The following is a 72,089-nucleotide window of genomic DNA, read 5'->3' as shown; positions in this document are numbered from 1 at the left end:
CAGGCCTGCTGCGGAGCCTCTGACAGCCCATGACTGAGGGGAGGGAGGCCTTTATAAGAGCAATGCAGGGGAGCCTGAGGGCATTCCTTTTGGGGGGGGGGACGTTCCCCTTCTGCCAAACAGTTGCCTGATAGGGAGGCCACAGAAAAGCCCCTTCTCACTTAAAATACTGCTCTGCCTCGACTTCAGACACAGCCAAGCCATGTGTCTTTCTTCTTTGCAACTCTCTGCAGATTTGAGGTCACTGCACAGCATTATTCTGCAGAACAAACTGGCTCTTTTGTCTCCTGTTTCATCTACACAACAACCCAGTGCAGTAAGCCTCAAGTCTTTCAATTCAACAACAACCTGTGTGGGAGGCCTTACATGTTTCTTCTCTACCACAACCCTGTCCAAAGTAGCCCTTTCTGCCTGGGGAGCTGATCTTTATATTCTGCAGGTGCGTTGTAATTCCAGGAGCTCTCCAGGCCTCACCTGGAGGTTGGGTACCCCTGGGTTGGAAATATTCCTGGAGGTTTGGAGGTGGGACTTCAAAATCGTACAATGCCTCAGAGTCCAGCCTTCAAAGGAGCCATTTTTGCCTGCAGTTGGGAGGGAGTGGTGCAGGGGTGTCCCTCCTGGCCTGTGGGCTATGGCCAGCTCTTAACAGCAACTGTTTGTATTCTGGGGCACAGAAAGGCAGACCAGCATCAATCCTGTGAGTCTGGAAAGTGCAGGAAGATCCCATGCCTTACAGACTGGACAACTCCTCCCCTTCCTCTTCCCACTGCCAAGCTCTAGCGCCCGGTGTATTCTTGGATACAACGGGCTTTGCCCCTAGTAAGAAATAATGTGAATATTAGTAGACTTATTCCAGCTTTGCAGGTGTCTTTAATTAGTTCATCTTGCCTGCAGGCTTTCATCTTTTTCAAGGCCAGAGCCAAGGAGATGGCAATTAGTTTTGCTGAAGACCAGTCATCTATAAGATGGGAGGTGGGAGCAGAGGCAATGATGCGATATTCTAGAGAGTTCCCATGGACTTGACCCCTGATGCTAGAGAGTCAAAAAGTATTATTGAGCTGGAAATCAAGAGAAAAGAGAAGCTGACTTGATGGCAGAGGCTCAGTGGAACTCAGGTCTGGGTCTTAGCAGTTTTTTAATCACATAAGAAGTTGTACATCTCCACATATGTGAGTATGCAGAAGGATGTTCAAGGAGGGGTATCCAAAGGGAATTGGGGAGGTATAACAGAAACCACAGAGGAAATGATACAACACATTTGTGAACCTTTTCCTTTAGCTAGTATGAACATTTGTACAACACCAAAATTTTGGAATTTACAGTCCTCTATCCTTCAGATTGAAATGCCAGTTTCCCAGACAGTTCAAGGCATGGCTTTAGGCATACTAGTAGAACTTAAAGAACACAGGCAACTGTTATTGTTTCCATAGCTGAATGCCCCCATCTTTTTCATTACCCACATCATAAGCTTCGCTAGCAGTTTGTGTGTATAAATTAGTACATTTTCTTTGCATTATTCCCCATACTGTTTTATGGCATTGTTCTTTGATTTTGCACCTCAGGTGTATTGCATTATTTTTATGTATTATACTGTTATATTGCATAATACTTAAAAAATTGTGTCTCATATTTTATAATCTGTTTCTATTCATTGTAATATGTTTTATGTTTTTAATTTAATTGTTTTAAATTGTGTAAGCCACCTTGAGCCTAAAATTGAAGAAAGTAGAGAAAACTAGGCCACTCAGGTATGAACTAAATCATATCCCTGACGAATATACAGTAGAGGTGACAAGATTTAAGGAATTAGATCTGATAGACAGAGTGCCTGAAGAACTATGGACAGAGGTTTGTAACATTGTACAAGAGGTAGCAACTAAAACCATCCCAAAGAAAAAGAAATGCAAGAAAGCAAAATGGCTGTCCAAGGAAGCTTTACAAATAGCTGAGGAGAGAAGAGAAGTGAAAGGCAAGGGAGAAAGAGAAAGATACACCCAATTGAATGCAGAATTCCAGAGAATAGCTAGAAGAGATAAGAATGCCTTCTTAAATGAACAGTGCAAACAAATAGAAGAAAACAATAGAATAGGGAGGACCAGAGATCTCTTCAAGAAAATTGGAGATATGAAGAGAGCGTTTCATGCAAAGATGGGTATGATAAAGGACCGAAATAGTAGGGACCTAACAGAAGCAGAAGAGATTTTTAAAAGGTGGCAAAATTATACAGAGGAACTATACAAGAGCGAGCTTAACATCCCTGTTAACCACGAGGGGGTAGTCACTGACCTGGAGCCAGACATCCTGGAATGTGAAGTCAAATGGGCCTTAAAAAGTCTGAACAACCATAAAGCTAGTGGGGGTGACAACATTCCAGTTGAACTATTCAAAATGCAGTAAAAGTGCTACACTCAATATGCCAGCAAATTTGGAAAGTTGGAAAACTCAACAGTGGCCACAAGATTGGAAAAGGTCAGTTTACATTCCAATCCCAAAGAAGGGCAATGCCAAAGAATGTTCAAACAACCGCACCATTGCACTCATTTCTCATGCTAGCAAAGTTATGCTCAAAACAAGCTAGGCTCCAGCAATATGTGGACCGAGAACTTCCAGAAGTACAGGCAGGATTTCGAAGAGGCAGAGGAACTAGAGATCAAATTGCCAACATACGCTGGATCTTGGAGAAAGCTAGGGAGTTCCAGAAGAACATCTACTTCTGCTTCATTTACTATGCTAAAGCCTTTTATTGTGTGGAACACAACAAATTGTGGCTAGTTCTTAAAGTGTTGGGAAAACCAGAGCATCTTATCTGTCTCTTGAGAAACCTATACGCAGGTCAAGAAGCAACAGTGAGAACCGGGCATGGAATCACTGATTGGTTCAAAATTGAGAAAGGAGTTCAACAAGGCTGTATACCGTCACCTTGCCTATTTAACTTGTATGTGGAGCACATCATGAGAAAGGCCGGGTTAGATGAGTCACAAATTGGGATCAAGATTGCAGGGAAAAATATCAACAACCTCAGATATGCAGATGATACCACTCTAATGGCAGAAAGCAAAGAGGAACTAAAGAGCCTGTTGATGCGGGTGAAAGTGGAGTGCAAAAGTTGGCTTGAAACTCAACATCAAGAAAACAAAGATCATGGCATCCAGCCCTCTCGATTCCTGGCAAATAGATGGGGAAGAAATGGAGGTAGTAACAGATTTTATTTTCCTGGGCTCCGAGATCACTGCAGATGGGGACTGCAGCAAAGAAATTAAAAGATGCTTGATCCTGGGGAGGAAAGCTATGGCAAATCTAGACAGCATCCTAAAAAGCAGAGACATCACCCTACCAACAAAAGTACATTTAGTCAAGGCTATGGTATTCCCAGTTGCAATGTATGGCTGTGAAAGTTGGACTATAAGGAAGGCCGAGCATCAAAGAATTGAGGCTTTTGAACTCTGGTGCTGGAGAAGACTCCTGCGAGTCCCTTGGACTGCAAGGTGAACAAACTGGTCAGTCCTAGAGGAGATCAGCCCTGACTGCTCCTTAGAAGGCCAGATCCTGAAGATGAAATTCAAATACTTTGGCCACCTCATGAGAAGGAGGGACTCCCTGGAGAAGAGCCTAATGCTGGGAGTAATTAAGGGCAAAAGAAGACGGGGACGACAGAGAATGAGGTGGCTGGATGGAGTCACTGAAGCAGTCGGTGCAAACTTAAATGGACTCCGGGGAATGGTAGAGGACAGGAAGGCCTAGAGGATCATTGTCCATGGGGTTGCGATGGGTCGGACATGACTTCACACCTAACAACAACAATAAAAGCCACCTTGAATCTCTATTTAAAAGTAAAGTATAACTGAAATTAAATAACTAGAAATTAAATAAATGGGCTGTTTATAATAGCAGCTTTATTAAACTCCAGTGAATCCTAGTGTACCGATCTCATGGGTATCAGTCGGAGAAGGCTGCTACAAAACTCTGTTCTCTCTCTGCTGCTGATCCAAATATAATATTTCAAAATTTTAACCATAAATAACTGCATCCTTATTGAAATTATAAATATCAACTGGGCCAGATCTGTGGATACCTGAATTAGTACCATGGACAATCAATACAGATCTTTTTACAAACCTGAAAAAAACTCCAAATTTGCAGAAAAATCTGAAATCTTAAAACACACACACACACACACACACACAATTGGGGGTTAGCTCCACCACTAAGATAGTAGAAATAGTGCCTGTTGTGTTTTTTTAAATGTGAATATCCTCTAGAGTAGCTATTGTGCAGGTTGCTAGGCAATCGCAACAATTATTGCCGTGTTTCAAGTCTTGTTTTCTGCCAGTAGAAAGCCAGGGTGATTCTTCCTTATAAAGCCAAAACTGTCCAAGACTGCCTTGAAGCTTCTATATTCATGTAGTTGCCTAGCTGTCAGTTTCTTAAATCTATGATTTTCATAAGTGCTGACCCCCCCCCCCCTCCAGTTCTTTTTCTTTAAAAAAAAAAATTCTCGCTACAAATCTGGAGTTTTGCCTGAGAAGATAGGACTATGCTGAAAATTAGATATATTGATATTATATGTGAAATAAACTAGTACCGAAAATTACAAAAATAACTGTTTCTCTTTTAATTCCACAGAGACTGTATCATGCTATGCTGTTTAAACAGTGGCACAAGCTTTGTGGCTGGTTTTGCGATCTTTTCTGTCCTTGGCTTTATGGCTTATGAACAAGGGGTGCCAATAGCAGAAGTTGCTGAGTCAGGTACATTCCAAACACATATTAAATGTTTTCTTTTGAAGGTTTTCTTGTGAGCCAGCTACTTCAAAAATAAAAATCCCTTGGTTTTAGATCTCCCTGTTCATTTAAATTTTGAAGAACTTATTGGAATCTATCTGTATTATCACAAAGTTTGATGAACTTACTTCTGTGTTAAAACGATAATACAGTGAGGAGAATAGGTTTTAGGGTGTAGAAATGTCCTCCAAATCCCAAACATACTGCCTACCTTTTATAGCTGTTTGCAGCTGCTGTGTTCCCTCTCCCTGATACTTCATTTAGCATTGTGGTTTATTCTCCTTTCTGACGATCATGAATGTCACATGACACTAATCTCACTTGGCAATTTGCAGATGTTCATGATGGAAAAATTAAACTCTAAATGTTTGGGAGAAGGCAATACACCATCTTTTGCTGTGGAAAATGCCATACTGTACTGCAGTTACAAACATCAAGTGCTATGAATTTCAAGGGCAACCTTAGTTGCAAAGCAGATTAGAAATTTCATATACCTTTCTCTGCATTATTAGGTTAATGATATGTTGGATCTCTGTATGAAGGGGAGCATCACATACATCAGACATGAAGCTCCTCTGATCTAAGCTTCCATCTGACAAGATTTTTTATATCTCTTTGAGCAGTGGTGCCTCACTTTTTCTACTCCTTGCTTAGCTGGATCTGTATTACTGGGTCTCACCCCCCCCCCCAAACTCTCAGGGGCTTTTTGCATGGCTTCAAAATCGCACAATGGTTGCTAATTGGAAACGCTATTGATTTGCCTTAACGCACGACGTCGTAGACAATCTGCAACACTCCTGAAACCGATCAGCAAAAAGCGCTTTGTTGTAGCGCTTTCAGGGGAATCCCAAAAAGTGGATTCACCCTCCGGAAAGCGCTACACTCTTGCAAACAATCTGTAACACTAGCGATAAAGACCTGTGCGTTACCATTGTTGCGGTTTCTTCAAAGTCCCTCCTCCTGAGCCTGTCCTCCAAACTTCCGGCGAAGCAATCGCCATTTTTTTTTCTCCGAGCGAGCGGGGATAAACGCACCAGAGAGCCTCTTTCTGTTTAGAGGCTTCCCTGGCTTCAGTCCTTTACCTTTAGTCACTAAGCACAAACCACATAAAAGCCCGTTTGCTGAAATAAAGTCCCTTTATTTTTTACACATTAATTCAGCCGAAAATCGGGCCCGTGAGAGGGGGGGGGGATTTTTTTTTATCACTCGAGGCAGCGTGGCAACGATCATACGATCAAACGACAGCTCACATTAGGCAGCTGGATGGGTCTCTCCGTTGCAACGAATCTACCTAGATTCGTTGCTATGGGTCTGTTTTTTTTTTTTTTTAAACCTTTCTTAAAGGGAAAGGGGCTGTTTGGGAGCATGCTAACGGCTGCCCATTGGCTGCTTGACGGCCAGGGGCGGGACGAGCTTGGCAATAGCGCTTCCTTTCTAGCGATTTCTGCCGAGACCGGAAGCCTGTGGGAAACGCTAAAAAATGCAACTGATTCCACTACAAAGGCAGGTATGCATAACGATGAATTCCACTATTTTAAATGGCGATTATTCATTCTGCAAACAATTTGCAACAAAGATCCCCGTGCGTAAAGGCCCTCATTCTCACTTTCCCATTGTAATTTCTACTTCTAGCTGCCTGACTGTGTACAATTCTTTCTTTTCTTGTTTTGGAGCTATGTTAGGGGAAAGGGTGGATGGTAGTTTTACATGAAAAGGAGACAACTAAGGGAGGACATGATAGAAGTCTTTAAAATTAAGCATGGAGTGGAGAGAGTTGACAGAGAAATTTTCTTTCTCTCCCAAATTACTAAAAAGTATAAGTTGAACCTGATGGGTAGTCAATTCAGGATGGACAAAAGAAATACTTCTTAACACAGAGAGTGAGTGAGCCAGAGGATCCACTGCCAGAGGATGTAGTGATGACTACAGAAACAGCTGGAAATGGGGATTAGATTCTTAGATGACAGTTCTATCAGTGGCTACTAGCCTTGTGACTGAGAGGAAACTCCATATTCATGACACCCTGGGGATTCTTGAGGGCCCTAGAAGGGTTTCCAAAATGGGTGGGAATTAATTAATTAATTTGTAATATATTTCTTAAATTTGTTAAACATTTATCATGAGATATGTACACAGCTATGATTCTCAAACAAATGCTGTACGATCATGCCACTTCTGGGGCTTGTTGAACCCTGAAAAATATTTCAGGGGTTTCTCAATGGTAAAAAAGTTGGTAAAGGCTGCTCTATATCCTCTATGTCCTGTTGTTGCCCCCCCCAACACTGTGTGAGACAGATGCCAGATTAGATGTATCAGCAGGACTCACTTTATGTTATTATGGAGTTTGTTGTTATAGTTACTATACTATCTGGGGAAAAACAGTTCTAAAAATCTTAATGGGAAAAGATCTGTGACAAAAGGATTTGTAAAAAGCATTACCTGACTGTAGGCCTTCCAACAGCAGAGATATCTTCAGGATACAAGAACTAACATAGTGGCACAGAGAAAAGACAACAAGGAGCAGGGGGGAAACAAGGGAAGTATTCTGCAAGCCTTGAACCAGGGGTAGTCAAACTGCGGCCCTCCAGATGTCCATGGACTACAATTCCCAGGAGCCCCTGCCAGCATTTGCTGGCAGGGGCTCCTGGGAATTGTAGTCCATGGACATCTGGAGGGCCGCAGTTTGACTATCCCTGAACAGTAGACAGAGTTCAAATGGACTAAACACACCCTGTATTAGTATTTGCATGAATTAGAGTATTCACATGTTGTCTCTCCAGCATATCTTTGGGCTTGTAAAGTTTCCAGGCACGAGCTGGGAGTGGCATGCTGCCAGAAAGTTAGTCTCAATGGTGTTGGGGGAGAATGCACAAAGTCCGTAAACACATGCTGAAAGTCAGAGCTGAAACAGTCACTCACACAAGCAGTTGAAACAGACAATGCCAGATGAGGGTCTGGAGTTCAGGTCACGTGCTGAAGGTCAGAAGCACACAGAATCCAATTGAAGCAAGGAAGCAGGCACAGGGTAAGCAATGTTGCCGGCATAGTGAGCTGTTGCCCCCACTCTTGTTTCAAGCTTGATGCTAAGCTAAGAATGAACAGCTGCTTAATTAGTCAGGGCTCTACAAGTACTCATAGAAGCCAGGCCTGCGTTGAGCTGTTAACCTACTGGGTGGCATCTCTCAAGTAACATGAAGCATTGCTTGGCTTGGAAGATGAGGATGGAGAATCAGCTGGTGCTTCTGTCACCAGCCAGGTACCCAGAGGCTGAGTGCCTGTGCCTGGTTCAGGTAGCTCCTTGACCAGCTCTGAATCTGCTGGTTCTGGTGCTGATCCTGGCAGAACTCTCCACACTGCTTCTTCCTCAGAATCTGATGAGGTTGCAATTAGCAGGGACCTGACAGGGCTGAAAACAGAGAAAGATTTTTCTTGACATGAACATCTTGTGTTATTATGCTATCACATCTCTGCTGAGATTTATCAATCGATCTAACTCATATTGCTTGTTCTGAAAGCAACTTTCCAGAGTTTCAAGCAGGAAAATACTTTTACAAGCATTTACAACTTGAGATACTTTAACGGAATATGCCAGGCAATTCATTCCGAGACCTTCTATGTTCTGCCATTGACCCACAACAGTTCCCAAATCCTATTCAATTTAGGAACCTGAAACAATTCAAGAGAATCAGTCCTTTTAATGGACAGGGTTGGCGGTGATGGAGGACCGCATAAGTGTGTATGAGCTTTGTGTAGTCTACTGGGCAGTGTATTTATACTGTACAATGTTTATACTACACAGTATCGGTGAATTATAAATTATAAGTTAATGTAATCATCTAAATCCATATAGACTTGGAAGGTGAAAAGATTGGATTATACAGCTGTTATACAGCTGTCATAAAAACTGGTTCAGCTTGTTAACAATAGCTCTGTTGAATTTTTAGTATATGCTTCCCATCCCTCATTCTTGTAGCATTCAGTAGAACCTGTACATTTCCCTGTTCCTGATCAGCTACATTATGCTTATTATTACAGCAAAGCTGTGAGAAAAGGAAACAAGGTCCTTTTTTTTTTTGCCTTAGCATCTCCAAATGTCAGAAATAACTTTTTTTTTTAATTGCTGGTCCCTTGTAGCAACTTGTAGCAACTTGTAGTTTCAGAAATCATATATAAGATCATTATTTGTAGTTCTAACAACTAATATTTGCTGGTTGTAACATCATCTTTTAATTTTGCATTTTCTAAGCCATAATATTATTTATTTACAAAATGTATATCCCTATTCCTGCCCAGTTAGGGCCATCAAGATAGCTAGTATTATGTAAATACATTATTTTTAAAAATTCAAGTCAATTTATATTTTATTTTTCAGGACCTGGACTTGCTTTCATTGCCTACCCAAAAGCTGTAACAATGATGCCTCTTTCTCCATTATGGGCAACACTGTTTTTCATGATGCTCATCTTTCTTGGACTAGATAGTCAGGTATGGATTAAAAGTAATTTAGAATTTAGTATTATGAATTATGCTAAGTTTCTTCTCAGTTAGGATAATCTTCTGTGAGTTAATTGTAATAAAGTTATGGAACAATTGTTCTACTTATTGTTTCACCTGTCATTATATCATCAATTACAGATATTAAAATAATCATTTCACATATGCAGATCATAAATACCCCTGTAATTTTAGCATAGTCAGAAAGGAATATTGCATGCTCCATGCAGTGAAAATAAAACCATCTCACTTAATTTGTTTAATTTGTTTGGGTGAACATTATACGTTGAATACCACCTTGGAGGTCTCCTCTCCAGCAATTTGGGAACCAGGAGAATTTATTATGCACATTCTTTAAGAGGAAGTGTAGTGAAAAGAATAAAACAGCAAATATATAAATTTAATATGACATTTTTTACAAAGACATAGAAATTGCAAATAGTGATTCATTTAAAGAATTACTAAAGATGCCCCAGTATTTTTCCTTTGAATTCAGGCAATAACATAATTGTTTGCAAATCAGAAAGGATGCAGATAAATATGTAGAGAGACATTAATAATGAGATCTCTAGTGAAATACCAGTTAATTTGACACCAATAAGATATATGAATTTAAATTAAACAATCTCAGTTATAAGTACTCAAGTACAAGTTTATTTATACAGTTACAAACCAGAATGCAGAAAAAATCCTAAAATCAAACAATGAGTCTTCAAAGTAACATGTTTGATTATTCTAGTACTACCACAATAAATAGCTCTTTACAGCATAACTTTAGAGACAGATAACCATTCTAAGCATCTTGCAACTGGACAAAAACACATTCACATTTGAAGAATTATTATTTATTTATTTAGATTTCTATACCGCCCATTTCTTTGCAGCTCTGGGCGGTTTACATTGAACATTATATAATATATTAATAATAAGGAGCAGTGTGGTACCGGAACACTGTTTGAGTGTGCTTGGGAAATATAACACACAAAGGGAAAATCATTCTTAATAATTGTGCTCCGGGGTTAGTTCAGTTCCTGATGTAGTAGTATGCAATGGAACTCCTATAGAAATGCTCTCAATTGGTGCAAGAATGACATACAAACTACACTTTCTCAGTGGGAAGGGAGATAGTAGAGCTTAGCTTACTACTCATAGCCTGTATCAAATTATTCTAAGAATCTAGCATGAGCCAAATCCCTCTATTACAGCAGTAGTGCCAACAAAAATGAATATGAACAGTTTTAAACACAAAGTTTGGAGAAGTGTAAAACACAGGGCCATTCCGCACTCGTTCAAAATTGCACAATGGTTGCAAATTGAAATCGCTACTAATTTGCTGTTATGCACAATGTTGTTGACAATCTGCCACACTCCTGAAACCGATCCGCAAAATGTGCTTTGTTGTAGCACTTTCAGGGAAATCCCAAAAAGTGGATTCACCCTCCAGAAAGCACTACACTCTTGCAACCAATCTGCAACACTAGCGGGAAAGTTCTGTGAGTTACCATTGTTGCGGTTTCTGCAAAGTCCCTCCCCCTGGCTCTCTCCTCTGATCTTCCGGCAAAACGATCGCCATTTTTTTTTCTCGGAGCGAGCAGAGATCAACGCACCAGCGAGCCTTCGTTTACCCAGCGAGGCTTCCCTGGCTGCAGTCCCTCCCCAGAGGTGTTTTAAGTCACCAAGCATCACACAGCCCCGTTTGCTGGTTTATTTTCCCTTTATTTTTCACTCTATTTTTGGCCAAAAATTGCGCCCGTGCGGGGGGGCGGTATTTTTTTTTCACTCAGGGGGAGCATGGCAACGATGAAACGGCAGCTCAAACACCACCTGCTAGCTAGATGGGTCTCTCCTGCTAGCTAGATTGGTCTCTCCATTGCAACGAATCAACGCAGATTCGTTGCAACGTGTTTTTTTTTAAACCTTCCTTAAAGGGAAAGGGGCTTTTCGGGAGCATGATAATGGCCGCCCATTGGCGGGACAAAGCTTGGCAATATTGCTTCCTGGCTAGCGATTTTTGCCGAGACCGGAAACCTGTGGGAAACGATAGAAACGCAACTGGATTCCACTACAAAGGCAGGTATGACGAATTCCACTATTTAAAATGGCGTTTTTTCGTTCCGAAACCAATTTGCTATATAGATCCTGGTGCGGAATGGCCCACAGATCTGGCTCATTTGCCTTATATAAGAAGGTGCTTTACTTCCTTTGGTTCTAGTGGAGTCTTCTTTGCCATAAGAGACTGGACTGTAAAATATGCAAGCATGTTATGCAGTAGCCATATTACAGATAATTACTTTGTATTTCCTTTCCTCCTCTGTATTATTTTTTATAGTTTGTGTGTGTTGAAAGTCTTGTAACAGCTGTGGTGGATATGTATCCAAAGATTTTCCGGAGGGGATACAGACGAGAACTGCTGATACTTGCTCTTTCAATTGTATCATACTTCATTGGTCTTATCATGTTAACAGAGGTAAGAAAGAACTGTTTGCTTAGAGAGCTCTAGGCTAGAAGAGTTGTTGTTGGTGGAACATGTCATCAAGTCATAGCTGACTTATGGTGATCCCATAACGTTTTCAAAGCAAGAGATGTTCAGAGGTGGTTTTCCATTGGCTGCTTCTGCATAGCAATCCTGGACTTCCTTGGTAGTTACTCGGCCAGTCCTAACCATGGAATATCCTGCTTAGCTTCTGAGATTTGACAGCTTGAGGCCAACCTGGGCCTTTCAGGTCAAGGCCTAGAAAAGTTAGGTTCCCCCTCCCCCTTTAAACACAAATGTTTGAGGACTGATAAAATATCATAAGAACAAACTGTTGATAAAGAGAAGAAGAGCTGGTTTTTGATATCCTACTTTTTACTACCAGAAGGAATCTCAAAACTGCTTACAATTGCCTACCCATAAAATGTTGCTCTGTGCTATAAAATATTTAGAAATATAAAACATTCTGTTTAAAACAACAATTCTCAACTGTCTTATGGCTGCGACCCCAACAGCGGGAGAGGCGGTGGGCGCAGGTGTATGGGGGCTGGCGCACAGGTGCAGAATAATCAAGGCAGTGAGGAGGCAGCCAGTTCTGTGGCTCTGCCGCTGCTGGCCGCTGCTGGCTGCCGCCCCCCGAATTTCTTGTCTTCTAAAAGGTGTCACTTGAAGGGCTGTTATGGGAGAATTCATACAATTCTAAATACACTTGCAACAGAGTTGTCTGCACCAACTTAAGAATGCTTGCTAGGATGAAACTTGACTACGCTGCCAGAACAATGTTTCTTATACCAATGTAATGCTCCAAGTCAAACATAATACAAATATTCCAAACAATGCATATTATTATGAACAGAGAAATATGAGGGCAAAGAGTAAAAGGGTAATGTAGGCCTATAGTTACCTACTTGTTTATTTTTATTTATATTTCGATTTATTAACTGCTACTCCTGGACCATGCCAGCTCATGGTGGTTTACAAAACACAATGAAACAAGAATAACACTCATTTACCCAATGGCCTAAACCAGTCACAACCTTCCCCAATTTCCCCAACCATTTCCAGTATGCACTGCCCAACAACCTCAGGAGGTTGCCCAGGATGGACAGGGAATTTAAGGCTACAAGGCCTTATTTGTTTGTTTGTTTGTTTGTTTGTTTGTTTGTTTATTTATAATTTCTCACCACTCCTGAACTGGCTTGTGATGGTTTACAATCTGTCCATATAAAAGCCCAGTAAAACTCCCATTAAAACAATTCCGGACACACAATAAAACAGACTCCTGAGAACCATGGTGGTCTCCAACCCACTAATCCCCCAAATCTATATAGAGGAGTGGGAAGAGGGACCATAGATGACAATGCTAAATGCTGATCCTCCCTTGGCACCGAGAGGCCCATCAGGTCTACCTCACTGCGTCGGCCTCAACCATATACCTGGCAAAAGATCTTCATTTTGCAGGCCCTGCAGAATGCTGAAAGGTGACGCAAGGCCCGCAGCTCCTCCAGGAGCTCATTCCATCAGGTTGGGGCCTGGACCGAAAAGGTGCCTGTCCTATATTCAAGTGCCTATCCTGATTCCAGGTTCCTGTATGAGTTGTGGGCATGGGTTCAAAGCACATGAGCAACCAATAATCCAAAAGGGAAAGTAGAGCAGAGAACTCTTGGGAAAGAAAAGCAAAGAGGCATGTGAAGTGTGCCAGAACTCTCCCTCTCACAAAACGTGGGCAGCCAGTCTCTAACAATGTTCAAGGAACATGGTCAAAAAGGGAACAAGAAGCCTCTGAGCAGAACACACCAAGTAGAATTTGGGAAAAGATTCTGGTTCCAGTTACAAAACCACAGACTTGAATGAAAACAAAATATTATTTTCTTTATAGGCTTGGAGAAAGGGAAGGCTAAGGAGGGTTGGAAGCAGGGGGATAACCACAAAATGCTCTGAAAACTGTTATTTCACATGGTTTACATTCATACAATTCTGAGGATGTCTGGCATAAAGCAGAAAACATGGAGAGCTGATAGGCTTTAATACAATTGCAAACTAGGAAAACCCACCATTCTTTATATGAAGGATAATATGTTGGATATAATAATTTAAATTTGTTGCCATTTTTTGTTGTGTCTGAAAGTAATAAAGTAATTTTCATAGAGCTACTGTTTTAATAGATTTTATACAGCATGGCTGAGGTAGATTAAGATATTTCATATTTTCCAAAGCCTGCTCAAAGTATAGTGTTTGTACTGAGCAATGAATATTAAAGTTATCATTTACCTATCCCAGATCATGTCGAAAGCCTGTGTGACTCTAGTATAACATGCTATTCTCCCATTCTTTTGCTGAATCATGAACCAAATTCATCTTGTTCCATGTAAGCTATTACTTTGTGAAGAATTTCAGTCAGGGGCAGTCTCAAAGAAAAGGAGTAGGCTGGCAATGTGGCATGATTTTGGCTGTTAAGGAAAGCTATATAATATAGAGTTCATTTCTCTCTACTATGTTGCCCAGAAGAGATCCATTGTGCATAACTATTATATCTTCTGCATATAAACCAGAAGAAAGATATTCCAAAATGCAGCATGACTTGCTTGAAAGAATTCACTATATATCAATATATACACTCCACAGTACTGCTGCAGTGCTATAATGGGCCACCAAATGGCGCTGTTGTGCTATGTATTATCATACATGCCAGAGAAGTACCAATTAGCTAGGCATTGGGTGAAAATAGTCATTCGTTCACAAGGTCTATACTGTGTACTCTTTTGGTGTGTAATTTCTGGTATTTTAAAGAAATGATGAATAAGTTTGTTGTTCAGTGGAATTCAACCTCAGTATGCCTTTACAAAGCCTGGAACTAGGCCAGGTCTCTAGACAGACTTAATGATTACCTCAGAAGATAGATGGGCTAAACTTGCTGGTAGAGATTAACCATCTTGCATATTGATATAGGCACGTTGGAGTACTCCCAAGAGCACTCCATGCATAGAACTCTTGCACATGGCTGTGCTAAGCAAAACGTTGTCTGAAGTTACTTAATTGTGTTTATTATAAGATGTAAGTAAAACTAGAGCACTGGCATATCTGAACAGTTTATTATGGAACCATAGATTACATCAAGCTTTTGCCTTTTCACTCCAATATTCATTTTGAGTCTGGCTCTAGCAGATATTGTACTTTCAGAAGATGTTCTCTGTCTTTATATTTACTCATAACAGGCAATTGAAGCAATCTGCATATTCATATATGGTGCTTCAGAGACCAAAAGGTTCAGTAATTTGATGCTTGAATAGTGAAGCTGAAAATAGGATGCAATTGGAAACACAATTTGAAAGAGGATGACGCTTAATGCTGCATTATCATAAATGACGCTTAATGCTGCATTATCATAAATTAAAGTATAATGCTACATATATCTTGTCTTCCCCCATCAACTCCAGATGTTTACTATGCTCGTAGAAATATGCACAACTAATAGGCTTTAAAAGGTTTTTCTCCAATTTGTATGAGTTTAGTCCAAGCCCACAGTGGATCTAAATATGATGGAAAGGGCCATTTATTAAATACATGCATCAACAAGTCACATCAATTTCAGTTCTAAAAATATACACAAATTTATTTCAATGAACACAGAGTAACTGTACATAGGAGTAACTCAACATGGTATTATATTGATTATTAAATCATAAAGACTACTTTAGCAACCATGTTGATTGTACATCTGCAAAGTTGTTCAGGATCAAACAATGACAAAGTGAGGAGACCCAAGCATCATAGCATGACTGCTGAAAATAGTATGTTTGCCTATTGAACATTCTTGGTGCAAAATCCTCAGCAGTTAAGATCTAGTTAAGAATTCTAGTTTATAACTATCCTATTAAGTATATTTATTGGCCAGAGTAACAGAAGCATAGTATGACAAAGGCCCATTATGCACGGCCGCCGAAACGGCGATTTCGGGTCACATGGAAAACGCGGAGGGGGAAGACGCGACGCATACCAGTTATACACGGGGCGGGGCGCGACGGCGGCAAAACCCAGAGTAACCGATTATGCACGCGCCGATCCGGGCGCCGCTTCTGGTTGCGCCCCGCTCACCCGGAAGCTGCGCTTTCTTCCGCGTTTCACTGACGCGGCTTTTTCGGCGGCATGCACCGAAGCTGCAGCCGGTTGCAGCCGGCTCCGTGCGTTATCCGTGATTTTAGTCGCCACCATTCCACCCCGAATGTGCGCTAAAACCCCCGTGCATAATGGGTCATATGGATGCAGCCCAATATTTAGAGAGTTATTAACATTCTGATGCTCACAACTGAATTGTGGATTCTGCCCACCTGGTGGAACAACCTCCCTGAAGAGATCAGGACCCTGCCTGAACTCCCAGAATTCCAAAGTGCCTTTAAAAGGGAGGTCTTCCACCAGGCATTCCCCTGAGACTGACCAGCCCAATAACACCTACAGGTCCCCCCCTCAGACATCTCCTCTATGGCCTACAACAGTCTGAACTCTCTGGGAGTTTTCATCTAAGTTTTCATTCCTGCTATATTACTGTTAATCAAAATCATTGATACTATGTTAATTTAAACCACTATTGGATTATTGTTGATGTTATTCTGTGTTATATGTTTAGGCCATTCCATGTATACCCCGCAACATTATATGTAAACTGCCCTGAGCTGTACGGGAGAGGGGTATAAAAATCTAATAAATAAATAACATGAGGGACGTTATTTCCTGATATGACAATCTTGCCATCTTCCTTCCCTCACAAATAGATTTTTCCATTTTGTCTTCTTATTGGCCCATTATGCACGGGGGGGGGGGGGATAGCGCACATTCGGGATGGAATGACGGCAACTAAAATCACTGATAACGCACGGAGCCGGCTGCAATCAGCCACAGATTCGGTGCATGCCGCCAAAAAAGCCACGTTAGCAAAACGCGGAAGAAAGCGCAGCTTCCGGATGACCGGGGCGCAACCAGAAGCGGGGCCGGAATCACCGCATGCATAATCAGTTACTCTGGGTTTTGCCACCGTTGCGTCCCGTCCCATGCATAAGCGGTTTGCTTTGCTTATTCCCCCTCCACGTTTTCCATGTGACCCGAAATCGCTGTTTTGGCGGCCGTGCATAATGGACCATTGAGCAGCCATTTTATCTATTTTCTTCTTATGGCTATCCCATGCAGTCATCACTATGTGTAATGCTGACCAAGCCCAAGGAACTGAGAAAAGGCAAAACCACCTTCTTATACGCTGCTCTTTTCTGGCACACAAGAAGCTTTTTGAAAGTTCAGAATTAAATTTTTATTTCACCTGGAGGAGAAAAGTTCAGGTGGAATCAGGTATAGGATGTAATAAAGCGAACAGATAATAAAACTGAGATCACTTTGTATTCACACAGACACCAGATAATTTCTTGCCAACACTTAAGTGTTTTTGATGTTCCACGAAGTCTTTAAAATCTTGAAGAGAAAGGGTTTTTTTTTTCAATTTCTGTTTACACACTGGGTTTCACCAGTACATAGTTTAGAAGGCAGGAACATGCAACCCCCCAAATCCTTATTTATACACAAAATAGGGATTATTCCACTTTTCTAGAAGCTATTTCCCTTCTTAACTGGTCAGGGGTCACTTCTTTTTATTAGAAATTATTTCCATTTTTTGGCTTAGTGTCTAATCACCCTCTTAGCCTCTTTCCCAGTACACAGTCAGTGCTTAACTGACTCTTATTCAACTGTCAGTTTCAAACTGTCATTCCTTAACTGATTCTCTCAGCAGAATTCCATTGGAACAGCCTGTCACTCAAATGTTCTCAGACTTTTTTAGGCATTAACCCTTGACAGTCCATCATACCTGGATTGGTGTTTTCTTAGCGCCTGGTAAAGGAATGAAACATTGTATTTCTTCACTGGGATCAAATTCATTCTCTAATGGGTTATGCCTTCTACTTGGTCCAAGACAGGGTTTATGAAGATTAAATGAATCTTTAATAAGACCAGTAGTACGCAGACCATCCCCGGGCCCGTCAAAGCCAAGCTCTAGAAGAAAAATTAGAACAAGAGGAAGAGCAGGTGGTGTTGCTTTTCTATACCAGGAGTCTCAAAGTGGTTTACAGTCCCTTTCCCTTTCCTCTCCCCACAACAGACATCCTATGAGGTGGGCGAGGCTGACAGAGCCTTGATATTACTGCTCAGTCAGAACAGCTTTAGCAGTGCTGTGGTGAGCCCAAGGTCACCCAGCTGGTTGCATGTGGAGGAGGAGCAGGGAATCAAATCCGGTTCACCAGGGCAGAGTCTGCACTTACTTTCTTTATTCCATTGTCAATCCTGTTGAATTCAGATAGCTTTGAACTCGAGTCTTCCTCTTCCCCCCTCCCCATTGAAACAGGAAAGTCTTCTGCACGTGGTTAGGGAGGCTCAGAAGAGGGGGGGAGGCAAATGGAGACTCTTTCTTTGTTTTCTAGAAGGGGGGGGGGAACGAAGAAGGCACAAAAAAAAATCCAAGGCCGACAGAAGTTGAGAGAAATTAGGGGCTTCTCCTTTGAGGCAGGCTTGTCACATGACCACCTGTAGCCAATCACGGGTCCTCTACCACGGAGGAGAGCCCAGATTCAAAACAATGCGATTTTCTGAATATATTCAGGATTAAAAGCAGTCTCAGATATGGCACAATAAAGGTAGGGTCACTCTGGATCAATCCTTCTTGCTGCGGAAGGAAAATTTAAATCGCCCAAAATCCAAACTGAAATCGAATTCTGTGTAGAGGGCAGGGACTGAATCGATCTGGGGTTGGAATAAAAGCTCCGTGCAGTTTACACCCAGGTTAGAAGTCCACACTCCTAACCACTACAGCAAGCTGGCTTTCTACACCAAGCTGGTTCCTAGGTAAAACTTCATTCTGCGAAAGCTAATGGGAAGATTACCCCTAATATGAATGAAGAAAAGGGGATCTTGAGCAGCTCTATACTAGGCAGGGTGAGGATGACTTTGCCTGCCCCATCAAAGAGAAGAAACCTGCACAGTATTCCACTGTTTCTTCTTCAGTGGTGGTGGGGAGTCATAGAAACAAAGAATCATAGAGTTGGAAGGGCCCATACAGGCCATCTAGTCCAACCCCCTGCTCAATGCAGGATCAGCCCAAAGCATCCTAAAGCATCCAAGAGAATTGTGTATCCAACCTTTGTTTGAAGACTGCCAATGAGGGGGAGCTCACCACCTCCTTAGGCAGCCTATTCCACTGCTGAACTATTCTGACTGTGAATATTTTTTTCCTGATATCTAGCCTATATTGTTGTACTTGTAGTTTAAACCCATTACTGCGCGTCCTTTCCTCTGCAGCCAACGGAAAGAGCATCCTGCTCTCCTCTAAATGACAACCTTTCAAATACTTAGAAGCTTTCATGTCCCCTCTCAACCTCCTTTTCTCCAGGCTGAACATTCCCTAGTCTCTCAACCTATCTTCATAGGGCTTGGTCATCCTCTGGGATGTATCACAGCTAAGCCATGTTGGGATGGAGGAGTTCAGGATCAATGATCTACCACCTTCAGAAGTACTCTGCTCCAAAAGGCAGCCTCTGCTGAGACCACCTTACTAATTTTATAATGCTTAATTAATGATGACTAGGTGGCTGCTCTGGAGATTTCATCAACAGAGGAGCTAGATAAAAAGGCTGCCATTGTTGCTGCTGGTCTGGTTGAATATAGAGTGACAACTTCAGCATGGGCAGATACAATACTTCATATGCTTTGACTAAACGCTGTCAAGTCCAGGAGGCAACAGTACCTTTTGAAACGGTCTTCCCCAACTTGGAGAATTTAAGAAACAAACATGATACTGGACAACAAAGAAGAGCCTTGTGAATGGCCATCTTGTGCCACAGTTCTTTTTCCATGCACTGGATTTGAACAAAAAGAAGTTGAGTCAACACTTTTAGCACCTTGTTTAAATTCCAGGTCAAAAACCTGTGGCAAACAAGGGTAGATAGGAGAATCACTCTCTGCATAGAACATGTGATAAAGCTATTGTAGAAGAAGATTTTCACATTCATACTGAGAACAGATGACAACATTGACAATTGCCTCTTTGTAGTGTTTGAATGGAGGCCTAGATGCAGCCCATCATGGAGAAACAGGATGATGTCTTCCTCTCAAGGAAAGAGAAAGTCCAGGTGGTTTCTCTTATACCAGCTGTGGAACACTCTTCAGGTGAGTCAATAAATGCAATGCTCGATGGTTTGTGACAAACCACTTCCTAGGAGAAGCCTGTGATATCCAAGGGGCTCCTTTAAATTTCCACATGGCTAGTTGTAGCCATTTTAGCTTCAGGTGAAAGAGAGGATTTTGATGTAGCAAGTTGGACAATGGTGATCCTCCAAGATCAAGCTACTACCATATTGATGAAATATGAAAACCAAGGCCTCCTGGACCAGAAGGAGACAATCAGCATCACTTGGACCTTCTCTTTTTAAACCCTGTTGAGTAATTTGGTAATCAACAGAAAGAGAGGAAACACATACAAGTAACCTGCTGGCCAAGAATGAATTATAGCATCTCCTTTGGCTTGAGGTATTTTCAACCAAGAGAGGAACCTGGGGATTTTGCAGTTGTCTGGTTCCTTGAAGTGACACACAACACCTCTGAAGACGCTTGGAGTTAGTGACCATTCCTCTGTTCTTATATATAGTCTGCACAACCAGTTGGCTTCTCTGTCCAAGGAGCTCAGGAGATGCTGAACTGGAATACTTGCAAAGTAGTTCTTCCCAAATCAGAAGCAGAATTGCCTTCTTCTGTAGGGTATAAGATTGCATTTTGCTCTGATGATTTGTGGTGGCATTGCCTGCCTTGACTAGGATGTGCCCTCTGGCTGCCGGATACTTGAAGGCTTGTAGTACATCTGATCACATGCAACTCTGGCCAACTGATGTTGTGTGTCTGTTCTGTCATTCACTTCCCCTGAGCCAGCTGACAGAAACAACAGGCTCTCCATCCCAGAAAACAGGCATCAATCATCAGAACCAGGGGATCAGAATGAATGGATCTCCGTTTGTTCAAATTGTTCTGATTGCAGCAAGTCATGGATCTGTGTAAAGTGGGTGGGACTGGAATTCTTCTGTGGTGATGGCTTAGAATGGCCTATTGGATCAGTGGGAGAGCCCGTAGAAAGGGACTAGAGTGAAGACTGAACCTTTTCCAGGGACAAAATCTTAAGGCCCAAAATTTTGGCTAGGGCCATGACATCTTCTGACCTCTTAGTTGTGAGTCTATGGGTAGTGCAGATTAGTTTCCCCAGCTTATCCCTTGTAAGGAAAACCTCTTCCCAAGAGGTGATGATCATTTCTATCAAATGGATGATGTCCTGGGTTGGGATCATGTCACTCATAGAGGCATTCACTAAAACCATGAAGGTACAGAAGATGGAGGATCTTTTCTAGATTCCGTTGTGCATATTCCTTGGATGGAGATCCTATCAACAGGTTGTCAAAATAGGGACATAAATGACAACCCTGAGTCCAGAGAGTTGCCACCAACACAATCATATTCTTTGTAAATACTCTGGGGTGGTGGTGATAGACCAAATGACAAGACCCTATAGTGGTAGGGTGAGCTATTGTACTCAAAGCAAAGAAATTGCCTGTAAATAGGGTAGCAATAAGTCCCAGATGAACTTCCAATAAGCAGACTTGATTGTAGAAATGAAATGTCTTCATTGAAAAAGCACAACTGAGAACAAGGGGCCCCTTGCTGAAACTGATTTGCAGTTAAGCTACCATACCTATATGGCCAACTAAAGCCCATCCCACCAGTTCATATTTTGGCACACAAAGTATTTGCCAGGAGCAAATGATGGCACATTAAAGCCTATGGAGCAGTACTAGTTTGTACAACATTACAAAGAGACTACCTCAACCTCAAAGTCAAGACAGGGAAATATCATATGGGAAAGTACTGGGATAATTTAGTACACAAACAAAACAATACATTACATGACAAGAACTTGTGAATGTGAACTTGTGAACAGAATCTTGACAGGTGGATAAGAACATATTGGTGTGCTTCTCTGAGGCTGATTGAGTTTTAAAAATTGCCTCTAGAATGGAGCTGAGAGATTCTATTTGAAATGTAGGTTTGATGACCATCTGGTTCAGATACAGGATTGTTCTCCATTCATCCAGTTTCTTCAGCACCAAGAAAAAGAAGGTATATACTCCTTTGAAAAACTGATTCTGAGGTACTTGTTCTACAATTCATAAGAAATGTACTATGGTCTCAGACATCAGGAACACAGAACTGGGAGAAGGTATAAACCTGAAGGGCAGACGGTTTACAAACTTTATCTTGTAATCATATTGAATAATTTGCATACATTCTGCCTTGAAGCAATTAGGAGGCATAACCCAGTGGATGATGACTTTCCTCCTTTAGGAGAAATGCAGTGCTCAGACCCCTGTATGATTGGTACAAGACTGGCAATCACCATCCCTCTTTCCCAGCTCATTCCCCACCTCCAAAAACAGAAAAAGGGCTGTGTTTTGCCTGTCTGATCCCAAAATGGCCGTGGACATTTTAAAGATTTTATTTCACCTTTGACAATGTAGCTTTGTGAATTGTGCCATTAAAAAAAATGAATTACTTGGAGCAGGAAATGGAGAGGGGAGGGTTGGTGTGAGAGTGGGACAAAGCTGCCAAGACTATTGCACTATAGGGACTATTTTCCCTTCCATACAGGCTTATCCCTGGTTGCTCACTGATGGAACTTGTGATTTAGGGATCCAGTTTTGGCAATTCCTGAAATCGCAAGTTAAAAATGGGCAAAACAGAACCTAGCAATTGGACAGCCTTGGGATGCAGGCGACGTCATGTGGATGGTGCTCTAAAACCCGCCAACATTTGAAGGCTGTACAGGAACAGATTCCTCTTGCAGAAATGATCTGAGAGACCAAACTGTGTTTTTGGGAGTATCAGGAAACCCTGGAGATTAGGATTACTATTTTGGGTCCAGCCAGCAGGGAAATTAGTTTTGGAGTTGTCCCACCTAGATTTGAATGTTAATTGCTAAAGGCAGATAGTACAGGAAAGAAAGTAACTGCTTATCAGGCAATGATGTCCTGCAGGGATTGCCACTTAGTCTGATATTTATCAGTGGGTTGCCTAATCAGACTGGCTAGAAGAGACAACTTGTGCAAATCAAGATCCATGGTCAGTTTAAAAGTTCTCTGGGATTTAACTGATTGGTCAAAGTCTCCTGTCATCTATTGTACATTCTTCAGTCAATAGATAGGATACAAAAACATGTCTCATACTTCTTTACCTTTAGTCCTATTACATTATTCTTAGGCATCTCATATTATTGACTGCACCAGTTTATTCTTAATCTGCTTTAAGTTTTAGAATAGTTGGATTTTATACCATACTTTTCACTGCCTGAAAGAATTTCAGAACAGCTTAAAATCATCTTCCCATCTTCTCCCTGCAACAGACATCCTGTGAGGTAGGGAAGGCTTAGAAAGCTTCTGACAGGACTGCTCTGTGAGAGCATTATCACGACTGTGATTAGCCCAAGGTTACCCAGTTGGTGGCATGTGGAGGACCAGAGAATCAAACCTGGCTCACCAGGGCCTATTCTACACACAATAGATAATGCACTTTCAATGCACTTTAGAAGTAGATTTTCCTGTTCTGCACAAGAAAATCCAGCTGCCAAAGCACAATGAAAGTGCATTATCATATGTGTGCAGAATGGATATCAGTAACCAAGAGCAGTCACTACCAAAGAAGGTCACTTCATCCTCGAGACCCAGATTGTACAAAGTCCAAAAGGAGTATTTATTCAAAGAATATCCAAGCAGGCAGTTAAACAGCACAGTAAGTTCATGGAACAAACTCTTTGAGGCCTTTTATGCATGGGGGCAGCAACTGCATGCTGCCGCCATGCCATTGCGGTGGGGCAGGATGCCCTGTTATTCCCCATGTATGCACGGGGGCGGGGCATGCTGGGCTGCTCCGGAGTAGCGTGCGAATGCACGCTGAACACAGGGGCCAAGAGGTAAGCGGGGGAGGGAGGTTTGGACGGCCCGGGGGGAGTGGAGGGGCCAGGCCCCCTCCACATGCCCAGGTGGGGGGCAGGGGGTCGCCCCTGCCAGCTCCAGGGCTCTGTGGAGCCCGCAGGGGCGTGCGGTGTCCCTACAGGGACACCGTAGGGTTGGGGCTGGGCGGGCCGACAGGCCTGGCGCAATTTTGCACAGTGCCAACCCGCGACAACCCCGGTTTACTCAGGAAGCTACGGAAGATCCAGTGTTTGCTTAACGCGGGCCTTCCGTAGCCCTGGGCTGGGAGGCGCCTGCACTGGCGGCGGCAGCAGCGAGAGTTATCGGTGATTTTTCCTGAAGCGCTGCTGCCGCCAACGCAGGCATTATGGCCCGTGCATAAGGGGCTTGACAGAGACAAAGGCCCCCTGAATGAACAAGAGCGTTTATACCTGGGGATGCATAAGAAGGGGGCCTTGATACACTTTATGCGGGAAGTAAAGCAAAGTTCTCATGAGAAAGCTCCCAGGATGCTCTTTGATCAGAGAGATGAGAAACAGGGAGGATGTTAAGACTTTACAATGACAAATAGTGATAAGCTGTCTCCTGTGTGAGAGTGCTTTGAAATGCAGAACGGGAGCGGGAAGGAGGGCTGGAGAATTCCAGGGAAAGGCACAGACCAGCAGACTGGGAGAGTCCGGGAGAATGCTGTAATACCAGGGGTTCATGACACCAGATTAGAAGCTGCCACTCTTAACTACTACACCACGCTAGCTGAGAAAGGTAGTTATAAAATAAATAAATACATATCCCAAAAGGGCTTTGTCCAACTAGTATGCATTTTTAAAATCTTAACCTTAAAGCATGGGGTGCATGAAACTTGCACAAATCCAAATGAATTCATTCTAAAGAAAATGTATGCTGAAATTCTATACCCTTTGTAAAAGGTAAAGGTATCCCCTGTGCAAGCAGCGGGTCATGTCTGACCCTTGAGGTGACGCCCTCTAGCGTTTTCATGGCAGACTTAATACGGGGTGGTTTGCCAGTGCCTTCCCCAGTCATTACCGTTTACCCCCCAGCAGCAAGCTGGGTACTCATTTTACCGACCTCGGAAGGATGGAAGGCTGAGTCAACCTTGAGCCGGCTGCTGGGATCGAACTCCCAACCTCATGGGCAGAGAGCTTCAGACAGCATTTCGCTGCCTTACCACTCTGCCCCACAAGAGGCTCATATACCCTTTGTATTCTAGCCCAAATAATTTTAAAAGGATACTGCCATGGGAAAAGACATAGACGTTAACAATTTAAAATGTATTTGAACTGCAAAATATACTGCTCAGTCATCCACCATTATTTACATTTTTATTTATTTTTCAGGGTGGAATGTATGTTTTCCAGCTTTTTGATTCCTATGCAGCCAGTGGGATGTGCCTTCTCTTTGTTGCTATATTTGAATGTATCTGCATTGGCTGGTTTTATGGTGAGTCATCAGTTGTGATCTATTAGGGGTACTTCTGAAATCACATTATATACTCCCAGAGTAGATTTCAAGCTTTTACTAGTTCACACTATTTCTGTATATAAAGCTGTATTGATTTCCATTTCTCATTAATAGTTGTATCCATGGAAACAATTTTAATGTTGATTTCATGTTTATTTTGTAGTGAGGGAGGAGGCACAAGTAAGATGTGTTTTCTCTAACTGTTCTTTGGCTATAAGAAAAAGAAAGCTGAGTTGAAATGCATATAATGATTTCATGGCTTGAGCCTGCACATCTCATCACATTAGGTCCCTTTAACAGTATTTTTCGGGTTCAGTATACGCCAGTATTTGTCCTGATTGCAGACAAAGGTAGTCAAAATCCCATTCCAAAGTTCAGATACCAGTTAAAATACACCTCTTCATGTCTGAAGGAAAATCCAAAAGTAGACTCCTATAGCACAGGTCAGAGTCCAGTGAGTCAGTTAGTAATACAGGACCAGGAATAAACAGACACATTGCTTCCACATTGTCACTCCCTTGTTTGCTGCTTTTATTCAGCAAATTGAGAGTACACCATGAGAAGAGGACGGTTCAAAATGAATATAACAGCAGAAAAAAGAAGAACCTATCCTAGGCTATAACAAACAGTTCTACAATTTAACAGTGAATGTAGATGGAATATCTTTTCCTTTTAATAGTAATCAAACAAACAACCCATTTTCAATGTAGCATTTTCATCAGTGGTTGTTTCCTCCTATTACTATTAAGTACACAGAGTAATTAAATGCCATTTTCCCAATAGGTTTCAAACTTATATGTAATGAGGATAAAATCCCTCAGTAATGCTATAGTCTGTTATTCTCTACTTCAGTTTTAAAAGTATATATATTGGCCTTTTGCTCAAAGGTATGGGGAAGTTTTTGACTAAACTTCTGTTTAGACTGTTTTTATACAGCAGGCTAAACACCTGCTAAACACCTGCCAGCCACTCTAGCCCTGCTCCAACAAACATGCATTCTCATGGTTAATATGTGCTGTGCTGCCAATATTGCACTGGTCCGTCTGTCTTGCAGCTCCCTCCTGTTCTTCCTTCTATACTATTCCTGAGGTTCTGGAGACAGGGGAAATGAATTGGCTGGCAGCTGGCTCTCTGTTGCTAACTCAGGACTGGGGGGCTGAGAGCCCATTGTATTGGTACCTGACTGTGGATCCATGTCTGGCTCATCAGAGATTGCCTCCTCATGCAGTGTCTCTGTTACTGGCTGTGGGTTTGTGTTAGACCTGATGGTTGCCTCTTCCTCAAACTGTAGCCAGATCCTGGCAGTTCCATGAAAATATTTTAAGGTGGGAATACAGTATATTTCAGCAATGCTGCAATTATTCACCACTGAGATTACTAACTAGCTACTATATACAGCTCCAGTTTGAGTACAAATTTGCTAAATAGCTGCAGGAGCTCTCCTCAGAATAATCCCCACGTTGCAAACAGATTGAATCAGGGGGTCCAAGTTCAGGGGTAGACAAGTTTAGGTGCCCCATCTGATCACGATTATCTGTAACCGCTCCCGCGGTATTAAATAAAAGGGTAAGGGCAATGTGGGAGGAGAAAGGGCGGGCTGTGTCCGGGATAAAAACTCAGAGGGCCCAATTGGGCCCTCCTAGTGTCTATCCCGGGACAAGCAGCCAATGGGGAGCCACGCAAAGCATGGCTCCCCATTGGCAGCTTGGCCCAGCCTCACCTGGCCCGGCTGGGGAGTCATTGCGCACACACTGAAGGATGGCCGTGCTGTGAGTCCTCCGCCCGGGTTCTCCTCCCACTGGGGAAAGGAGCAGGGACGCCACGTCGAGGACGTGGCCTCCCTGCTACTTAACCGCCCCAGGGCCCTTGCTCGGGAGCCTTCTGCTGGCCCCAGGCCACCTTCGCAGCCTCCAGGACGCTGTGACAGTACCCCTGGGACCGCCAGCAGGCCGTACCGCCCCCCAGGCACTCCCTCACTGTGCCCTCGATGCTGCTATTGAGCTACTGGGGCCGGCAGACGGCTGCACCGTCCCCCCCTCGCCCAAGAGCCTTCTCCCGCCCCTTCCCCCCACTCCTCCTCCCAAATCGCCCCCCCTCACGACTCCCACCCCCCCACAGACCCTTCAAATACCCCCATCCTTTTCCCCCACTCTCCTCCAAGTCCACCTACCTCCCTGGCTGTCTTCATTCCTTCTCCCTTGCTTCCTCTATCTCTCTATCTCTTCCCCCAACTCCCCTTCCCAATTCGCCCCCCTCACGACTCCCCCCCATGGACCCTTCAAATACCCCCATCCTTTTCCCCCACTCCCCTCCAAGTCCACCTACCTCCCTGGCTGCCTTCCTTCCTCCCCTGCTTCCTCTATCTCTCTATCTCTTTCTACCCAACTCCCCCTCCCAATTCACCCCCCCTCGTGACTCCTCCCCCTTCACACACAACCCTGTCCTTTCCACCTACCTCCCTGCTGGCCTTACTTCTTCCTTCTTTCCTTTCTTCTTTCCTTCCTGACTTCCTCTACTTCTCCATCTACTTCCTGCCTATCGTTCTCCCTCTCACTTGCTCTTTTCCCCTTCCTCTCTAACACACTTCCTGCCTTCCTTCCTGTCTTGCTTCTATTCATCCCTTCACCCACCCCTTTTCCTCCTTTCTCAATCCCATCCTTCCTTCCCTCTTCAACCTTCCTTTCCTCCCTTATTCTTCCCTATGTTCTCGCACACGGGTAGTCAACCTCTGGACCTCCAGATGCCCATGGACTAAAATTCCCATGAGCCCCTGCCAGCATTTGCTGGCGGGGGCTCATGGGAGTTGTAGTCCATGAATATCTGGAGGACCACAGGTTGGCTACCCCTGCTCTAGCGCCTGCTGTGTTTCAGCAACAGCGGGCTTAATTTCTAGTTACCTATAATTAGAAAAAAACTGGTTCCCTGGTCTGTTCTCACCATGGGAAATAATGGAGGTTGGATGGGTGCAGTCCCTGGTCCAATCTTTTTGAAACTTGGGTGTTCTTTTGAAGTGAGGCTCTTGCAGCCATACTGCAAGTTTGGTGCCTCTACCTCAAACCCTCACCACCACCCCAAGCCTGGAAAGGACAGAAAAGAGAAGATTCCCATAGAATCAAAACTATGCTATAGGTGATTTAGATTAATGAAAAATTGTCCAAATCTTCTTCTCCTTGCACATGCCTATTCTGTATTAATTTGTTTCATATTTATTTCATGCAGGAAGCAATCGTTTTTATGACAACATTGAAGACATGATTGGATATAGACCACTGGCACTAATTAAATGGTGTTGGATGTTGCTCACTCCTGGCATTTGTGCTGTAAGTAATAAAAGCATGATTCATATAGCAGAGCTAAAGGTCTTGGCAAGGTCGTCCCTGAAGATGTTCTCCTGAAATCACATCAGCACAGTACAGAAATTACATCCACATGCATTTAGCTAAATGAACTCATAATCTAATATTTAACTTAATATTAACGTTTTGTTGGCTGATGGCATAGTAGCCACTTAATCTACAATTGCCATGCTTCATTCACTCTGTTTTATCCAGATTAAATGATGATCAACCCCATTGCATCCCAGCTGTTTTCTCTTTTCTCTTCTCTTCTTTTTAAAATACTTTATTGTGGTGCCAGACTCATGGATTGTTAAGGTTACACTGGCTACCAACTTTTTAGTTCTTTATCAAAAACCAGTGTTATTTATGTTATATATTTCATTTGCCAGTAAGTTTTCTTTCTGTTCTTTAAAGACATGGTTTACAGATATTCATACGGCTGTCCTCCACAGGACATCTTTTCAGATGTATCTCACAACTTGCTTATTCTAAACCTAATATTCCATTCTGTTCTCACATCTTAAAGAGATGGGTATAGAAGCAGGTAACAGTCATTGCAAGTAATTAAGCTGAGGCAGGCAAAGTTTGAGGGCATGGCTTCTTCACATATTATCACATAGTAACTGCAACCTCATGGTTTATCAACATTTTTACACTGTATCACAAATATTCATATAATGCTATTGGTGCTGCATGCTTTTTCTACATTAAGCATAAATAAAAGCTAAGATACAAAGTGGCATGGTCCACAGGCACTGGGTTTTCTTTCTCTTCTTGCTGTTACAGGCTTTTGTGTCTCTAAAAAGCTGACACCCTGAGGACTGGATGTCTATCTGGAGTGGTATATCTTTGGGCAATTGGGACAATACTAGGGGGGGGGGGGGGACTCTGTGACCCAGAAGGGAATTCATATGCAGCTCGTTTGATCCTGACTTCAGTCTCTCAGGCATAATTTAGTCTCTGCAGCATACTATCAAATTAATAAAAAACAATTTTTGTGATCATTACATGAAAATAAATTAAGATTTAAATGCAAACATGACACATTCCTGTAAATGAACATGTTATTTCAATGAGATGGTAAAAAAGACAATGAGTTGGATTTTTAATCTCCTTTTTACCATGCTCCTGCAGAATGATGATGGAATATTTTGTCAGATGAAGTCTTTCTCAGCAGAAGGGAGTCATAGAATCCAGCCCAATAGAAGCCTACTTTTATTTTCAAAACTCCCCATAGTATTTTGGTGTTCTGGGGTGAAATTACCTTTGTTGTTGTTGTTTTCAGCAATGAATAAATGCAATCCACTCTTTTTTAGGGAATTTTCATCTTTTTCCTGGTGAAGTATAAGCCTTTGAAATACAACAATGTATATACATACCCAGATTGGGGCTATGGCATAGGGTGGATGATGGCTCTTTCGTCCATGGTTTGTATTCCATTGTGGATCTGTGTTCAGTTGTGGAAGACAGAAGGAACCATCTTACAGGTGAGACAAATAGTGAAGTTGCTAACTATTTATTTATATTTCAACTTGTATACCAGCCCTCTCGAGCTAGCCATCTCAAGATGGCGTACAACATGGAGTCTATAGATATTGGTTACATAATAATTGAAACAATAACATCCTTAATTTTAAAACTAACAAGCTAAACAACAGTTAAAACAAGATATCATCACTGAGTGGTATCAAGTTCTGGTCTTCTAAAGGTGCAAGGGGGGCAGTAGAGGGGGGAGGGAGGCCAAATCATATGTCTTAGATGTATTTCCTCTGGCCTCAACATAAGCCTGGTAGAAGAGCTTCAGCCTGGAGGTGACTGTTGCATGGATCACAATGGCTAGGTCTTCTGGGGCTACATAGGTCACTAGTAGCTTTCTTGGTGTAGGTGGAAATATGCCAGCTGTGCTGCCTTTGTGACTTGAGTCTCCATAGTTAAAGGTAAAGGTATCCCCTGACCCAAGCACCGGGTCATGTTTAACCCTTGGGGTGATGCCCTCTAGCGTTTTCATGGCAGACTCAATACGGCGTGGTTTGCCAGTGCCTTCCCCAGTCATTACCGTTTACCCCCCAGCAAGCTGGATACTCATTTTACCACCCTCAGAAGGATGGAAGGCTGAGTCAACCTTGACCCGGCTGCTGGGATTGAACTCCCAGCCTCATGGGCAGAGCTTTCAGACTGCATGTCTGCTGCCTTACCACTCTGCGCCACAAGAGGCTCTCCATAGTTAAGGAGGCATCAAAATTCGCTCCCAGATTTCTGGCCAGTTGCTCAGTTGCACTCTGTCCAGCCTGGGAAAGCACACATACTGGTCTGATCCTTCTCTAGCCACATTACCTCTAACTTTGAAGGATTCAGTTTCAGATGGCTTGCTTTGAGCCATTCCATCACTGCATCCAAGCACTGGACCAAGGAGATGGGAGGAATAATGACAAATAAAAGACTGTTGAACAAGTCATGTTGAATGTTTGAATATTCTGTGTAGAAAGAATTTATAAAGGTGTCTGCCCTCCCATAACAGATACTTTAATACAGTAGTCTTTATTGTATACAATACATGTATATACTTTATTTTTGTGAAGGATCATAGTGACAGCTACAAGAAGAAAGCAACCATGGAGAATTGTAGTTTGTTTCATTTCAACATATATAAAGCATCAAAAATATTTTCATTAAATTAAACATTGTAAAGAATATGACAAATATAATAAACCAAGAGAGGTTATGCCATTTGCTTTATTGGATGGATTTAGAATTGTAATGGGTAGACACTTTGGATGTAGTAGGTATAGGATTTGTGGCAACACAATCCATTAAAAGTTTTCCAGCCCTCAGACTATGATTCAGTGTAAATAAGAAGGAAAAAAAACTTTGTGAGAAACACAGTACGTTTTTGGAGAATAGTAATATTGTGTTTAAAGGGGTTGTTATATTCTTTTATCTGACTAGCAAAACAGCCCATTGCAAACAAGAATGAAATAGGCGCTAGGACCCAGGGAACACTGGGAGGTGCAGAGCTTTCTCTCTCTCCCTCTCACTGCGTGTCTCAGTATGCCTTGCAGCAGGAGGCATAGCAGGCAATCAGGACTGGTTTGTAGGAGGGAAGGAGGGCTGGTGTGCAGTTTGGGGCAGCTCCCTCTGTCTCTCCCTCCCTCCCTCCATCGCAGCAGGGGCAGCTCTCTGTGTCTCTGTCAGCAGCTTGGGGCAGCTCTCTCTCTGTCTCTCTCTGCCTCCCTCGTAGCAGGAGTGATAGGAGGAATGAGGGCTCATATTGGGTCTGGCAGGGCTCTGTGTGTCTCTCTCTGTCTCTAGCGTGTCTGAGAGGAATGTGGCTAGTGTCCAGGGAGGGAGGGTGGGAGCTGTAGTGGCAGGGCCAATCAGGGTGCAGCCAGCATTGCTGCACCCTAATTGGCCCTATTCCAACTCGGACAGCCAGACATGTCCCACCCCCCAGGCTGTTTCACAAATATATAGAGGAACCATGGATAAGGAAGAGGAACCATGGATAAGGATGGGTTTGTATGAAATAATGTAAACTTAGTATTTGATAAATACCGATATTTGAACATTTTCAGTTGGAATTAAGGTAGATTACTATATTTCTCACAATGTTTTTTCCTCTTTTTTTCTTGTTATTTACAATTGCCCATCTCTGTGACCTCTTTATGATTCAGTGTAGGCATACAGAAAAGTGTGAAGATGGAGGAAACCCAAGGCTCAATAATAGATTAGGAGTTGAAGAACTATGGAAAGGAGAAGAGTAGAGTATACAGAAAGTTTATGGGATAAGAGCTGAGTGTGACATCCATGTTCAAAATCCATCCCCCGAGATATATGTTGGGCATCACCAGGGCCTTTTCCGTCCTGGCCCCCACCTGGTGGAATGAGCTCCCAGTAGAGCCGCAGACCCTTCAAGAGCTTGTTCAGTTTTGAATGGCCTGCGAGATGAAACTTTGCTAGACATTTGGTTGGGGCCAATGAACAATAATAACATAGGGTTGGCCCCTTCCTGCAAGAGCACTCCCCTGGGATAAGAGAAACATTCATGGGTAATGGCTCATATACTGTCATGGTAGTAGAATCTAAATGAGATGGCTTTTAATCTGTTCTAAATTTTACATTTTTTAACTGATGGGTGTTTTAAATTTATCTAATTTATAATGTTAACCGCCACAAGTTGGCTTGCCAGGAGGGGCACTCATATAAATAAATACATAATAAATAGATAAATAAATAAATATTTCCCAAGCCATAAAATGAAGATGCGAATGCATTTTTAGTAGCTTATGTCATGTGGATGGTTTTCACCATCAGAAGAGGTGGGGTGATTTGTGTTTCTTGCCTTCTCCCATTATAGCCCATCCTGTGTGCTTCTCATGTCTTTCTTGATGGTCTCCTGATTCCTAGGAGAAGAATTTTGGGTAGCTGAGTGACTGGGAAGATCTGGGAAAGCCTCATCATGCAAATTTTACATCACACAAAGTTTGTGGGACACAAGCCATAATTTTCAATAGGTTGGAAGTAGAAAAGTTCAATACAAGCCTGCACAACTTGTGATTCACCAAACTGAGCAATAATCCATCAAGTATTGCATCTTACTAGTTCCAGGCTGGCAGCAATAACAGAAAACCCTGACAGGTCATCCTAGAAGACCCTGACAGATCAAAAGTGTCAGTAGTATATCTAGTCTCAGTCAATAAAAGTATAAGAGAGAGTAAAAGTATAAAAGAGAATAAATGTATAGACATACCTGTGTTCCCATTTGTATAATTTAGATAGCGTTTGTCTAAGAGATAAAAATCATTTTCGATTTGTTCATTTTTTAGAAATTCAGAAAGCTGATTGTGGCCAGCCCAGACTTGAAAATGAGAGGAAAGCTTGGAGGAGGTTCTTATGCTGCTACAGTAAATGACTGTGATGCCAAACTGAAAGGTGATGGCAACATTTCAACCATCACAGAAAAGGAGACACACTTCTGAAAGAACTCTCATTTGATTTTTTTTATATATAAATAAAGGTAAATAGAATTCTCCACTTAATTATAGGCCCGGCTTATTTTGCACAAATTTATTAACAGGTTAATTTTAAAGTGAACCTTGTATACTTGTTCAAAAGTGATTTTTAATTATTATATAAGTAACGAATATAAATATTATATATATATATATCAAAAATGAAATAGAATTGTTTGTTAGTGATGACTTGTACTATGGTGATTCCCATAAGTGTTTATAGATCCTAGAAGGACCTGTATAATGTGCTGTAAAACTTTTATACTTTGGTTTTTTTAAAAAAGCATGGTGTTGTATAGTTATACACTTTCTAATTTGTATGCATTTCAGACCATTTCAGCTTCTACTGTATGTATATAAAGTGAACACAGTGTCTTTATATTAATAGCCTAAGGGAGCTTCTTTGGATGTGTAACTCTGTTTCAGTATGTAGCTTTCTGAATTTGGGCCTGATCTGTTTCCCATAGATGTCAATCAGAAACTGTGGGCTGTCAAATAGATTTCCTAGATGTCACTAGACTCAAACCTAAACAATAATCTTCAGGCAATAAGTTTTTATACTCGGTGAAACAATGGTACAAACTTAAATTACCAATGTTAGCCTATGACAATTGGCTAATCTGGGCCGGGGGCGGGAGAGGGGGGGAGAGACTTTGTAAGCCATTTTCTGATATCTGGTGTTGCCATTGGCCATAATCCAGAAATTGTATTCCTAGCTTGGCTTTTAACATGCTTATTGTACAGGTCATGCAAGCCCTTTTTGAAGTTCCATGAAAAAAGTCAGTACTATGGTTTGAATCAAGATAAAATTTTCTACTGATGGAAGTATGGATGTAATTTCCACCAGTTCCCCTTTCCTGCTGCAAGCCACACGTTTTTCTATCATGCTATTCCAACACTGACCCCAAGGAGCAGCATTTCATTGATATCAGTGGGCTGCAACAAGGGGGGGGGGGTGGGAAGGCAGAGAATTTGACCAACAGGTGTCTTATTTGAGTATAAAATTTAGTCTGGTTCCACTACTATGTCTAAGCATGAGATAAATCTTGGGTACATCTGTAACACTTAAAGGATACTTGCAGCAATGTGTCAATCACTATTGGAAATCATATATTTTACATATAAGACAATACCTGACAAACCATTTTCTGAGGCACAGTGACAAAGCACTGCATCCTATAAACCTGTTGCTATGCTTGACCTGCTTACCACAATTCTAGAAATGTAGTGAGTAATGGTCACTACAAAATTACCATTATTTTGTTCAATGAACTATCAAAACTATGTTTATATTAAAAACTTGCCAATCTTAGTAGGAACCTTAGTAGAGTCTGAATTCATGAATGCAGCCTCATGTGGTTTTTGAAATGCTCACCTTTTATCTTTTTTATTACTTGACCCAAATGACTGCATAAAATAGCTCATGGCTAGTACTTTTGTTTTCACAAGGAACTGTTTTTAAGTTTGTGCATGTGAAACTGAAAGAGTATTAATGGATGGTAGATGATGACTTACTTAGATTTTGCTATCTATAAGCAATTTTCAAAGAGTAGTACAAGTTTTTTTTTAAGATTGAAGAATATGAATAGCAATCTAATGTGGTATTTATATGGCTTTTTAAAAACATAGCCTGCTCAACAAAAAAATATCATACTCCATATTGTTATGTCTGTTATGGCTACTCTGTGGTTTAATACCCACAGTCCTTAAAACATAAGAATTTCCAGTTTCTCTAAGAGCATGTTTCATTGAAAAATCTAATCTAATAAACTGGTTGTTTTTTTAACCACTATGATTAGTGGATTCTCAGTCTGGGTAAGATAAGTTTAAGAGCCAACTGAGTCACATGAAGACATATTGAATACATATCTTCATACTGGTAGCCTTGATTATTTAAAATCACCATAACAGACAACAAATTTTGTTTCATGTTACTGAATTTGATCTTCCTCTGTATGTTAACACAGTGGCACCTTTAAGACCAACAAAGTTTTATTCATGCATGCCACTAGCCCTTCCTGGCACTCAAACCCTGAACCCTCTCTCTACCTATATGTAATGGTTGAGGAAATGTTGTTCCATTGTATCTGAAGAAAGCTTATACCTTGAATAAAACTCCGTTGGTCTTAAAGTTGCCACTGGACTCAGACTTTGTTCTGCTGCTTCAGACCAACATGGCTACCCACATGAATCTATCTGTATGTTAAAGTTCAGACCAACATGGCTACCCACATGAATCTATCTGTATGTTAAACTGAAAAACTGAGGCAAGGAATTATAACTTGACCTTGATCTCAGTGGAAACAGACTTTGAACTGTAGAATGAATGTTATGTTTGGCTTTGTCATCCATTTTATTGTTTAAATTAATGGTCCAGACCAATCTGTATCTCATTCATGCTATTAGACTACTGACAGTTTTCAAAGAGTTTTTGTTGTGTGTGGTGTTCTCCATATACATACATGTCTAACTTTCTTCTGGTAACAACTTAATGTGCCAATGAACAAAACATGGTGTTTGTTCCTTTGGGTGCTTTATTAATAATCTTTTGAAGTACATTTGTGTGCATAATGAAAAACATACTTTCAGAGTAGTAAACGCATATTCAAAATTGTTCTATTCGCTCTAGCAAGCTTCTCGTCTGTAAATTTATATTTTTATTTTCATATTTAAAAACCCAGTACAAACATGCCTATTACAGTATTTAAAGAAAAAATTAGACCACAGTATTAAAGATAATTATAAACCAAACCATCAATATCTAGGCCAACTTTATTACCCCCCTAAATTCAAAAAGGGTCTCCAGCTAACGTGATCTTTCAACTGTCACACTTTATTCATGTCCTGATATACAGGTTTTTAGAATCATAATAATTGGTCTGTCACTTGAGAATTTATTAAAGTAATTAATCTAGAGCTTCAAGGAGCGTGAAAGATGCATGTTAAAGGAATCCCCTCAGTGCATTTTTATTGTTTCACTTCATTGTCCGATGTATGCTGTAGCTTCAAGAAAGGGTGCAATTTTAAAATTGGACTTTGCCCTCCTTAAGCATTACTGGTTCTTTAGTCTCTTAACTATCACAATTAATGATGAATGAGTGCAATTGAAATGTGTATTTATTTTATGCATTATTGTTGGGTAATTATCTGCTCCTAGAATACATGGATTGTTATGTAAGTACCAGTCATAAGAAACACAAGTTTTTGAAAGGCGAGCTGCATAGTGTATTCTAGAAGTATTTTCCTGCCTTCCTGTTATTCTGTGCGCAGTATTCACAGCTATCATATTTAAACATGCCGCTTCCAATCTGTGAAGTAGTTGAAGTCACACACTTGATATTACACTTGATCTTCGCCAAATGGCCGAGAAGCGATAAGTAGTTGAAGTCATTGTATTCATTAGAGCTATTCATAAATAAGAGTGTCCCAAAGTATGTAGTGACATCTTTCAGAGCATGGTGTTTTATCCATTTGCCATTGTATCATAAGTTCAGGCTATTCAGGCTCTCATTTAAGTTAAAGCAGCTTTCAGTGTCACTGATAATAGTGGCTCGTGGATGTGGATTCTCACATGACTTTGGACTGTTGTTTTCATCCAAGTATCCCAACAAGTACTCATGATGGAATAAGATTCCTACTCTGCTGCTATATGAATTATTTCACCAATAGCTTTATACACATACATGTGGTTTGGCATGGTCTAAAGCAGTGTTTCTAATTTTCTGTGCTTGTAAATGTGCACATTTAATACTTGATCTATTTAACACTTGTACTGATTTTTAAAAGATGGGGAGGATTGGATTCAAATGCTTGACTATATCTTTGATTATTTTCTGAAACAAAATGTGAAGATAAAAAGCAATTATATTGTGATGATTTCTTTTGATATGCACAGGATACAATAATGCCCTTTTCGGAATTATATGCAGTATTATTCAAAATTAAAGAAGAGCCAAGATTTATGTACTGTTTTACACAAAGAAAGTTTTTATTTGAAGTTCACGGAAGCACAATATTTTGTCTGCTTACTCCTTTTTAAAAAATTAAAGAAAACACATGAACATATGTATTGTGTGCTTCCTGAATTTGGGTTACATTAATACACCTAAATAATTATTGCTTTGTTATTGAAAAAGATAGTAGTATCCCTATTTTACAGACGACTGTTTGACTGGTGGCATTCACCATAGCAGCCCCTCCCCCCCAAAGTGTAGTGATTGCCACCAATGTGTCACAAGTAGGCATGGAGTCAGCATTTGAGGTAAGAAAATGGTTTGTGTAGTCCACCAGCACTAGGATCCTGTTGTCCAATCTTATCAGCCACTTGGTCCCCACATACAGCTTATTCCAGATGACTTCTCTAACTTCAAACATCATACAAAGTTTACTGTATTCAAATGTGTGTGTGTAATTTAGGGTGAATCCAACAAGGGACTTTCAAGGTAAGTGAGAAGAAGAGGTGGTTTATCATTGCCTTCCTTTACATTGTCTGAGGAATGCACACAAAAGCTCACACCTAGAATAAAACATTGTTGGTCTTAAAAGTGCCATTGGACTTAAATTTTGTTCTACATCAGACCAACATGGCTTCACACCAGAATCTTCCTCTACAAAGTTATCCTTGATCTCTCAACTTCTGGCCCTGTTTAACTTCTGAAATCTGAGATTAGGCTATACCATGCCTTCCTTCCCTATATTCAAATACTTCTTCAAATATATAAGAACTATTTTAGATCATTATTAATATTTTTACCATAACAATAAATATGTAAAATTGTGATTACAAGTCTCTCATACCTCTTGGGCCCCAACCAAGCCAACCTATCTATGAATGCTATATTTTCTGTATTTTCTTGCCATTTTTGGTTGCTTCTCACACATGAGCCACACTGTATTTATTGATATTAATAATTATATTCTACTATACTAAAGGTCATATTATTCTGTTATTCATTGAGCTGAGACCAGGCCAGCCGGCAGAAGCATCCTCCATGATCTTTTTAAAATCAAGAGTAGTAACTGTTCCCCTGCACATTTGGTAATATCCATGACAACCTGCTAGTGTGACAGGTCATTTCCTGCAAAATGTATCCAATGAAGATTGTTGACATGAACTTTTGGCCTGCTAGCAATAATAACAATACCTGCAAACATACAAATGTCCTAAGAAAAAGTGGCCTTTTTGTTTCTCCTATGATGAGACCCAGATTCTTTGACACAGAGATTGGTAGTATTTAGATATAAAAGGTTCATAATCACTGCTGTAAGCTAAAGAAGACAGGACAGATACCAGAAGGAGAACCTGAAAAGCCCTGTTGTCTGTGGAACACTGTGTGTAGTGCACTGGATCCCAGTCCCTATAACTACTCTGCATCCCCAACATCCTTTTGACAATCTAGATTGCTTGAACAATATGTTTAATAGTTGTTGGATATAACAGGCAAGAGTTGGTGGATGAGGTGAAGGAGATGGGGACCCTAGGGGGAAGTGACCATGTCCTCATAGAATTCCTTTTGAGATGGGGAGCCAAGGAAGCTTGTAGCCAGACGTGGATGTTGGATTTTCGTAGGGCAAACTTTAATAAACTCAGAGACATGATGAGTGTCATACCATGGACGAGAATGCTGGAAGGGAAGGGAGCATGTGAAGGGTGGGCGCTACTCAAACAAGAGCTATTGCATGCTCAATCAATGACTATCCCAGAAAGACGAAAAAACTGCAGGAGCTCTAAGCCTATTTGGATGAACAGAGAACTTCAAGAGGAACTAAGAAAGAAAGAGAAAATGTTCAGGAAATGGAGGGAAGGACAGAGCTCTAAAGAAGAGTACCTACAGGTTACTAGGCACTGTAGATCAATAATCAGAAAGGCCAAAGCTGAGAGTGAGCTAATATTGGCCAGCGAAGCCCATTGTAACAAGAAAAGATTTTTCAGTTATGGGAGGAGCAAACGTAAAGTAAAGGAGGCAATAGGCCCACTGTTGGGTGTGGATGGACAAACTCTAACGGAAGATGCAGAGAAAGCAGAAAGGCTTAGTGCCTATTTTACATCTGTTTTTTCCCACAGGTCAAAGTGTTTAGGCACATCTAGAGATGGCCGTAGCCAAAGGATAGTGTCTGGGTGGCAGGTTAACATGGATAGAGAGGTTGTCGAGAGGCATTTAGCTGCACTGGATGAGTTCAAAGCCCCTGGGCCGGATGAAATGCACCCGAGAGCGCTCAAAGAACTTTCCAGAGAACTTGCACAGCCCTTGTCCATCATCTTCGGAACCACTTTAAGGACTGGAGATGTCCCGGAGGACTGGTAGAGAGCAAATGTTATTCCGATCTTCAAAAAAGGGAGGAAGGATGACCCGGGAAACTACAGACCAGTGAGTCTGACCTCTGTTGTGGGGAAGATAATGGAGCAGATATTAAAGGGAGCGATCTGCAAACATCTGGAGGACAATTTGGTGATCCAAGGAAGTCAGCATGGATTTGTCTCCAACAGGTCCTGCCAGACCAACCTAGTTTCCTTTTTTGACCAAGTAACAGGTTTGCTGGATTGGGGAAATTCGGTTGATGTCATTTACTTGGATTTTAGTAAAGCTTTTGACAAGGTTCCCCATGATGTTCTGATGGATAAGTTGAAGGACTGCAATCTGGATTTTCAGATAGTTAGGTGGATAGGGAATTGGTTAGAGAACCGCACTCAAAGAGTTGTTGTCAATGGTGTTTCATCAGACTGGAGAGAGGTGAGTAGCGGGGTACCTCAGGGTTCAGTGCTTGGCCCGGTACTTTTTAACATATTTATTAATGATCTAGATGAGGGGGTGGAGGGACTACTCATCAAGTTTGCAGATGACACCAAATTGGGAGGATGGCAAATACTCCGGAAGATAGAGACAGAGTTCAACGAGATCTGAACACAATGGAAAAATGGGCAAATGAGAACAAGATGCAATTTAATAAAGATAAGTGTAAAGTTCTGCATCTGGGTCAGAAAAATGAAAAGCATGCCTACTGGATGGGGGGTACACTTCTAGGTAACACTGTGTGAACGAGACCTTGGGGTACTTGTGGATTGTAAACTAAACATGAGCAGGCAGTGTGATGCAGCGGTAAAAAAGGCAAATGCCATTTTGGGCTGTATCAACAGGGGCATCACATCAAAATCACAAGATGTCATAGTCCCATTGTATACGGCACTGGTCAGACCACACCTGGAGTACTGTGTGCAGTTCTGGAGGCCTCACTTCAAGAAGGACGTAGATAAAATTGATAGGGTACAGAGGAGAGCGACGAAGATGATCTGGGGCCAAGGGACCAAGCCCTATGAAGATAGGTTGAGGGACTTGGGAATGTTCAGCCTGGAGAAAAGGAGGTTGAGAGGGGACATGATAGCCCTATTTAAGTATTTGAAAGGTTGTCACTTGGAGGAGGGCAGGATGCTGTTTCTGTTGGCTGCAGAGGAGAGGACATGCAGTAATGGGTTTAAACTTCAAGTACAACGATATAGGCTAGATATCAGGAAAAAGTTTTTCACAGTCAGAGTAGTTCAGCAGTGGAATAGGCTGCCTAAGGAGGTGGTGAGCTCCCCCTCACTGGCAGTCTTCAAGCAAAGGTTGGATACACACTTTTCTTGGTGCTTTAGGATGCTTAGGGCTAATCCTGCGTTGAGCAGGGGGTTGGACTAGATGGCCTGTATGGCCTCTTCCAACTCTATGATTCTATGATAGTTATCCCAATAAATTTTCCTATCAGAATTGTGACAATTTATACTTAACGTGTGGTATACATATACAATACCTGTAAAATCCAATGTATTTTTGAACTGAAGAAAAAGGTAATGCAGAAATGACATTTTGCTTCTATAAACAGGAGTTTTCCATAAAAAAATTCTTGATAAGCAAATGCTATAACTGAAAGGCTCCAGATGTTTGTAACAGAAACTTTCAACAAAGTACAGGACATCCAGTCCATTAAAAAGTATAATTTACTAGGCAGTATTTCCACTTATTGAGAGTCTGAAATTTCCAAGTGTGTTGCAGACAATTGCAGAAGAGTCAAAGGGCAGAAGCCTATTTCAGAGGTCCTGTTTGGCAGAGTGAATAGCCTACCAAGAAGACCCTGGTCTTTTAATAAGCACAAACAAGTTCTTACAAACTGCTGAAATGACAGGGGCCTTCACACCTGCCAATCATTTCATTTACCATCTGTGGTGAAAGATATACAAGTCCTTTTCTTCACATTCAACATACCCCTGCTTTTCTTGGCAATCAGTCCACAAGCATTAGAATTGACTTGGGCATGCTTCTTCTGCATGGTTGCCCTCCCAGTGCATTGTCACAGTTGTAGTCTCAGTGTATTTTCTTCTGCACATGCCTTTGATAATGAAGATTATCAAGGCAGGTCACTGTAGTCATGGGCATCCACAACACCTCTGCTTTAAAAAAATACTAAAACATCAATGTATTGCTGGAACATTGTAACAGTATGCTCTAAATCCCCAGCTTTTGGAGTTTTTTAAAGTCTCTATGACCGCTTATGCATGGGGCAGGTAATCTGGGATGGCGACAGTGGGGCTAATCCCCGATTGTGAATGACGCTGCTGTCATCCCAGCCCTGGCCTGGTGCAGCGCTCTGGATGGCCCGTATTATGCAAATGCGGGCACTCCATTCACAGCCCTCTGGTGCCAGCCTCATGCATAATCAGAAGGCCCGGCTCCACCCCAACCTAGGGTGTCCCTGCAGGGATACCACACACCCCTGTCAGACCTGCAGAACTGCGGAGCTGGATGGGGCATTTCCCCCATCCCCACCTTGGCGGGAGAGCAGCATGCTGCTCCCCTGCCATTGTGCAGTGTGGGCCCACTGCCCTCTGCTGGTCTTCCAGCCCTGGCATAGTGCGCATTTGCACACTACACCAGGGAAGTCCGCATATGCCGGAGGATTTCCTCCCCCATGTGTATGCGGGAAGCAGCAGGGCATGCCATACCAACGTGGGTCTATATGCTGCTATATGCATAATGGGTCTATATGCTGCTATCACAGAATGAAAAGAAAAAGGTATAGAGACTTACTACTTCTTAATGCAGTCATGGAATTCAGAGAACCTCCTGAGCATACAGTCACAGTGTTCCAGCAATATATTGATATTTTAATTACATTTGGAAAAAAGAAAAGAAAAATAGATCACTTATCCTCTGGAGTGTGGAGGAGTGGACATGGTTTGACCACAAAGGTCCATATGAAAAAGTAGGTTGGAGGTGTGTGGAAGTTCATGGGACAAATAAAACAAGCATAAACATTAAGCACAAGGGAAAAGCCAACTCAGAATTGGTTTCCAGAAAAATATTGAGGTGAAAGTGGTCTAAAAAGAACAGGAAAAATGCAGGGTGGAAACAAAAAACTCAAAGTGAAAACTAAAGTCACAAAAAGTCATGCGGGAATCAGGGGATACATGAAAGCAGTATGGGGCCAGAACCATCACCAACAAAACCATGCAGAAAAGACCTAAGATTGCAATTCCTCAGTGAAGTATTCATGTTCCAATAGAACATGGTCAAATTCTTCCTCAAGAGGTGTCGGCAGTAAATGACTCATGAGCTGTATTGTGCTGTATTCACAGCAATTCCCCCATAAACATTCATCTAAGTAACACATGGCCTCCTAATGAGAAGTGAATGTCCTTGTTAATCCATCATTATTATTGTAATAACAAAAGCAAGCTCAACTGTTCTGCTATAATGCTCATAGATGAATCATTTTTTACTTTTTTTTTCTGCTGAGGTTCATCAGCAAACAAAGAAGCCTGAGTTAAATGCAAGCCATGCTAAAAAAAAAAAAAAAAGCAGGCTGCAGATATTCAACAGCCTCCCCCAAGTGGTAGTTTTAACTTGAGCCCCATTATTTTACTGGGGGAGGGGGGCTTTTGATCTATCCTAGTCACTAACCACCATAATAAAGCCTGACATTTCCCTCATTCATTGGCAGACACATACAGGACCAGAACCAAAAATATGGAAGACAAATAGATAGAGCCAAATAAAATAAGTGCTATTTAATCATTTTGGAGAGCCATGTATTTTGCCGAGGGAGACAAAGTGGAGCTAGGATGTTCACAGCATAATAAGGGGCATTTTCATGGATGCTGCACAATTAGAGCCACATCTTTGTTAATATAACCTAGACCCTGCTGCCTGTATTTGTGCCCAAAGATCAGAGTAGTATTCTAACAATGAATAAAGAGATCAGCAGCTGAAGATCCCTTCCACCATCAACCCTTATCTCCCTGCAGATGTATCACACTTTGGTGTTGGCACAACCACATTGATTCAGATCATTCTATCCTTTGAGCAGATGGGGCAGATTCTTCAGCTTCTCACATGGCATCAGGTTTGCATTGACTAATTTGTTTGCTCAAAGGGGAGCAGCTATGACCAAAATGACCTGTTACCAAAAGATAGCTGTAGCAGAGCTTGAAGCGAATATGATGGAATGGGACACCATTTCACTTCTTTTCAGGCACACTGAAAACCATCTGACTGCCTTTTTCACTGTTTTACATTAGATTAAATTATTGCAGAATGGAATATAGGCAGTGTTGCAAAACGTTAGGGCCATATTAGTTAGCGGTTTGGACTTCATTTATACTAACTCAGTTCTTAGTAATGATTGTTAAATGATGACAGATTTCAACACATGAATACTTAATTAATTAGTTTATACTGTAATGACATAGCTACAAGCTAAATTGAATGTAGCTTAATTTGAAACTAAGCTCTCTCACTTCCTTTTTATCCTACTTCACGCTCCAAATGGTGCATGCGATGACTTCACATTTCTGGGAATGTAAAGTGAGCCCAAGGGTAGGCAAAGGTAATAAATATATCATCATCCATGTGACAGGAAAAGGGCATTTAGAAAAAAAATACAATCTTTGACATATGTATTCTATTATTACAATAACAGTAGTATTCATCAGGATAAAAATGACTGATAACTGAGGTCCAAATCATAGGTAAAGAGCAGAATTTTGGCTGAAGCATAGAAACAATACCAGAGTAAAACAGAACCAGCATCACATTAAGAAAAACTGTATAAACCAGGTCAATTCAAGCATTCACAGAAAACAAGAGTATGATGAAGGTGAGCTGTGTGGTGCCTACTGCTGGGCCTAGCCAGGTTGCTTAAGTTGTGCAGAGGCTGCCACCAGACCCAGGAGACTTGTGTGGCATTATATTCTCTGCCTAGGCAAATCACACAAAGTTCCCTGTTGGTTGTTGCTGTCCCTGACCCCAGTGAGTCCTCTCTCTGGGACATGGTAGAAGGGAGAACAGATGGATTGGAAGGGCAAAATAGCCCTGGAGTTTGCCTTCTCCCTCCTTGTCATATACCCTGATATCACAAACTAAGATTTAGAGGCTGGCAATATTTTTGGGGTTCTGTACAATGGCCAGTGAGATCTTTTATAAAAGAATATGTGATGTTTCTATTATTTGGGTGAGTAATTTTTGAGACTATAGCTTTTTCTGCCAATGTGGAGCTTTCTCACAGGTTTATAGAAAGATCTGTCTTGTCTGTTCATGGCTTCAATTTCTGGAAGTATCCACAGATTGGGCCATGTGAAGAATGTGTTATATTGATGTTCTTGGATGCAGTAAGGTTTTCAGGTGCATGTGATCTAAAGAAACACTTCCCGCTCAATGATATTATTTATTTATTTATTTATTTAGATTATATCAGATCAACAGAGACTCTGGCACCCAATCAAATGTAAGACAAATAAAATTAACCCCAAGAGTACCTTCTGTATCATAGACAACTTTTTCTGTTTAATTGTTATTTCTAATAATGGACAGTAACAAATATAAAAATTTATATTAATAATAATAAAAACCTAAAGAGAATGTATATGTGCTTTTTAAATAAATGAGTACTTGTTATATTTTATTACATGTTGAATATAGCGGGCAATTCGTGTATTGCTTCAGGAGATTATCACTTTTGTAATTATGCTATACTAATTTCATTTCATCTGATAAACTTCAGAAAGTATTTTTGTGGAACAAAGGAGAAAATTTATCCCTGGCTATATTCCCTGTAATTGGGATGTCCTTTTGCGCTCCCATAGCTAATTTGCACAACTTCTTCAGTAGGGGTCAAACAGAAGTCAGTTCCATAACCATGACTTACCATGTAGAGCATCATCCTAGAGCAAAACCCAGCATCTCAACTAATTGAGTTTAAAAGCCCTCTGTTTCTCCTCTGCTTTGATCTGTCATAAACAATGCTCCCTGCTGTTGAAAGGCATGTTTTCTATGTCATTAGGTGGCAGCAAATGCCACCAGAAAATCATTTGTTTTACCCTGAAGCAAATTAACTGGGACTACAAGAATGAGCTTTGGTTTGGCCCAAGCAATATGCAAGGGACCAGAAATCACATTTCCTCTTAACAGAAAGTGATACAGAGGAGCCTGTCTGTATTCACATGTAACAAATATAGAAATTAGACTGCCAGTTACTGCTGAGATATACTGCCAGTGCAATGGGAGAGGCATACTAATTCGTTCTTAGAAATGTAATCAATGACAAACAGAAACACATGTCCCCCTTGTATAGAAAACTAGTACATAGATAGCAGGAATACGGATACTACTGCATGGTCATACTTGACTTGACTTACTTCTGGCTACTAGAGTAAAAGGAAGACGTTTATATGCATGTCTACTAAGCTTGTTATTCTTCAACCTTTGAGAGCCTGTTTCTGGTAGAATGTCAACAGTCATAAAATTCCATCTTTGTTCTCCATCCTTAGATTCTGAACTTAGTTATCTGAGTAAAATCAGAGTCCAGTAGCACCTTTAAGACCAACAAAGATTTATTAAAATATTGTTAGTCTTAAAGGTGATACTGGACTCTGATTTTATTGTGCTACTTCAGACCAACACGACTACTCATTTGAATCTATCGTTAGGTATCTCAGGTTAAAGGTAAAGGTAAAGGTGTCCCAAGTGCAAGCACCAAGTCATGTCTGACCCTTGGGATGATGCCCTCTAGCATTTTCATGGCAGACTCAATACCGGGTGGTTTGCCAGTGCCTTCTCCAGTCATTACCGTTTACCCCCCAGCAAGCTGGGTACTCATTTTACCGACTTTGGAAGGATGGAAGGCTGAGTCAACCTTGAGCCGGCTGCTGGGACTGAACTCCCAGCCTCATGGGCAGAGCTTTCAGACTGCATGCCTGCTGCCTTACCACTTTGCGCCACAAGAGGCTCGTCTCAGGTAACTGAACAAAGTGAAAAACTCATAAGTGACAAACTCACATTTACTTTGACCACAGTAAATCCCTAAACATTTTCTTTAAAGCTATTCACAGTTTGGCTTAGCAAGAAGAGGCCCTTTTAATAGACCATTTTAGGAGGTTATTGAACATCACAACCAATTCAACTGCATTTATGAGTCTTTTTCAACAGCTAAGCCTGTGTAATCACTTCATTATTGTTGACTACTTTGTCTACATTTGAATATTTTAACCTACTTCTGCGTTGCTATGGGATCACACCACAACAATAAAACATTTTTCAAGATTTATTTTTGAGATTCTTAGTATAGTGTTCTCGATTTATGTTTGGGTAGATTTCTGATAGACTTGCCATAGTAATTGTTCCCCGATGATTGTGTGGTCACAATAAAGATTAAAAATACAGAACATGGATGCCAAGCTAATAGGGAGTGGTCTGCTTCATCACATGGCCCCTCCTCTTTCCCCGTTCATGCCGTACCGCCAGAAAACAAAAACATCAATGTGTTTTAGATAGGGTTGCTGCCTGCTCCCGATATCACTGGAAGAGAACATAACTGTACATTTTATTTTCACTGATAACTAGGCATGTCGCTTTGCAATCCCATAGCAATGCAGACTGTGATATTTTAAAAATGGAGAGGGGAGGGCAGGTGTGAGGGTGGGCAAAATGCTAGCGAGTCTATCACACATTTCTTCTTTCAGACAGGCTTGCCCCTGTTTGCACCTCGTTGTGCGCCATGTCAAGAAACAGGAAGCAGATTCTCCTGCATTCCCTCATCATAGAGCAGTGGGGATGAAAACTCACACCAACCACTGGAGACCTATGGGTTGTTGCCAACATCATGAGGAAGCATCATTAAAACTCACAAACAATGAGAGGCTGGGTAGGGGCAAATTCCTTGGGCAGAAATGGCCTTGGTCTTGAAGTTGTGCTGTTATTTTGGTTACAATTATTAGTTATCAGTTATACATGTTACAGACTGTTTTATGTATCGTTCTCTGTTATGATGTAAACCGCCCTGAGCCTCCGGGGAGGGCGGTATATAAGTATGATAAATAAAATAAATAAATAAATAAATAAATAAATAAATAAATAAATAAATAAATAAGTGTGCAGAGCATCCTCCTTGTGTATCAGGTCAGACACATATCTCCAGGGCAATTATAGGGATCATCTGTCCAGTCAATTCCTGGGCCAAAATTTGTGATAGCACTCTGAAAGAGAGAAAAAATTCCTCTTGAGCAAGAAAGCTATTTATTCCTCTAACAAGATACAGACTGGGGAAATTGAACAGCAAGACTAGTAAAACAAGCCAGGAGAACAATTCGATACAATAATCAAATGCAAAACCTTTTTGAAAGCCCATCTGCCTCTGAACTATTGTCTACTGGAGGGAGGGGGGAGACCAGTGAGAATGAGGGGACATAGCAGTAACACAGACCTGGGCTGTTTTAAGGAAAGTAACAAGGGAGAAATAAAACACGAGTCTAAGCCTGAAAAGTAAAGATGGCCAAGGGTTCAGTCCTTGGCAGTTTTGAATAGTATATCCAGGAATGAGAGAATCCAGTGGGGCCAGCTGCAGGAGCTGGGGAAAACAGGTTTAGAGGATAATCAGCTACAAATTTGGGGAGGCTCAGATGGTGCTTTCACATATCTTGAACCCATGCTCATCTATTTGGAGCAATTATGAGTAGGTGAAATTAGAGCAGGAATCTGATTAAATTTTATTGCTAGTTAGATCTCATTAGATATTGGAAGCTATGCAGGGTTGGCCGCGGCTAGCACTTGGTTGGGAGATTGCCAAGGAATACTGGGGTTGTGACACAGAGACAGGCAATGGTCAATCACCGCTGAACATCTCTTGCTTTGAAAACCTGATGGGGTTGCCATAAGTCAGCCGTGACTTGATGGCACTTTCCACCAGGAACAGGAAGTCTTTGACCTAGTCAGAGGTTTATGGTTATCCTATAAAATCGGTGTTATAAAGTTATGCCAAATTCATGGGCTTCTGAAATTCTGCATGGGGCATGATTAATTGGCATGGACAATTGGGCTACTCCTGTCAAGGAGATTAAGTTAAGAATTTAAGGATTTTGGTTTTGGTGTGGTTCACTGCATGCCCACAAACACTGCAAGAAACACTGCTGTTTATAATTTAGCTTCATGGTACTTTGAAGAATTTGCTGACATGAAGCAGCTGAAATTATAACAACGGGGACAGTGGAGAAGAACTGGACCCCCAGATATTGGTTACAATAGTTCATTTATTTACATTATTATTTAGACCAGCATCAGTTAGGATCACAGTTCAGAGAAATATAAACATCTTGGTCCATAACATAAAATATGTGGACAATTCATAGACCACTCAGAAAAACATAATAATTTAAAAATATTTTAATTTTTTTAATGTAAGCATTTTTCTTACAGCCTATTATCTGATGGTGCTGGTGGCAGAGACAGTACTTTTTCATTACCATTGCATTCATACAATGCCATTTAATGACATTGTTATGAATAGTGAAAAGCTTTTTGAATCTTGGACCACAGGAGGAATTTGTGGAATTTTAAGCCAGCCAGCCAGCCAGCCAGCCAGTCATTCATTCATTCATTCATTCATTCATTCATTCATTCATTCATTCATTCAGTCAGTCAGTCAGTCAGTCAGTCAGTCAGTCAGTCAGTCAGTCAGTCAGTCAGTCCCACTGTAGCTTGCATTATCCTCTGCTTCATTTTGTTTTCATAAATATAACACTGTGAGTTGGACTAAGCTGAGAGGTGTTGGCCCATGGTCACCCACCAAGTTTCCATAGCAGAGTGGGGATTTATCTTTTAGTCTTGGCTCTCCAGGGCTCCTGTAGGGCAGTCGGTGACTGAGCAAGAAGTTCCAGAGGCTGACTAAAAGCTGAAGCAACTCTAACATGTTCTGTGGTTTATGATAAAAAGCCCCCAAACTGTCTTTTCAAATGACCTGTAGTGGATAGGGACCAAGCCCTATGAAGATAGGTTGAGGGACTTGGGAATGTTCAGCCTGGAGAAAAGGAGGTTGAGAGGGGACATGATAGCCCTCTAAGTATTTGAAAGGTTGTCATTTAGAGGAGAGCAGGATGCTGTTTCCGTTGGCTGCAGAGGAAAGGACGCGCAGTAATGGGTTTAAACTACAACAATATAGGCTAGATATCAGGAAAACAATTTTCACAGTCAGAGTAGTTCAGCAGTGGAATAGGCTGCCTAAGGAGGTGGTGAGCTCCCCCTCATTGGCAGTCTTCAAACAAAGGTTGGATAAACACTTCTCTTGGATGCTTTAGGATGCTTTGGGCTGATCCTGCATTGAGCAGGGGGTTGGACTAGATGGCCTGTATGAGCCCTTCCAACTCTATGATTCTATGATTCTATGACTCCCCACCACCACTGAAGAAGAAACAGTGCAGGTTTCTTCTCTTTGATGGGGCAGGCAAAATCATCCTTACCCTTCCTAGTATAGAGCTGCTCAAGATCCCCTTTTCTTCATTCATATTAGGGGTAATCTTCCCATTAGCTTTCGCAGAATGAAGTTTAACCTAGGAACCAGCTTGGTGTAGAAAGCCAGCTAGCTGTAGTGGTTAGGAGTGTGGACTTCTAACCTGGTGAGCCAGGTTTGATTCTGCACTCCTCCACTTGCAACCAGCTGGGTGACCTTGGGCTCACCACAGCACTGATAAAGCTGTTCTGACTGAGCAGTAATATCAAGGCTCTCTCAGCCTCGCCCACTTCATTGAGCAGGGGGTTGGACTAGATGACCTGTATGGCCCCTTCCAACTCTATGATTCTATGATTCTATGATATATTGTCACCACTGCAACTGACACGAATGTAAAAATAGATCTCCAGATTCATTGTTTAGGTCTGTGGGCAGACCATGCATTACATTCCTCACTTAGACCATTTACGCAGTGGAGGTTTCATTCTGGGCTGCAGGCTGAAGTATTTGTCGTGGCAGGTTGCCCCACCTCTTCCTGCACCCAGACGGGGGAGCATTTGGCCCGGTGTGCCTCATCCATCCCTGATTTGTGCACCTGCACAGGAGCTGGGGCAGTGAAGTTCCCAGTGCATAAATGGTCTTACTGAATTTTTATTGCTGTTTTTATTGGCTTTTTGTTGTTTTTTTGTGTGCGTGTGTGCTGTTCTTAAAACAATACTTTCAGTGGTTTTGAAATTGCTGTGAGCTACTTTTGGATGCACTAGATGGGCCCATAAAACAACATGTAAATTAATTACATAAATCACATTATATGACTTAAATTGTACTTATTCTGCAGAAATTATTTTTAAGCATCACTACCAACCACCACTGCAAGACAAGCAACTAGGAAAATGTATGCTGCAATCTCCCCCTCTCAAAATCCCCATCTATTACTTTGTCATTCTTCATGAGGATATTCTCTTTGGCAGAGACAAATAAATCTGTATTCTTTACAGATTTCTGATGAAAAGGCAATTACTGTGCATTTTTGGAATAAAGAGCTTGATTTGCAATCATAAGAAGTCCCTCCTTTTATTACTTCCCATAAGCTTCCACAATCGAGGAGAGCTATTTAAAGTTCCACATCAAGTTTGCATTTTCTTTGACGAGGCCGTACATTGATTTTGACATGCAGATTGACAGTGTTATGGCATTTTGGATGCTCCAGTGGCATTAATGATGTGCTCCTATTTACAAACACCAGTCTTAAAACAGCAGCCACTGACTCGCACACAAAGAGCTCAGAGCAAGTTTTGGCATTTGTTTCCTGAGTGTAAACTTGACTGGTTCATTAACCTTTCCTTATGTAGATGTACATTGTGTCTCTGACATGAGTTATTTTGGGACCTACATCAAAATGAGATTTCTCTTACTTTGGCGGGAAAGCATGCTCAGTATTACAAACCAATAATGTGACTGTGCCCTGATTAATTGTTTTTAAAAATAATGCAATTCAAATAATAGCTCTGTTGCCAGATCCATGGTCATTCCTACCAATGCCTTATCCCTAGCAGAACCTTTTCATGCAACTTATATTCCCCTTCCCCTTTTGTTGAGAGAGAGAAAAAAATCTTCCAAAAATCTTCCAAACATACAGTTACATGCCCCACACGGCTGTGACGTTGAAATAGTTGGTGTGTTTTCTAAATGTCTGTATCATATATCACAGGGGTAGTCAACCTGTGGTCCTCCAGATGTCCATGGACTACCATTCCCATGAGCCCCTGCCAGCTCATGGTTGACTACCCCTGATATATCAGACTGAGAGTAACAGTGTTATAACATGGCTCTAATAAACCTTTAGTGGCATTTGGTCCTGCAAAAGAAATTGGACGTGATACCACTTGTCCCCAGTAAACAAGGATGGAGTGTTAAGTGCAACTTCAGATCTTTCCATTTCTGTTGTTTCTGATATGGAAGCATTATTCCAACTCCACCTATCAGATTAGATGCAATGCTGCAAGCCATTTAATTTCCACCTTGAGCTCCAACAAACATGTGAAGCAAGGTTGCATCCTAGCACTGCACCTTCTCAACCTGTACATTGCAGATTTGAACTCAGAGCTATCCGTAATAAACAGCTATGTCCCAATGATCACAGGCTGGAGAGTTCCTCTTTAACTATACGCAGATGACGTTGTCCTACTATCCTGTACAAAGATTGGCTTAAAATGACTCCTCCATGCTTTTGTTTCCTACTGCAGAGACAATGCTGTTACTATAAATTATGAAAAATCTAAAATCTTAATAATTGGCAGATCTGGAAAGGTGATTAGCTGGAAAATAAATGGCCACGTGATCGAACAGGTACAATCATTCAAATACCTAGGGATAGACTTCTATCACTCCCTCAATTGGGCTTACCATCTGAAACAAATTGTTAACTCCTTCAGATGCAAGGTTGGAGCTGTAACCAAGTTTTTCTATAGAAACAATGGCCAATAAACCCCAATGGCCAACAGATTATATTCCACCAGATGACGTCTGCTGCTCTGCTATGGCTTCCCTATTGAGTGACCTGTGTCTCCAATATTGAGTTGCTTCAATCATCTTTTCTCCACCAACTACTTGGTGCACCTAGATGTGTGGCCAACTCATCTATATACCTTGAAACGGGCCTTTCTCATCTAACTACTCACATCTGGCTAAATGCCCTGAAGTTCTGGATTCATGTCCACTTTAGAGAACACCCCAATAACCTGCTATCCCTCATGCCAGCAGTCTGTTGCATACCTACTTGGTATAGGAAAGTTGTCAACTACCTAAACTCAACTGGACTGACCATTGAAGAATTCCACGACCTAGATGAGAGGTCAGTTGAGTCCTACATATTGACCACCAAGAACTGACTGTGGACACCTGAAGATCCTGCTCACCACTGGCTGATGGGATTCAATCTACATACAGGTCCCTGTCTTCATATTTATCCACAATGATTAATTCACATCTTAAGAATTGCTTCATGTTAGAGCACATAATTTTTTTCCAGATGGTCTGGTTGAGAGGAGGGTATAAAAATGTTCCCTATACTGAGGACTCTTATTCTTGTCAGACTAATCAATCTGCAACAGCAGCACATTTACTGCTTTCCTGACCCATTCATAGACCATTTCTGCATGAGGAATTTGCCCCTGTCTGGCCTCTCATTGTTTGTGGGTTTTAATGCTGTTTCCACATGACATCAGCAGCAACCTGTAGCTCTCCAATGAGTGGCACAGATTTTCATCAAGTTTGCTCTGCGATGAGGGAAATCACCAAAACCAAATTCCCTTTCTTGTCGCACTACAAATCGGGGTGCAAACAGGGGCAAGCCCATCTGAAGGGAGAATCATGCGACAGTCTTGGAAACATTTTGCTTGTCCTTGCACCCACCTTCCCCTCTCCATTTTTGGATCACAATGGTTTTTTTTTTTAATGTTGTGGTCTGTACTGCTATGGAACCACAACGTGGCATGCCCTCAGTACAAATAAAATGTTCTCTTCATTGTGTATGATAATATTGGGACTGGGCAGCTAAAACACATTCCTTTTTGTGTTTCCTGGCAATGGGATATGAACGGGGAAAGAAGGGGGAGAGTGTGATGAAGCAGCCCTCTTCCTATTAGCTTGGCATCCGTGCTGTTTTAAATGTTTATTGTGAACACACAATCATCAGGATCCAGTTACCATGGCCATCCTATCACAAATCTACTCGAACATAAAGAGAGACCATTATAAAAAGAAAAGGGATCTAAGAAAATGTTTTATTGCTGTTTCATGATCCCATAGCAATGCAGAAGTGAAAGGGTTTTTTTTTTTTTACTGTTTTACTGTTGTGGTGTTTCCCCATAGCAATGCCGAAGTGTATTTTTTTTATTTCAAAAATTAATTTTTGGACTGGGGGGGTGGGAGTTTGAGTCCCCAAGACAACTGCTATGAAGGGATTGGTGGTTTGTGTTGATTGTCAACCTGAGGAGCGGAGGAAGAAGTGAGGGTTGTCCATGCTTTAGGCTTCTCCGCTGCCTCCTTGGGAAGAGAAAAGCCACAGTGACGCAGTGGGATAATGCGGGAGGGTCTCCTGTCAGGAAGTCTGACGAAGAGTGCTTGCACTCGAAAGCTCATGCCTTGAATAAACCTTTGTTGGTCTTAAAGGTGCTACTGGACTCTGATTTTATTGTGCTACTTCAGACCAACACGGCTACCCATTTGAATCTATCCCCACAACAAAGTTAAACTATGATCCCAACAAAGACCAGCAGGTGCCATAAAAACAGTGTTGTATTGGTGGGAGGGCAGAGGAGAAGGAGGAGCATTTTGGAAACAAATGTAATAAAAATGTTGTGTTTTGTTCACAAGGGAACAATTCACATTCACAAATGAAACAAAAATGAAATAAGCTTCTGAAACAAAAGTGACAATAGAACAAAAACTACATACCTTGAGCACTGACCATTATTTGAAATAAAAAATGAAATAAGACTGACAATAAATATTTATTTTTGGTCATTTAGACCAAAATTTCAGATATAAATGATGGCAGTTCATAATAAGGGAAGGTAATACAGAAAAAGGAGGTTAGAAATCCACCCTCAGTAAAACTTAAGAACTTTAAAAGTCAATATTTACAACAAGCATTAAATACCATTCTGCTTAAAGGCGTCTTTCTTACCTCAATCATATAGGACTTTTAAAATATATCTGTTTGTACATTTCCTAACCTGTAGTATACATTTCATCTGAGTTTCCAGTATTCTAGTTTTAAACAGTCTCCAAGCTTCCCAAAGGGATTCTGACACTTTCAATATCTTCATCACAAAAGAAGGAGCAAACAATCTATAATCATGATTTTAACAAACAAGGTTTCTTATAATAATGTAGCTAATTTTTAATGATTCTGTTAAGCTAGGGAATATTTTTATACCAGCCAGTCCATCCTATTAAAGCAAAGACTACCGAGTTCTGTCCAAACTACTGTAGATATTCTCCTGAACTGGTCAAACTTTTTAAAATGTTAATATCTTAGCTATCATTGAGTTATAATCCATGCATCAATAAGCTTCCTTTAAATGAATCAAATATTGAAAATTATTTTGATCATGTCAGTCAAATGAGATTTCTGGTTTTCATCTCTATCCTGATTGGTTTTTTGATAGATAGATGCTGCAAAGATTTAGGAACAAGAAGAAGTCATCAACAGCTTCAGGCCTAATGTAGAAGCTGGGTGGGTGGGGGAACTGAGTGATTATGAGGCTGAGGAAAAAAGGAACAAATAAGGACATAAGCAAACAAGTTTTTAAAAAATTAGTTTCTGAATGTATAGGAACACCACTTTACACTGTTTTGCACAGTGCATGCTAGCAAAACTTGATGCATGGGTCTGCCTTCTCCTATACATTGGAGGAGGCAGAACCATGCAATTCTATGATAAAATTTATGTCACAATGGAAGCTGGAGCTATATGTTACACCTGAGGGAACTGCAAAGAGTTATGGGACTTCCCTTCCCCCATATTTTATCTTTCTCTTCCCTGGTAGCCACTATAGCCTCTCCCTTTTTCCTGCTTCCTTTTGCTCCTTTTCATACTCAAGCTACCTACCTTGATCTGCCTTTCTATCTTCAGCTTCCCTCCTTCCCTTCCCTGGCAGCCTCTTCTGGGATAATTCTGAGCAAGTTTCATGTTTCCATTTGAGGTGACACCCTCTTGTGCTTGTACGGTGAGGAACCTGCAAGGACTTGCAGTGTTACCACACATTCTCCTGTATTCTCTCCCCACTTTATTTCTTCTTTCCCTCCACCTGCCAACTCCCATAACGCCATTTTTCTTTGCTTCCTTTTGTCCTTCATACCAGTCCAACTTAACATGTGACTGACTCTAGGTCACCAAAGAGCTTCCAAAGAAGAGTGAAGATTCAAATCTAGATCTAACAATTACACAACACTGACTATTTTGGGGTGGGATACTGTTGAACAGTAATAAGCAGTCAGGTTCAGGTTAGTCACACAAGTGACATAGTAACTATTTTGTCAACTGGCCCGAGCCCATTTGTGGGGAGGGCAATCTATAAATATAGTAATAATAGTAATGATAATACAGTCACCTTGTGGTTGTAAAGTCCTCATTCAAAGGCCAATATATGCCTAGAAAGCCCTTTTACTAAGAGATATGAAAGCCAGAATGCTGGCAATTCTGTTGTGGTTGCCTAGATACAGCTAGTGAGGGTATCTGTTTTATAAAGCTACAGGGTCCTTCTTATCATGGTTGGGGGGTAGGCCCAACTCCATGATTTTCTTTTAGAAGAATTAGTTTTTACACCCCACTTTTCACTACCCAAAGGAGTCACATTCTTAGTAGAAAGATATATCTTGTTATTTTTTAACGTCAGGATTGGGACTGAAATATGCATTAGATATATTGTCAAATGGAGCACTCACTCAAAATGATATAAATAATCCCCTGGCAGCAAATTCCACATTTTAATCACTTCCTGTGTTTTTTCTTTTGTCCCTCCTGAACCTACTGCCCATTTGCTTCATGGACGTACTTTAGTGATAGTATTTTGGGAGAGGGAGAGTACAAAGCTCAGCTGAGCATCACCCATCTGCCTCTCCTTGCCTCTCTTAAAGGGCTCAGCTAGACACCACGATCTACCTCACCTCTGCTGAGGGGCACTGCCATATACCTCACCTTGTGTGGGGCTCAGCGGTACTGTTACTGCCATCTACCTCATTTGGCCTAGGCCAGGCCAGTTGCCACCATCTGCCTCATCTTGTGTGAGGCTTGGCTGAGCACTACCATCTGCCTTACCATCTAGAAGGCCACAGGATACTTGTTGAAGGGAGAGGAAAGGAAGACAATTGCGAGCCACTTTGAGACTCCTGGTAGAGAAAAGCAGGATATAAAAACCAACTCTTCTTCTTGTGCAGAGTTTGACCAGGCTGGGTGCCACTGTCTGCCTTGCCTTGCCTCACTTTGCGTGGGACTCTGCTGGGCCAGGCATCTCCATCTGCCTTGTGCAGATCTTGCAATAAGTCAAATAATCTTGTTGTTGTCAGAATCTATGGAATATACCAAAGTCTTTATTTAGGCAAAGCCTTCAGCACTTCAGTTTGGCAAGAGACTGCTCTCTTCACTGTGAGTAATAGCAGAACAGGTTTGAGGCTTATTTTCGATAGTTACAGCTAAAGAAAGGCACCGACTTACTGGAGCTGCCTATTGACAGGCGGAAGGGTGAGCGCCAAAGGAAAAAGGTGTGGGGCAGCCAGATGCAGGAGCATCTGGCAAGGAGGCGGGGAGAGAGGTGGGGCATTAAATAGCGCCATGTGCGCTGGCCCAGCCTCTTTCTCCCGAGGCTTCAGCAACGGAGGGTTTCCCACCCACCGTCCCTTAACATGTTTCTGTTTTTTTTTAAAAGAAAGAAAGACAAGTGTTAACAATGTTTGACGGTTAGTGATTTTGTGATTTTGAAGGTTAATATTGTCACAGCTAGGGGGAGTTAGGTTTGGGGGGAGATCCGGCCTGCGTCCCGGACTCCCAGGATTGGGGCCTCCTAAGAGGTGGTGGGAAGTGAGTGGGGCCTGACCCTGTAGGGCAGGTCAGGGACTCACTTCACCGGGTGGCCTGAGGTGGACCAAAGGAAGTGTGCGCCCCCTGAGGTACTTTGGGTGGGACACTTTTCAGAAAAGGGGGGATCCTAATAGGAAAAGGAGCCCATGCTCCAGGCTGGGAGATGGGAAGGAACTCCTTGGAGGGCCATTAGGATCTATGTCGATGGGGGGTGGGGAGTGGTCAGCTGACCACTCCAAAAGAACTCCTCCCTATGCAGTGACCAACACTCCTTGGTGTAATAAAAAGCTGTGGCTGGTTATGCCAAAACATAAAAGTTGTTTGAATCTTCTTTGGGGCGTAATGCACGACTGCCTGTCAAACAAAATCTTCTTCAAAAAGTTTTCAAGGCTGGAATAATGAGTTCCTAATGCTGTCTACACAGGGCTTAAATGGTCTCCCCAGCTCAGTTCTGGCATGTCATAAGGCATAAGCTCAACTGACCAGTCTTTTGCATTATATGGTATTTTCCTATACTTTTTTGATTGTGAAGGTCTTGGCCAGGTAGACATTGCAGTCTGCCTCCCTTGCCTCCCACAGGGTGCAGTTCAGTTGTTCCCATCTGCTTCACTTCATGTGGGGCTTGGCCAGACTGAATGCCAAAGACTGCTAACTCCATCTCAACTCTTGTGCAAGGCTCCTGCAGAACTTTCTCTTTCTGTCCTGTCTCAACACCAGTCAGGCACTCCTGCACCCAGGAGTTGAACACAGTCTTCTGTCAAAGAGCTTTATAGCCCTGGAATAGAGGGAGGCAATGGCTTGTCCAAAAGCATCCAGGTGGTCTTTGCTCAGCTAGTGAAGTAAATTGTGCTGAGAATACCTAACTGGCAGAATAGGAATTTGAGGTCCTAGTCTGAAATTCTAACCTCTGCACCACACCGGCTTTGTGGGGTGGGTGCTACTGGGGCCCATTCTGCACAAGTTAAATGTAGCAGGAGTGTAGCAAATTGTAAACGCTACTAATTTGCAGTTATGCACGACATCGCACACAATCTGCCACACTCCTGAAACTGATCCGCAAAAAGTGATTTGTTGTAGCGCTTAAAAGGGAATCCAGAAAAGTGGATTCACCCTCCGAAAAGCGCTACACTCTTGCAAGCAATCTGCAACACTAGCGAAAAGGACCTGTGCATTAACACTGCTGCGGTTTCAGCAAAGTCCCTCCCCTGGCTCTCTCCTCTGAACTTTCGGTGAAGAGATCACCATTTTTTTTTCTCGGAGCGAGCAGAGAGCAAGGAATCAAGGCATATTCGTTGCGATGTGTGTTTTTCTTTTCTTTTCTTTTTTTTTTTACTGTTCTTAAAAGGAAAGGGGCTTCTCTGGAGCATGATAACACCTGCCCATGGGCTGTTCGTTTGATTGACGGCCAGGGGCGGGACAAAGCATGGAAAAATCGCTTCCTTTCTAGCGATTTTTGGTGAGACCGGAAACCTGTGGGAAACGACTGAAACGCTACTGGATTCCACTACAAAGGCAGATATGCATTATGCCGAATTCCACTATTTTAAATTCCGTTATTTCTTTCTGCAAGCAATTTGCCACATTGATCCTTGTGCAGAATGGGCCTGAATTTTCACAAACAGCCAGGCCTAGATGAGTCATGAAACTTATGTGGTATCAATTCACCTTAATGAGTTCACCCTCAAAGGCCAAAATCCTCAAAAGGGCCCTGTCCACTTCCCCTGCCCTTTATTTAGAAGACCCAAGGCTTCTATTGTGGTTGCGTAGTACCAGCCATAGGCTGATTATGCATGGCAGCAGCTGGGCTGGGCTTCTGCTAGTTTTTTGCAGTGGGGTAGCATGCCCTGCCTCTTCTTGGGTATGCACAGGAGATGGAATCCCCCTGTGCATGCAGACTGCCTCGATGATTTGTGCACGCATGCACAATACCAGGGCAGGAAGAGCCTGTTGAGCCACGTGGCAGTGGTGGCAGTGGTAGGGGGAATGGGGACCATGGAGGCCCCACCACTGCGGGGGTGGGAGACCATCCTGTTCAGTGCTGCAGCAGCATTTATCTGTCCAGGGCATGTGGTGCCCCTGGAGGGACACAGTAGGTTGGGGGAGTAGCCAGGCCTTTGGGATTGTTTTGGCCTTTGAGGGTGAGCTCATTAGGGCCATTATGCACAGGGATGGGCTGACAGGGCCATAGAGGCAACATGGGGAATGCGGAAGTATTCGTAGGCCATCCAAGGCCCTGAGTTGTGTCAGGGCTGGGTGGCGGCCAGGATGGTGGCGACATCGTGCATAATTGGGGATTGGTCCTGCTGCTCCATCACTACCAGCTTGGACATTTCATACTGTGCATAATTGGTCATGGAGGGCATCTGTTTCTGAAAGGTACAGCCAAGCACTCATTTTGTCATTTTGTTTTTTTAAAACCCCACCCCTGGGCCCAGTACAGTTTACAGTCTCTGAGGCCAGGCCCACTAGAACTTTCTCTTTCCATCTCCTATCGCTGCCTTTACTGCTGGGCTTGGCACAGCTCACTGAGTCTACTGCCCAGTTTACTGCAACTTCCTCCACATTGGTGCCATTAACAGGCCCAGTACAGCTCACAGCCTTCACTACCAGGCCCCTAATGGCTTCCCCTCATCACTGCTTCTGCCATCACAAGGTTCATCATGGCTCACAGTCTCTGATCCTGGACCCAATATGGCTTCCTCTCCCACCATCAGCACCACTGCCACTGGGTCTGGCATGGCTCATCATTACCATTACCAAGTCTGCAGTAAATCTTGGCCATCGTTACCACTGATGAGTAAGAGGTAGGTAGTTGTGTTGTCTATGCAGACAACACATTTTTATTTCAGGGACAATTTACACCATACAATAGATTATGTTAAAGTTTTCAGATTTTTCTGCAAACCTGGGGAGGTCCCACAAATTTGCCAGAAAATGTGTTTAGCATCAGTGTGGTCCTGATCCACAGATTTAAATATATGCAGATGGAGGCCACATGTCACTATTCAATATACAGTTTTATACATTATTAGATATATGGTAAAAACAACAATAGCTTCATTAAACTGGGGTCTTGACTAGATGGTCATTTTTGTTTAGCTAGCATTTTCTCTCTTTCCTTGCCAGTATATAAAATAACTAAGCCATACTGGGGATGATCAGTAATCCATGAGAGAACAGAAGCAAGGAATAGACAAGGCATATGGTTAAGGCTAGAGCGGTACCCGGTGCTGTCATCTGAGGATCTCTAAGTTGAAGCCAACTACCGTATATACTCATGTATAAGCCAATTTTTTCAGCACACTTTTTCACACTGAAAAAGCCCTCCTCGGCTTATATGCGGATATATACGGTAATTAAAATAACAGCCTGCTCCCAGCTAGCTAGTCATTGCAATGCTTTTTGCAAAATTCTTTCAAGCTGAGCTTGTAAGCTTGTAGGACATCAACATTCTTGCCTCTCCTATAGGGCTCAGCTTGCAGTGGGATCCAACCCACTGCCAACTTCTTTAGTTTCCTTTGCAAAATTCATGTACTCAGCCATTTGAACAATCATCTGAGTTTATATGCATTCCCAGAGAACATATATGGTATTGATTTCTGAATTCCACCAGTGACTCTAAGATACTAATCAAGATTTAGTTTTACTCAGTTTATCACAAGAAAGATGCAAAAAAGGCAAGAGCTTCTATTCAAGAACAGTTTAGTTCAGGAGAGTTACTACTTCAAATCTCACCCACCCCTTTGCACTCAAAAATACTTATCCAGCTACGATAACCCTCTCTAATTGTTGTACATAGTGAACTTGTTTCCCATATGTAACATTCCAGATTTACAAACCTACATTTCACCAAAATAATTTTATAATTACTCTCATAGAGGTTAAAACACCCTGTCTAGTTCAAACTGTTAACTATGTTATGGAGAACTGCTTGTTTGCCTTAGAATGTTCTTGAGATGGTGCTGAGCAGCCAGGAGGGGATAATATTTGATGGTTACTGACCTCCAGTTTAGCCACAGACATAAAAATCAAAAGGTTATGGATTCTATTACAAAGCTCATCTAAAGAAATCAATAAGCCATCTCGGTAGAATAGAAATTGATTGGCTTTCTTGATAAATGTCAAAAAGCTGCTTGATTGCTGTCCATTAGCCATTTATTTAAATATAGTCAACTAATTATTCATGTAATATCAAAGATGTGTCTAAAGTTCCTTCCTAAGCAGTATACCATATTTACTTGTGTATAAGCTGAGTTTTTCATCACTCCTTTTCACATTGAAAAAGCCCTCCTCAGCTTATACGCGGGTATATACGGTAATTGAAATAATAGCCTTCTCCGGCTGTGGAATGCAGCCAGCCAATCGTTGCATTGCCTCTTGCAAATGTGTTTGCAAGCTGAGCTTGTTCTGGCAGCTTGTAGGACATCAGTGATTTGACTGGGAGACTCTGATCTTTTTTTCCCTTTTCTTCTTCTCTTCCTAATCACTTCTTCCAAACTATTCTTTTGGTTTCTGTGGGTGGGGTGGGTTTTGGACTTTCGAGTTTACTGTTTCTTTCTCCTGGTGTTTCTTTCTTCTTTTATCTAAGGGGCAGCATTATTTGCCTTTTCTTCTTGGGGTTGTGTTTCTTTTAAAAGTTCATTTTTACAGTTCTTTCTTTCAGTGTTCAGTTTTACAGTTCTTTATTTCAGTGTTTTGTCCTGGGGGGGCGCTATAGCTGTAGTTAGAGTTGTCCATTCTCCCAGTTTGATAGCTGTTGTACTTGTTGTAATAGGTTGCCAACTTTGGGTACTGTTGTTCAGCTCTGGTTTGCTGGCCTGGGGGCACTGTTTGGTTCTCCTGCCAGAGCTGTTCTCACAGAGCAGTTCTGTCAGTGCTCTCTCAGGGTGTCTGGCATCAAGAGTGGAAGGGAAGGGAATTGTAAGCCGCTCTGAGACTCTTTGGTTAGTGAAAACTGGGGTACAAAAACCAACAGCTATTTATCCTCTTGACTTTTCTGTATGTGTTGGGGGGGGGGAGGCTGGATGTTCCTGTTGACCATCTTTTGCCCTTACAAAGCTAGTTTATTGTTTTTCTTTGAAATAAATATTCAAAAACATTTAATCTACTGATTCCTCAATTAATGTAAATTTACCAGTAGCTGTTGATTTCCCACCCTCGGCTTATATGTGAGTCAATGTCAGCCCAGATTTTGTGGTCAAATTAGGTGCCTCAGCTTATATGTAGGTCAGCTTATATGCGTGTATATACGGTAATATGTAAAGCATAGGGAAACAAAGAAGTTGGAAGCAGTTATGCCCTATGTTCGTTCTTCTCAGCTCTTTGTTCAATTCAATATGTATAGCTCTCAGTCATCTGTAGCCATCAAGTTCTATCAATATCGAATGTGCATTTCATCAACAGCCATCCAATGCAATAGTAAACACTTTAAAGCATGTATAGCCTGGTTTTCTCTTGTTATTCAAGGTGGATTACAATTTCAAGGTAAAACCTTACATAATGCAATTCTCCATTAACACTCAGCAGAACTCAAGCTCCATTAAAAGCCTTATTAAATAAATTGGCCTTATAACACCTCCTAAAAACACTGCCACCCTCACATCCTCAAAGACCCCCATCCCACAATACAGGAGTCACCATTAGAAAGGAGATATTAACATTATGCAGAGGGACAGCCAGAAGATGACCGTTTTTGATGAGGAACAGGAAAAAAAATGGGAGAGGTGAAAGGAGCTGTGGAAATCCACCTGTTTGCTTGTCCTTCATGTCTAAAATAGACTTTGAGAAAAATGCTAGCACAATGTATAATGAAATGGACAATGAGATGATGTCCAGACTGTAGCCTGTTCACCATTTTGAGGGACTTGCTTGTACAGCGGAAGGACATCAGAGCCCTGGCTATGTTTTCTTCCATTTACTCCTATGTGACATGGGAATGAACTAGAACAGAATGATGTCAGTCAAAAGCTTTCAAGAGACCATATTAAAACAGGTATTCAGTAAAATATAGAGGGCTTCATTACAATGACAAATTTAAATAAGATTGCTATGGACAATTTGCTAAACTATTGATAAAACTGTTTTCTCAGGCCTCTGACCCCAATTCTGGAGTTGCATATTGGTAAAAGTCAACATATATCATCCATGTCACACCTCCTGCAGCATGGATGTTATTATGTATCATAACAGAAAGAAGCCAGACAACATTGTTACTTGAAAAGTATTTGAAATCACATCTCCCTTCCATTGTCTATGGCCAAAATCACATGGATTTTCCATGTGACCAGAAAAGGCTCAACTATTTTTGCCATTCTTGTCTGAAACTATTCCTGTGACTGCTTCTGGATCCCCAGAGAAACGCTTTTTAAATTGGGATGTGCTCCCAATGAAAGGACTGAAGAGAGTAAACAACAAATGATTAGTCACTCTCCCCCAAAGTAAAAGAACTAAGATAAAACTGACTGGAAGCAGATTTCAAGCAAATGAAAGGAAGGAGGTTTGTTTACTATGTCATCTATTGCTAGCAGACATTTGAATGCTTACTCTACAGTTGGAGTTTTAAAAACATTGTTTGTTGAAAAGTTCTTCAAAAGGCCACATGCCAAGATGCCCAGGAATATGTCTTCATTAAAATGCCCCTCAGCCCTTGCTCCTCTAAAGTGGAAAGTGCTTCCATTTCCTTGTCTAATTCTTCTGAAATTATGCTGATAGTTGAATGGGACTGAGTGAATCTGTTGATATACTTCATTTAGAGGTTATTGGCACAGCGTTCCACAACAGAAGCTTGTGTGTACATATTTAATTATGTTATGGCAGAGACTGCATTTTTTCCTTTAAAAAATCTCTTTAGCTCTGTTCTTCTTCTGCTAGCATTGGGTTACAGGAGGTAAGCAAAGGAGAGAAGTCTGAGTGAGAAGCTGGCCATTCTCCAGTTGGGCCATCCGGCTGCATGAGAAGCAGTGTTGAGGGCCCAAGTTTATATCCGCCTACCATGTTATCCTAGCATTGGGCAGTTGACCACCCGAGCTTAGGCCATTATGCCAGACAGAGTCTGTTAATACAGACAAAAGGGACGGTTTGTAGTGTCTACACAAAAAGGGGGGAAAACCTACCCCAAGGCTACTAACAACATTAACAAAACTAATACAGGATAAAGAATAGGGCTCTATACTGTAGGGATGCTAGTGAGGCAAATGCCAGGGTATATTCTTAACATTTTGAGATTGAACAGAGGTATTGAAGCACCAATTTTTGCACAAGTGAGAGAAACAACCACGGAGGAAAATTCCCTTTGAAAACGGGAGATATCTGGAATCCGTTCTAGTTGGATGCTACAATAAACCTACATAATAAGAAGAGACTTTTTTATTTTTCTTTATCCTGTATTAGTTTTGTTAATGTTGTAAGTAGTCTTGGGGTAGGTTTTTTCCCCTTTTTGTGTAGACAGAGCCTGTAAAGCAAAGGGAGCTGCATGCCTGGGTGAGAAATGAGAGGAGTTTCATGGGGGTCCCATTACAGTGTTAATGGCAGGGGAGATATGATGATAGGGGGCAGGGAAGAAGGATGCAAAGGATTGTTAGATATAAGGAGGCTACCACTCCTACTCTGCCTCCTAACTTTCAGAATATGGAGAAACCTGCCACCCTCCCCACAGCTTGGTGGTGCTGTTAATGAATGCCAGGTCAGTCCAAAACAACTCTCATCCATGACTTGATTGTGGGTGCATGGGCTGACCTAGTGTTCTCTGTTCATTACAGAGACCTGGATGGTTGAGCTGAGGGGCCTGGCATCTACTCAGATTTGCCTCCCCCCACCCCCGCACAATATCTGGTGCAGAAGCAGTCCAGGCTTTTGCAGTGGGGTAGGGTGGGGTGAGAGAGTTACCACAATCCATAAAGAATCCATCTCTGTCACCAGATGCCCTTTTCACTCTGTGATGGTTCTGGTGTTGGGCCAGAAAGACAGAATGGAGTGATAAATGACTCTTTGCATGAGAGAGAGATTCTAATGACACTAAAGCATGTTGTGGAATGCCTCCTCCTTAAGAGGGCCTCCCTGGATTCAGAGATACCTTTCTGTGGCTAATAATAATAATAATGGTTTTTAACACATATGAAACTGGTGAGAGAACTATTTAATGATCTAAAGCAGTGGTTTTCAACCTTCCTAATGCTGCTTTAATACTGTTCCTCGTGTTGTGGTGACCCCCGACCATAAAATTATTCAAGTGTTCTTTCACAGAAATTAAACTGAAACTGACTAATGGCATGAAGATCCATTGTTCATGATTGTATATAAATTGTTCCACCATGGCAATCTCACTCTTTTCTGCTGTTCCTGACAGACGAATGTTCTATCTCAATCTACCCTGCAAGTCTGTTGTGTGGATGGCACCCCTCCCACACTCCCAGCCAAGCTGCTTGCCCTGCCGTGACCCTTGTGAAAGGGTCATTCGACCCCCAAAGGGGTCTCAACCCACAGGCTGAGAATCACTGCTCTAAAGGGAGGTGTTCTCAATACACTAAAATTCCCCAACTCTGTCTTTCCTTTCCATTATTTTCTAGGAAGGTGATAGACAGTCCTTTGAGCTAAATGGGTGCAACTAAAACCAGATAAATTGGAAGTGTTGTAGTTTGGAAATAAGGTTCGGAAATAAGGTTGGAAATAAGGTTGATGCAGAAGTAAGTGTACAGCCTTTTTGACAGAGCTGTAATGCCTTCTGAAATGTCAGACTTGCAGCTAAGGGTAGCTTGTGAATTCTGTTGGATGGGCAGATGGCAGGGGTGGGGAGGTGTGCCTTTTACCACTGTAGGATGGCTGTGTAGACTGGTTCACCAATGATGATAATTCCTGGAGAAAGATCACACTTTCTAAGATATATATCTCACTAACATCCAGATTGGACTATAAATCAGTGGTCCCCAACCTTTCATCAACAGTATAGTTTATCAGTATATTTCTGAGTTCAAATCAATGTGCAGATTTTGAACATTAAAACCTACCAGTATACTTTCAATACAGACAGTTGGAGGATTCTTAATTTATTCCAGGCCTCCATATATGGTCCTCTGCTTTCTCTGAAGCTTGCTTTATATTTGTGAACATTCAGTTTCTTCTCCCCCATCCTACCCGAAGGAATGATTCACCAGTCATAAGGGTTAAATAAAATCTGGTTTTGTGGTCTGATTCATTCAGCCATCAGCCATATTATATATTCTATAATCCCATTGATTTCAATGGGAGAATTAAACAGTAGAATTAAAAAGTGTGTAATTTTGGCTGGATCATGCCACAGATTTAATTCAATGATTATAAATGCAATTATCAGGTTTATTCTCTGGTTTACTGAAATGCATCATCCAATGAAAGGATTGTGCAGCATTAGGAGTAGTATAGTTGGGGGGAAACAAATTAAATTAACAAGAGTTGACATTATCAGAGCTATTCTTTTGCTTACAGCAAGTATAAATGATGCATTTTCAGTGTTTCAAGCTTAATTCATTCAGACATTAAGCTACTGAAAAAGATTTTACAATGACACATGCTTATTTTTACAAAGATCTTAAAAGCTGACAATAGCAAAATATCCATGTTTTTTCAGTGCCAGCTGTTGAAGACAAGAATTATACTTCTAAAATCTAAATGTCCTTAATTGAATAGCATAACCTGCATTTAAATGACTATTTAGCCTGTGATTTTTTATGTGCTGCTGAAGTATAATATCCTAATGACAAATTATAATCCAAATGCAATTCCTAGGTTTAATAATGAAGGACTCAGATAAATCTGTTTTGTCCCCAGGAAACAGCTTTATAAGACTGAAGTGAAACTACAGATTGATGTGGTTGTGAAAAGAGAGGAAATAAAACATCAGAATAACAGTGATGGGGAGAATGAGTTAAGGGTTGTTTCATGCATGACGAATGTGACATAACTGCCTCCAAAGTAGCTCTTATATGACCCATTTTGCCTCAGAAATGCATCTCTGTGTGTTTTACATGTATCTTTCCCCATTATAGAACTAACAGCTTAAGAAAACTTCAGTGCTTGGTATTTGAAGCTATACAATACAGGTTTTCACTGCAGTCAGTTTGCCAACCCTTTAAAATTGTCCTTTTAAAAAGGTGTTTTCAAAACATTCCCATTTATGCATGTGCTCTGATACTACTTTGGGTTTTTTGCACTGATTATACATTTGAAATGGGAAACTTCCTCTGTTGTGATGCAATGTCACTAGACCACCACTCTGGCACATGCTGCCAGCAGGACATCATGGTAATTGTAGTTCATGGACACTTCAACAAGAAATTACCATGGGAACACAGAGGCTTTTGAATGCCCAAACTACCACCTTTCCCCCTCTGAGGTATACTATTCCTTGTGGAAAGTGGGCAGGATGGATCACAGCAGACCACAGGTCCCCATGCAAACTTAAAGCCCTCATCATACCATCTCCTCCCCTGTGAAGTTTTTTTAAATCGCTGGAGATCCCAAAATGGAAGCCTTCACTCATAGCTTGAAGCAGCTCTGCTTCCTCATTCTCCTGCAAGATGGAATTGGCATTTAAGACAGTCACTGAGCCTGTGCAAGGGTAGGGGAAGACTCCTTCAGTTTGCCAGCCTGATAAACTGTCAAAGAATGCCCACCCCACCATTACTTGTGTGCTATAGTTCTACAGTGAAGCTACAGTTTTGTAGTCTCAGGGAAAGTTGTATCAGGAAATGCCATGCATACCAGAAAAGTAATCCATCTACTTTACATGGCAATACAAGTTGGTTCAGTGGCCAGGGAGACTGAACCAAATTGCATGTTCATGTGATTGCTGACATTGAGGAAGCAGAGATTCAGCAGCAGGCACCTTGAGCTCCCATTGGTGGATGAGGGACTGCGAGAAGAAAAGGGGCCTCAGGGGACACTAAAAAACATGCTAACATTTATGCATGAATAAAGTGCTGTTCTCAGTACTGTCATAAAAGAAAAGTCATTGCAAATCTAGTTTTAAATACCTCACTGAAAAATGCAGCCGATCCTATGGGGGATGGGGTGCCATGCAGAATCAAAAATACTTCAATGGGTTTTGCACAGTGAAAACCCTGCCATGTGCAGAAATAAAAACAACAACATCTTTTTGGATAGACTTTTTGTGAACTTTCCTGCCATGCATAGTACACCCAGGTAAAGCATATGATCATGCATATGTTCTTTAATGCAACTAAAAATCTGTCTACAGTTACAGATGGTTTTTATTGGGGGTTGTGTATTGTTTGTTTTTGCAGCATTAGTAACTAAGTTTCACTTGGGAGGAAGAAAACAATTGACTGTTTACCTGCCTGCACATAGCTGAAGCCTTTACAGCAATTCAGAAGTGAAAGAATCTGACTGAATCCAAGAACATGTTGGGAAGGCATGTGACACAGCTGTGTTGCTCAAAGGAAGAACATTTATGTCTGGTCAGAATCCTACTGGGAATCTTTGGTATGCTGGAGGAAAGGTGAGATGGAAAAACAACAATAAATTTATAAATTTATATAAATCAATATTTTGCATTGAACTAACACTAAGAAACCATTATCAAAATCACTGGGTTGCTAGCTGTTTATTGTGTACTAGGCTTCACAGCCCATCCATAAGGATGGGCTATGAAGGGGCTGGGGCACCCCCCACCCGCCCCCTCCCTGCCAACTCCCATGTCTTGCTGCGGACCTCAGAGGCTGCCCCAAGCCTCGCGGGAAGACTCCCTCAGCCGGCCCCCTCCCCGGCAATTGTCCAGCTCTCTGTGGGGTGGGGAGCATCCCCTGACTTCTGTGCGGGCCTGCTCCAAAGCCCACGGGAAACCTTCCGTGGGTGCCCAAATCCCCGGCATTCCCCCTCCACCACCCAGCTGCCTACCTGGCATGTCGCCGGGCAGTTGGGGTGTGGATGGGTCGGGAGGCTGGGGCCAAGGGGCCAATTGTTGCCCCCCCATCCCGGACCTGGCCTACCCCCACCCCCCTTAGCCTTTTATTAATACTGTAGAATGCGGTTTACAGATTTATTCTGTAGTTTGGACTAAAACACTAGGAATGCAGTGTTAAACTTGTCAAGGTGGTAGGAAATGCATGACTAGATCATCTGTGTGATTTTATAAATTCAGCACCATTCTCATTCTCTCCCTCTGTATGTGTAAACCTTCTATAGCAGTTTTTCTGATCTAAATCATCTTTATGGTAGGTATATTCATATCATATACCATTTTACAAAGCTAACTCTCTCAATACCAGTGTTCTTATCCAGTGAGGGATCATTTTTTTCTGTTAATAGTTATTTTAGAAAGAGGGTGATCCAATATTATATCTATCATATATGAAAAATTTTATTCTACTTTCCCTCAGGAATCTCAAACTGGTGTGCCCTGTTCTATTCCATTTTAACCTTGCAACAAACCTTTAAGGTAATTTAGGTGGAAAGATTACCAAATAAGATTTATGGCAGAATCGAAGTTTGAATCCAGGTGTAGCCAGTGAGATACTCAAACAACTACATCTCACTAACTTTCTAGTATCACACACTCACACTGCAATCCTAAGTGGCCTTGCCCCACTTATTAATTTATTTCATTAATAGCCCGCCTTTCTTTCCAACAGGCCACCAAAGCAGCTTACACCTTTCTTGTCTCCTCCATATTATCCTCAAGTGAACTCTATGAGGCTGAGTGTGGATCACTGGCTCAAGGTCAAATTTCTATGACAAAGTTAGTAGTGAGCCTGAGTCTCTAAGATCCTAATCTTGCCTGCTAATCAACTCTGGGCTGGGTAATTACTGGAGATTTCAGGGGGTTCATCTTGTGCCAAAGAAAAAGCAGAATTCTGATATATCTATAGTTTGTCTGATCATAACTATGAGTCAGTTGCTGTGCTTTTAACTTTCTACAACCTTCACACTTTCCCATTCATTGACTTTCCTATTCACTGTATTTTACTGTTTTTGCAGTGTAATTACAAAAAAGAGATCTCTTGATGATTTGTAATATGTATCCGTTCTATATTAAGAGCTCCTGATTGCTTCCTTGATTAGGAGCTTGATTGTATTACTTCTGGTTGTTCAATAATATCAGGAAAAGGGGCAGCCTTATAGCACAGAGGAAAAAATCCAGGCAAATCCAGGACTCTGGTGCAAGTAGGAACATTCCATAGGCAATATTTTTTAAAGAATGTCTTTTTTCAGAACCTCCAAATGCAAGCTGGGGATCTGGGAAATGCTGCTTCTGCAGATATGATGCTTTCCTTTTCATTTGTCTTTTAATTAAAATGTTTGGTTCAAATACTCAAGCTGCTGCTGCTTCAAACTACAGATAATGGCACAGCTTCAGTCCTGAGACTGGTGTTTGATATAACAGCTCCTTGTATGGGAGTGTTATTAATTACCCCGAATAGTCTATCAAATCGGCTTTGATAGCCAAATGCCCTTGTATGGTAGTAAAAAAAATATGCAGACTTATTAGGATTAGCACATCCTGGGCCTACAGAGTGCAGCTTGCAAGTGTAAGAATTCATGTTTTAGAGTGTCTGAAGACAGTAGGACCATCACAGCATTATGAAATCTCAGACTCTATTTTCATGTTAAACAAAATTTGAGTCCAATGGAACCTTTAAGACCAACAAAGATTTGTTCAAGTCATGAGGTTTCATGTGCATGCACACTTCCTCAGACAATGGAACAAAAATCATAAGAGTACAGATATAAGAAGAAAGTAAATTACTAGCAAATTAGTAAACAGCATCACAACATCCTAAATATACAGTATGGTAATTCCTTGCTAGAAAAACAAATCAGTCCTTTAGATTCAATTGTCATTCATAAAAACATTGGGAAAATAAAAAATATCCAAGTTAGTGATTAATGGCAAACCCTTTTTCAGCTGTGAAAATAAGTAATTAAAATAGACATATTACTAACCTCATCTGTCTCCACCCAAGCATGGAAGCATCCCCACAAGTTACAAGCTGTGCTGAGTTTGTGATCCTATCTTGAGACCAGAGAGTTAGATTCTAAATTACATTGCATATTTACATCCCACTACAGTCACAATGTCCCAAATAAAATAAAAAGAAGAGGGGATTGTGAGTAATGTGGATATTAGAATTGAATTGAATGAGGTTAGCTTATG

At 41.6% G+C, this 72,089-nt stretch overlaps 1 protein-coding gene and 1 long non-coding RNA gene across 2 annotated transcripts in view; one reads left to right on the top strand and one right to left on the bottom strand.

Annotated features, from left to right (window-relative positions):
* Positions 1 to 37,677, top strand: part of SLC6A11 (solute carrier family 6 member 11) — a 173,974-nt gene extending 136,297 nt beyond the window's left edge. Inside the window, exons 9-15 of the mRNA XM_077325695.1 lie at positions 4,624 to 4,748; positions 9,154 to 9,266; positions 11,605 to 11,742; positions 25,142 to 25,244; positions 28,485 to 28,585; positions 29,920 to 30,090; positions 33,427 to 37,677. Of these exons, the coding sequence (XP_077181810.1) occupies positions 4,624 to 4,748; positions 9,154 to 9,266; positions 11,605 to 11,742; positions 25,142 to 25,244; positions 28,485 to 28,585; positions 29,920 to 30,090; positions 33,427 to 33,579 (904 nt within the window). The 3' untranslated portion in view covers positions 33,580 to 37,677. The remainder of the gene's footprint in view (positions 1 to 4,623; positions 4,749 to 9,153; positions 9,267 to 11,604; positions 11,743 to 25,141; positions 25,245 to 28,484; positions 28,586 to 29,919; positions 30,091 to 33,426) is intronic.
* A 10,333-nt stretch (positions 37,678 to 48,010) lies between these two features.
* Positions 48,011 to 56,571, bottom strand: LOC143831110 (uncharacterized). Its single transcript, XR_013228721.1, has 3 exons — positions 56,478 to 56,571; positions 55,976 to 56,102; positions 48,011 to 48,112 (listed from the first exon to the last, which is right to left on the bottom strand). It is a non-coding gene; the product is annotated as an uncharacterized LOC143831110 (long non-coding RNA).
* Between the last annotated feature and the right edge of the window lie 15,518 nt (positions 56,572 to 72,089).

The sequence above is a fragment of the Paroedura picta genome, chromosome 3, assembly GCF_049243985.1.
Source record: "Paroedura picta isolate Pp20150507F chromosome 3, Ppicta_v3.0, whole genome shotgun sequence".
NCBI lineage: Eukaryota > Metazoa > Chordata > Lepidosauria > Squamata > Gekkonidae > Paroedura > Paroedura picta.
The sequence above is the reverse complement of the archived record's forward strand: the minus strand, read 5'-3'. Positions and strand labels throughout refer to the sequence as shown.